Consider the following 72089-nt stretch of genomic DNA (forward strand, 5'->3'; position numbering starts at 1 on the left):
AAAGTAACTCACTAGCTGTGAAGCACTTTGGGAGGCAAGGATGTAAAAAGCACTAGCTAAATCGGGTCTTCTTTCTTAGCAACTGTCTTTCTGCAAATTCCCTGATTTTATGCACTTAATTGTGTCAAAGCTTTTGATTTAGAAACCAAGGGCAGGCCACCAGTATTTTGCATAATCCCTGCTAAAAATAAAGGATTTATTTAAAGAATTAAAATATGCAGAGTGAATTGTGATGGTGACACAATGCAGGCCACTTTTGCAGATGATAAAAGTGAAAACAGTAAAGTAAATTCCACATTTGACAATTCATTCAAACGTTTTTTTTTTAAAGTGTTGTTAGAACTTTAACTTTTACTGGGTTTGGAGATTCAATTTTCAGGGAGACTATGCAAGGTGTACAAATGGTGCACTGCCTACCCGAGCAGCAGTGAGTGCAGAGGCAGGGAACGAGCGGAGTCCGCGCATGCGCTTGCGTCGACGGGCGGCACGTGAGCGCGAGCCTGGACGTGGACTGGTCGAAGCGAGCAGGAAAGGGAGGGGTGTGTGTGCGTGTGTGTGAGAGGGAAGAAACAAGTGAGCAGGGCCAACCTCCCCAGGAATGAATGAGCGAGTGAGTGGCCCGCAGAGCAGAGAAGGCCCAGAGAGCTGGTGGCCAGCAACGCGCCTTTAGGTGATTTGTTGTGTGTGTGTGAGAGAGGAGAGAGGACGGGGGCAGCTGAAGTCAGCAGGCACGGTGCTGAGGGCCGGAGGTGTGGGTGTGGACACACAGCCGGACAGCCGCCCGCCCCCCCTCATCCCGCCGGGGGCACTGGAATGCGCCGCCGTCTACCTGCGCTCGAGCTGTGAGCGGCGGCGGCGGATGAAGCGCGGGCCCCGCGCCGAGCGGCCGCCTTCTCCCTGCCTCAGCCCGAGGCCTAGCCTCAGCCCCAGCCCTGCCCGGCCGCGGCACCGAGCGTGACCAGGACCGCGGAGGCGGCGGAGGGAGAACGAGCCTGCCTCGGCCTCTCTCCCGACAGTTATGTGGAGTGCGAGCATCTCCCCGCCACCTCAGCGACGCGCGGACGACCATGGCAAGTCACGACGTCCCGAGAGGTACAAACTGTGAGGAGCGGGGAGAGCGGGAGGGCGAGCAGGAGAACGGCAACGCCACCGCGGCCCGGCCGCAGGGCCCCCCGCTGCCGTGGGAGCCCAAATACAGCCTGGTGCAGGAGGTAGGCCGCGGCAGCTACGGCGTGGTGTACGAGGCGCTGGTGAGGAAGAGCGGCGCCCGGGTGGCCATCAAGAAGATCCGCTGCGACGCGCCCGAGAACGTGGAGCTGGCCCTGTCCGAGTTCTGGGCGCTCACCAGCCTCAAGCGCCAGCACCAGAACGTCATCCAGTTCGAGGAGTGCGTGCTGCAGCGCAACGGCATGGCCCAGAAGATGAGCCACGGCAACAAGCGCTCCGAGTTCTACCTGCGGCTGGTCGAGACCTCGCTCAAGGGCGAGCGCATCCTGGGCGCCGGCGAGCCGTGCTACCTGTGGTTCGTCATGGAGTTCTGCAACGGCGGCGACCTCAACCAGTACGTGCTGTCGCGGCGGCCCGACTCGGCCGTCAACACCAGCTTCATGCTGCAGCTGACCAGCGCCATCGCCTTCCTGCACAAGAACCACATCGTCCACCGCGACCTCAAGCCCGACAACATCCTCATCTCCGAAAAGTCCGGCGTGCCCATCCTCAAAGTGGCCGACTTTGGCCTCAGCAAAGTGTGCGTGGTGGGCGGAGGCGCGGCCAACAGCAAGAACGTGAATGTGAACAAGTGCTGGCTCTCGTCGGCCTGCGGATCGGATTTCTACATGGCCCCCGAGGTCTGGGAAGGACACTACACGGCCAAAGCGGACATTTTCGCTTTGGGTATCATCATCTGGGCCATGATTGAACGGATAACTTTCATTGATGCTGAGACGAAGAAAGAACTGCTTGGGACCTATGTTAGACAGGGCAGTGAGATTGTACCTGTAGGGGAAGCATTGCTAGAAAACCCAAAGATGGAACTGCACATCCCACAGAAAAGGAGAACTTTCATGTCTGAAGGGATCAAGCAACTTATTAAAGACATGTTGGCTGCTAATCCACAGGATCGCCCAGACGCCTTTGAGTTAGAAACTAGGATGGACCAGGTCACTTGTGCTGCATAAATTATCTATTATACAGTGGATACTCTTGTAAAAGGTATATATACAGTAAGCAAAATACTGATTATGCAGGATTTCGATTATGCACCACACTTTTGCCTTATCTGGTGTATATAGTTGCTTCCTGATTGTAAAGCCCACTTTCTTGTAACTTGCATAATGTTTTGAAAATTGAGTGTCTTAAACATTTAGTAAATCTAGTTAGTCCCATTTTAATTCTCACTAGTCCTATTTAAAGAATTAAATCTGTTCTGAAAACCACCTAAAATTTCTTATTTTTTGAGAGGGGCAATGTTTTTTTTTTAAAGAGGTAAAGTTTGTATTCTATCAAAGCGTTACTGTGTATAAAGCAACCTATGCGTGGGATGATTCCCCATCTCTTGCAGCCAAAAAAAATCTTGTACAAGATGCCCCATTAATCCCTCAGGATCCCTAGAACATGAGAATTTAGATTTTTTTTTTACGTATCCTGATTCTCAGATTTTGCCATAACTGTATAGATGGGGAGCTGAGGAGTAATGCTAACAAGTTGAGACTAGAGAGGACTGAGCCTGAGTTCGCTCCTAACAGTGAATTGCAGTACTATTTGCCACAGTGACTCATTCGACGACCCCCCTAATGTCAACACTTGGACTAAGTTCCTAGCCTTAATTGAATACCTGCCATCTATTTTCTTGCCATTCAGTGTTAACATTGTTATTTCTCGCTATGTTATTTACAAATAGACACAAATCTAGTATTGTCATTTACACTATTGTCCTTATTTTACCTGCTAACAATTAAAATGTGTGTACAGTATTCTCCCAGACATACTGTTGTGAATCAAACCTGTTAAGGATCAAAACAGAAAATGCTAGAAAACACTCAGCAGTTTAGGAAGCATCTGTGGTGAGAACGTTTCAGATTGGTGGACATTCATCAGAATTGTTGAGGATGATCGTTTTGCCTTTAACAGTTTGGATAAATGCCGATTATAAGCTGAAATGGAACTTAAACTTCAAATTGATTTCAATGCATTTTATTTACCCACTCATTAGTAAACATTGTGTTAATAGATTTTTTTTTGAAAAGTCCATGCAATTTTTTTTTTTTACTGAGCATCTAGGAAAGCTGCTGTAATCCTTGCCTACACATAATCCATATTAGCCCAGATAATTAACGGTATATATCTAAAAACTCACTGCTTTAATTGTAAACTTGTCCAATTGATAAAGCTATACAACGCAATTTTTTTACGGTACATTTACGGTTCATTTCAAAATTTGGAAAATTAAATATTTTGTTTGATCTTGCCTGTCCTGGCCAAATGTTTAAGAATCTATGGTGTTTGTCTATTGCCCATCTTAACTCTCTTCCCACCCCCTGCACCTCCCAACAAAACAAAACCTGACACTTTAATTGTTTTATGATGGTGTTCATCTTTTTAATTTTAAGAACTTGACTCATAGTAGTTGTGAAGATATAAAAACACTTTTTTAGAGTTGCACTACATGATAGCATCATCTGAGATTTTAAAAAGCACTATTTCCCATGTCCATTGGGAAGCTTGGTTTGGCCCATATTACTCAAGTGTATTGTGAACTTGTGAACATTTTCCATTTTAATTCTATTCAGTTTGTGGGTGGGAAGAGGAAGAAAGGTGGCAGAAGCAAAGTAGCCAACAATATTGATTGGAGGCTATTTAGTTAAGTAAACTTGTAGTAGAGCTGATCACACGAAACCTGGTGGTATCCTAAAATAGGTTACTGGTGTCCATTTTGAAAATTAATGATTCAAACAACAAAAAGGAAGTTAGAGTATATTGCTGATCTATCAGTTTTAAACGTGTGGTGAGAGGAGGATTGTCTTTTATTCAGAACAAAAATGTACACTGACAAAAGTTTTTTTTGTAAAATCCAGTTTGACTCCGTCGTTTTATATCTTTTGAAAATGATTTTGATTAATTTGGGAAGGAGAAAATGCAGATTGTGGACCAAATCTCAAGCCAGTTACAATTTACCATCTAAAATCAAATTCTTAATTTCACTAACATTGAAAATAATTAGTCAAAACCAGTTAGTGGCCACATATCAAGTGGTAAATACTTTTGCAGCCTGGAGGAACCACTAGTTGAGCTTGTGTACTTGTTCCAACTGGATTTGTATGTAGCTTAGGAAAGTTTTATAGGATCAGGCCTACTGGCTTGTTAAATATTTACTTGCGTTCTGTAACAGTGAGTAACATGTTTTTAAAAAAAAAAATGATGGTTTGCAAAAAAATTGGTTTGTTACTAAATTTTTGTTGAAATTATTTTTGTCTCTGCAAAGAACAAGATGGACAGACCATGAAAGAATACTCTACTTTTGGGAGGGGAAGTTCTGGGGAATCTGATATTTACAAACTGCCTTTTGGCTTGTGAATCACCTTTTGTATGCTGTTGCTGAATTTGTTCTACAAAATTTCCTCCAGTGGATGAGTGGAGATTTATTTTCTCAAATGGAGAAATCTGATTTTAACTTTCAGTTTCACTTTGTTTTTATTTTTGAAGCATTTGCCTTTGCACAGAGTTGAATTCTATAGCGACTGGTCCAATTCTTGTACTACAGGGAACTTGTACTTCCATTAATGGTGGTCCAATAATATTGTGTAAATAATTTTGCTAAAACAGTTAAATTGAACGTGTACTCAATAAGGACATGTGCAAGCAACATTTGTGAAATGCTTCAGGTAATTAGGGCTAGTTCCCCAAGCTGTGTTGATCCTGCTTGCTGCAATAGTAACATTTCATGTCTTACAGTTGGTAACTTGTATGTTGATTTGCACTGCAAGTATTGGGGGTGGGTAATCTTGGGAGCAAAAGTCCATAATCTGGGTATCAGATTTTGGGTTAGTGTAGTGCAGGTGTAAGTCACCTTTTTCTACCCCCTGCTGTCTTGTGTGCCAGGAATTGAACATACATTCGGATGGACATATCCCTGCTCTGTAAATTCAATCCAAGCATAAATTGGATAATCATGGGAGAATATTAAGTCCTGATCAAAACTTAAATTACACTTGCAGTCATGGTTCCGTTAAGTAGTACAGGGTATTTGAAGATTAAACAGAGGTTGTTGTCTTAGAAAAAAAGTTAAGAGCAAGTTAATGTCTGAATCATTTGATCTTTTATTGCAAGCTTTGAGGCAGTCATACCACCAGCATTCAATTCTACACTTGGTAGACCCATCTTTTGTCTGGTTTGTGCGTAGGGTAATCACAGGAACACTTTGGTCGAAAGATTGAATTTTATTTATCGCTAAGAAATAGTAACAGTTGATAGTGTACTTGAAGTATTTAATATGTATGCACTGGGTGATATCAGCTTTCTATAAATATAACTAAAGTCAGTATTGTCAATGGCTGGTGTAGTTCTGGCAGATGTGTAGTTTTGCTATTGATAGCACTTTGGTATAAAGCTGGAGACCTTTGCTGACCTAGCAGGATCTGAAACCTGTATTTTGAGGGTCCTGTGAGCTGCAGTTGAGTATTCATTTCCTCATATAAATACAGAGTGCATTCATACAAGTGTATTTCATTAGAATCCATTGTTCTGATTACAAGTGTTACTAAGGTACTTGACTCTAAAATAAGTTGGTCACGTTTTGGCAAATCGGCAGGTTCTTTGCCAAAGTTTCTGAAGAATCATTAAAAAGCTCAACTGCTGTTTAACAAATTTGAAAACATATGCAAGACAATGTCAAAAACATGGCTTCCCAACAAGTTTGAAGCAAAAGTAGAATCAGGATTTTACAGCACAGAACTTGTGCCTATCATCATCATAGGCAGTCCCTCAGAATCGAGGAAGACTTGCTTCCACTCTTTAAAATGTTCTTGGGTGGCTGAACAGTCCAATACGAGAGCTACAGTCCCTGTCACAGGTGGGAGGGTGGGACAGGTTTGCCGCACGCTCTTTCTATTGCCTGCGCTTGATTTCTGCATGCTCTCGGCAATGAGACTCAGTGCTCAGCGCCCTCCCAGATGCACTTCCTCCACTTAGGGCGGTCTTTGGCCAGGGACTCCCAGGTGTCAATGGGAGTGTTGCACTATATCAGGGAGGCTTTGAGAGTGTTCTTGTAATGTTTCCTCTTCCCACCTTTTGGCTCGTTTGCCATGAAGGAGTTCCGAGTAGAGTGCTTGCTCTGAGAGTCTCGTGTCTGGCATGCGGACAGTGTGGCCTGCCCAGCAGAGTTGATCAAGTGTGGTCAGTGCTTCAATGTTGGCCTGGTCGAGGACGCTAATGTTGGTGCGTCTGTCCTCCCAGGGATTTGTAGGATTTTGCGGAGACATCGTAGTGGTCGCTGGAGAAATACCACCAACGATGTCTCCAAGATCCTACAAATCCCCTGGGAGGACAAACGCACCAACATTAGCGTCCTCGACCAGGCCAGCATCCCTAGCCTTGTGCCTAATGTGTGGTTTTAAAAAAAAAACTTAATCTCCCTTTTTGTTTTTAAATTCATGCCCTTTTGTTACTGACTCCTCAATTTTACCCCGATACAGCTTTAAGTCCTTATTTTGAAGACTTACCATATTTCCTCTTAATCTTACTCTTAATCTTATCTATTCTCTTTTATAACTATAGTCTGCATCCTGGTATCATAGTGAATCTCTTCGCATTGTCTCCGTGGCCTTGATATCTTTCCTAAAAGTAAGGCACCCAAACCTGGACACCATTCTAATTTGTATAACTTCAGCATTACTACCTTTTTATGTGTTCTGTATAACCGTTATTAAAGTTAGGATCGTGTGTGTGTGTATGTTTGTTGTTTTATCGACTTGTCACTTTCAAAGGATGTCACATGGTAGAAATCTATCAGATGTCTTTTGAAAATCCATATAGACAACATTCAGTGTATTTCTTTTCTTTGTTGCATGCTACCTGCTTTTTATAAATCCATGTTGGCTGTACTTAATTAACCTATGCTTTTGAAGTGATTAACTTTCACTTTTATTGCCCCTAGAAGCTTTCCTACTATAGGTTGAACCTCCCTTATCCAGAACCATTCCCGGCCACCGGGTGGCATATGCGCAGAACTCTGACATAAAAAAATTGAAGTCCTTCGTTGCTGCCAACTCCTGCGATCCACTGCCCCCATGATCTCTGCTGGATTCCCAGCCCCAAGCCAGCCAGCCCAAATATTCCCTTGCTCAGTACCTGTACCACCCAATTTAACGTGATCACCCCTTGTCTGGAAAAATCCCTTATCCAGAACAAACCAGGTCCCGAGGGTTCTAGATAAGGGAGGTTAAAGCTGTACTGTCATTAGCCTGACTAGTCTATAGTTACCTGGTTTATCTTTTTTGTTAAATAGAAATGTTACATTGGCAATTATCCAGTCTTTTGGCACAATTGGGTTTGAAAGGTTGTGGTCAGAATCTCTATTCTAACTTCCATTCGCATCCTAGGATGCATGCCATTAGGGCTCGGTGCTTTTCTAATTTGCGTACCATGAATAATTTTCAGTACTACTTCCTTATCAATGGATATGTTATCTAATTGCTCCTCCACCATCTCTTGTACCCTTTCATTCAATTTATTCCTACTTCCACATAAAAATGAGAAAAATTCTCCGTTCAGTGAGACATAACCTTGTGTTGGGCATTTGGTAAAGGTGAAGAATGCATTTGGGTCCTTTATTTGCATCCTACTTTCAGATCACTTGTCCGAGCTTTGACGAGATTTACAGTCATTCAGTGTGCCACTGTCTAAATAGGGTCTGAGAATTGGTGGTGGAAGCTACATGTGTGATTCCTGATGCAAAGCTTTTCATAAGATGCTTGTAGGAGATATTTTGTTGCACCAGGGTTATTGCTCTATAACATACTGTCATGTTGTAGTACTTTTGAGATAAATGTTCTCTGCAGGTCGTTGCTGCAGTCTTTGGTCATATCTTTTATTCTAGCAACTAATGCCTCTGGTTGCTCTTAAAATCCAGAAAGAGTTGATCTTAGTACACTGTCAAGTGCAGTTTGCTTCATATAATTGGTATGCTTTCAGCAGGATGGTGTTCAGCTGATGGGTGCGTTATAGATATTAAAGATGCATTTATCAATCTTTCAAAATCCTGTTTTTAAAAAAAAAAAACCTTTTCAACACTAACAGTTTTAATTACTTAAAAGGACTAAGTGACTTTAGTCTCAAAGTGCCTATAATTTAAGCAGCACTCCTTCCTCTCCCTATTTCTTCATATCTTGTTCAATTCTGCACAAGTTATGTACCTTTTCAAGAGAATGTTCCGAAAGTTTCTGAATGTGAGGGGATTTTGGGCACTCGGTGGATATTCAGTCTCAAGAATAATCTATTATTGAGTAAATTTTTTTGTTTTTGTCTTTCTCCCCGTTTCCAGCATAGTTTGTCCTTAGCTTGCCATCCAGTTCTCACCGAGCTTTTCTCAAGTTATTAAGGAAATGTGGTCAAATAGTTGGTTGGTCCCATCAGCAGGCCCCTCCTTTTCCTTCCTTTATCATAAATAAGTACAATCTAATGATTCCTAACTTTCATTGTGCCCCCTGACACCCCAAATATACCTGCTACATGCAGTTATTTGTCTTCCCTCTTAAATCTACAGTTTTGTAACATTGGAGGCATCTTGTTTGTCTCTTTTTTTATCCATTTGTATCTCAAGCCTTCATTGTTTCTCACTAGAATCGGTTTCATCTTTTTAAATGATCCTTTTTAGTGCAACTTCTGTTTCAGATGTTTAGACTGCATAAATAATTCTTATGTTCCGATGTCTTGCTTACATTTGGCTTTGAATTACCTCATTTTGATCTCTTGTCTCTAAAATATATCTCCTGAGTATCTGTTGATGTAACATTTAACTCCCTAATGCTTTGGTGTTTTCTCAGGCAAAATCAAATCTTATCAACTGAGAAGGGCAATTCCTCAGCTTTGAAACTATTGCCACATTTAATATAAGAAATAGGAGTAGGCCATACGGCCCTTCGAGCCTGCTCCACTATTCAATAAGATTATGGCTGATCTCGCATCTATATTAAAATTATAGATAATGCTATAAGTTCAAATTATCCATCAGTTGAAAGTTCTGGCTAAATCTGTGGATTTTGGCATGGGGGGGGGGGGGGAGAAAGAAGTTGGAGGCTTGAGGTGAGAATTTTCCTATAAATGAGCTTTTTCTTGCAAGTCCTGGACATGTGTAGGATTTTTCAAATTGTTGAAGGAAATATTCTGGTATGAAAGATATGTAGGCAAATTTTGTAACGGGTGATTATGGGAGTACCATCTGAGACCAAGAAAGTTGATGGATGGAGTATGGATAAAGTTATCTCAGATGTGAGATTATAGCTGTTGGTTGGACATGTGCTCCCTGCATGCAGTGCTTTGCCTCTCTCTCTCTCTCTCTCTCTCTCTCTCTCTCTCTCTCTCTCCCCCGAGTTCCCACATGGTTGAAGAAATTGTCTCCCTTTTTCCTCATTGACCCCCTCCCCTCCAAAAAACAAACTAATCTGGTTCTACTTCAACCACCAACTCTTGGTAGAACTGTTTTCACTGCTCCCCTGTTGCACTTTGAAGTTTCCCATGCAGTAACATTTCTCGAATTGACCATATTATTGACCCCAAACACCCTGGTCCCCATCCCCAGTATGACTTGTAGTTTCCGCATTGAACCCGGGATTCACCTTGATGGTATTGTAGGCATACACATGTTTCATCATACCACTTACATAGGGAATCTTTGCTACAACTTTCCAGTTGTCAATTTATCAATTATTCTCACGTCCTCCCCCACAAAAATGCAAAGCAGAAGGCTTTTCCAGCATATCTTTATAAGCAGTATTCTTGAAATTAGCATTTCAAAGGATAAGGGGAAGATTTTCTTGGGCTAGGCACATTGGATCACCTGAGCGCAGAAAATATTAGAAAACTGAGTAGATAAGAGTATATGTCTGCAAAAGACCTGCCTGATTATTTACCCTTCCATTTGTATTAATGCAAGAAAAACTGAGCAGGTTCCTTTACAGGCATGTGCTCTCGCCTGACCAATATTCCAATATTTGCTCCACCCAGGTGATCCAGTGGGAACAGACCCAAGAAAATGTCCCCCGATATCTTTGCTTATGACTGATCATTCCAACGTGGACGGGGAAAGTTGGTCTGCGATGCTCCAATTTCACGTAATGTCCGACTGACTGGTATTCATGTTCCCACTTTATTTCTTATGCCAAACCTTGCGATGTGTGTGTGTGTGACAATTTGCTAGTCTACAGAACTATTCCCTTACCAAGTGACACATGGTCAAGGATAAACCAACCGACCATCACCTTTTGGAAGTGGGCAGTTTTATTCCTATCGTATTACGTCATTTTTGATTTTCATCCGAATTCTCCATGTGGAAGAACCTAAGCTCTAATCCATTTTATATACTATGAAAATGTCAAAATAAATGGAGCAGCAGTGAAATACTCCCAGAAGCTTCTTTTTTTTTCCAAGACCCACAGGGCAGCAGTCTGCTTCCATTCATATAACCATGAAATGTTATCAAATAACCAAAAAAAGGAAATAGCCTGTTTTCTCTGTACTTGATGAAAATTTTCAAAGCTTTTAAGGGTTGAGAACAATTGGTGCAAAATGAATTGCCATGGTGAATTATAACTTCTGTGAAATGTAAAATCATAACATGAAGTCTCATTTTATCTTGTGGGCTGTTCACTTGCACTATATCCAAGTTTTATCTGGAATAAATCTTTTCTGATTTAAGTGCTTGATATAGTAGCAACAATATTTATCAGGATTTGATTTGAATCTAATTACATGTGGGCATGTTTTAAAATATTTTTGTGGTAGTTTAATAATTGCTTGGGTTTCCATTCCACCTTTTGTGAGTACCCCTTGTTTAGTTACTTGGAGACTTGTAAAGGCTCCCCTTGACTGTACATACAGTACATGCTGAAAAGAAGCAAATCGTTTTAAGTTGAAACCAAAATTGCTTGTGTTGGGTAGAAACTGTTTTAGATTTCACATTTCTGTTGTAATAACTAAGATTAGAACAGAAATGCATCTCTTTTGCCATTATAACACTTAAATACTTGTTTAACAGATTTATATCAAATGCTGTAGTTACAGATTGCTAATTTTAATATTGAGACATGACTTGCAAGGCAATTTTGTAGTGTAGAAATGGGGGCTGATTATCCGTATTGGTTTCCAGCATTCCCAGTGAAAAGGCAGAATATTCTTGCAAAGATCACATTGGTACAGTTTTTTTTAAAGTATTACCTGTAGCTCTATTGCCCAGCAACTTATCTAATTTGAATAGATCTTTTGTGATTGTATTTGAAAGATTAGATAATAGTCAATCTCATTTTGTAAACTATCTTTTCATTTCAGGCTGGATAAATTGGAACATGAGCTTGCTCTCAAGAATGGATGGAACTTTTAATGGAAACTAAACTGAACAGCTTCCTTAGAATGTACAGAGATTGGAGACTTTTGCTGCATTTAGAGCTTCAGCATTAGCTGATGTCAGGACAGGGAACGCTATGCAATTAAATTGCTAGGAGGTTTTCTTTTGGGGGGGGGGGGGGGATGTTTGCCATGCAATAAATCTGTATTTACACTATTTGACTGTACCATCACTTTATCTGATTAAATGGTGTGTCCTTGAAGATTTAATTGGGTGGATTGAATTCTTAAAGCTGTATGATCCTGTGTTGGTAACTTTGTTTTATGTAAAGCATTAGATGTTATTGGCAAGAATTTGAGCAGCTGCACTTGTATACCAGTATGATTTATTTTAAATTGATCAGCATGAGTGACCGGAGTGCCTTAAATTATTTTGTCAGATTCATTGATGCTAAACAGAATCTGAGGAACTTTAGATTCCAAAATGTGTGAAGTTTTTTGTTCTAAGATAATGTATTGGGGAGCCAGTTTCTCTGATATGGCCTGGGTTGAAGAGTTTCTGGTGGACTGAAAACAGAACAGAGGTTAGTTCAACCATAAAATCAGTAGCTCCATTGAATAAATTGCTGAATAAAGAACTTAGCCATTTGGAAACTGAAGCTAAACACTTGTGGTCGTAGCCCCCTCCCCCCTCCCTTAGTGATATTTGGCTAATGGCAGCTGAAACTTTGGGTCTGGTATTTGGAACCTGGGTTTGATACTAGGCTTAAAGGAAAATGTCTTTACTTAAAGGATCTTGAATGTGATGAAGTTTGGACAAACACATCCTAGTTGTGATTGTGCTCTGACCACTGTAAAAACTGCCACAGTTACGTTTATAGGTCATTGGGATGGATGACTGGTGTGGGAAATGGAAAAGCATCTATATTCTTAAAGCGCAAACTTGAGGAAGAATCGAGGTTTTAAGTTCCGCTGATTGAGACTGTCTGGCATGGAATCTCATTCTACTGGAGTACAGATCTGAGATTCAGGATTCGCGTCACTGTTTGCAGCAGTCTTGATTTTCCACCTACATGACCAGAAAATGCTGTGAAATCAGATGTTGGCCTCCAGGAACTGAGTCTCAATTTTGGTACTATTACCTACTACTGTGCAATAACTGACCTAGGAGTTCTTGATGCTGATACTGTGTACCAAAGTAGAAAATCATTCTTCCTCACAAAAAAAGGTATCCTTGTGTTACTGGCAAGTTTAGTATAAAAGTTCTCCTGATTATTTTTTGCCACTAGCTTGAACACTGATATTATGGAGGCTGGCTCTCCAAAGCATTCTGAAGGGTTCTCAGTACTAAAGTTGTTACTGGAGTGAAAGCTGTGACTTGGATCAACCAGGATATGCAGAAGCCATAGACTCCAGCTGCTTGAAACCTGGTGAGAGATGAACCAATTCTGGCATATTTTCACTGAAGTTCAGTGATCACATTCTAACTTGTTTAGTCTCCCTCGGTAATGTAAAATATTCAGTACATTACTTTTCAAAACTGCAAAATCAGGATCATCACCATCGCAATGATTTGTTTTTAAAAAAAGGGCTGAGCTGTTTGACTTTAATACTGGAGCATGAACAACATTTCTAAAAGCATTTAAGGTTTGAGTATTGGATTCTTGGTGGGATGGTGCAGACAAAACATTTGGAAACCAGTTCAAGTTTATATAGAATGAAGTTTATATAAATGTAGTAGGTGGCATTCATTTTTCAGCATGAATTACTAAGTAATGTTAAACTTTCCAAGCTCAATTGTAAAGTCATTTGTCTCTTGTCCATAAGTGATCTCTAAATATTTACTTTTTCTGAGAATGTGGTCATTTTTATTCCATAGCTTTGTAAAATGATGTAGCTTGTACCATAGATGTATAGTTTGCATTTGGCTCCAGATGACTTTTCTTAAACCTATAGTCCAAGCACTAATATCAGTTTACCACCGCAACCCTTGAGGTATAATTGCAGTTAAAATACTGAGTGCTGCTGGCCATTAGTTGTGAAGTTTTGAAACAAATTGCCAACACAGGAGTTTGCCATGTTTCCCGAGATCGAGCAAAACACTGATCGAAACACAATTGTTGAGCACAGATTTTCCCGTAACTAATGGAATGGAGGAAGTTGCAAGATTATTATCTTTTTATTTTGGGGTTCAGGTGTTGACTATAAATGGAGGTTTTCTGTTGAGTTTGGCGATCCTGGATTTAACTTCTCCAAAAGTTAGTCATTGGTACAAAAATGTTAGATGAGATTATGGTATTTACTGAAAACTATTAGCATTGTTAAAATTATTTAAGTGCTCCTCCTATATTTAAAATCTACATAGCCCTATGCAGTTAGAGGGGAATTGAAAGGTATTTACTTTTTTTAAAAAAAGGGCTTCATGTTGCATTTTAAGATTGGAAAAGAGTAGATCCACTGGCAAAATGGCAGATCTATTGGCATCTTATCGCTCATGTGGATTAGGATCCTTAAACTGTACTGATCCTACAACCTAGGTATTCTTATGTATGTAACTGATTAGTACAAGGCTGAGAAAGATGCTCATCTGCAATGCTGCAGTGATCGACTGCCACTTGTATTAATTGTTTTTTTTGATTTTTGGACTGGTGAAGTGGCAGGCCTCCAAATTTGCTGGTGAGGGGGGAAAGATCATATGATCACCAGTGCAATCTTTGCCCCTTCCCACCCCCTGAAATCATAAGTACTTTTATGCTGGAATAACTTTTTTTTAAAGTAGCAATTTACTGTTGCAGTCCTGGTGTGTATTTAGTGTTTGAACTTGGAAAGTTAATTTTTTTTAATTGATTTGTTTGTAAATATTTGCCAATGATTCCTATGGAGTTGTAAAATATCGTACTCTACTAAGTATATAGGTAGAGTTCATGACATATTACATTACAGATTACTTTTTTAAAAAAAAGTTAGTTTGCTAAACCCATGAATACTCCAATACTTTGACCTTAAGGTGACTTTTAATATTGTGAAATTAATGGTGTTTTGTATGGCATTACTGGCTTGTGTTTGCAGGTTCAATGTGACCATTAAAAAATGTCAGGAAGTAAGCCAAATTTCAATGATCAGAGGCTGAATTGGAAAAACAATGTGAAATATACAGTAAAACTTGAACAATTGAGGCTCTTTTTACTAACTTCTGTTCAATAAGAATTTATTTCAATTACTAATTTTGCCTAACTTGCTATAATTACAGGGTAATTGATCTTCAGGCATAAAGATGTAGTGCTTTGCTTTTTGCCATGCAAAGTTAGTCATTCCTGTAGTTTTAGCAAATGTTTTTAAAATTGCACAGTAAAGGCAAAAGAAGGCTGTTGCATTCAAGGAAGATGGCACTTGCATATTGAGACCAAATTCAAACTGAAGTTCTTCACAATGAAATTGCAGTGCTCGTTAATCCATGAATTCAGATTGTTGTTTAATGTGCTGTCCTCTACCATTTAGCTTGTGTAACCGCATGGACATGTTAAATTTTTTTTTGCAGTTTCAGCAGTTGAAGATGGAGAAAAAAATTGTCTCTTTGTAGACGAGCTGCTTCCTTTTTCAAAGTTACTTGGGAATATGATTCTACGTGGAAATAATGGGGGGGGCGGGAGAAAATGAGGGAACAGATTCCGGGAGCATTTTGTACTGGGACAGAATGTTAGTTGTGACTGAGCATTTGGGACATGTTTACTGAAGCGTCGATATGTGGTTTACAGAAGGATTTGTTTCAAGAGAATCCTCGTTTGTTTCTACCTCGTATTCAGGGTGTCACCCAAGTCATGCTGGATGATGTAACACTGCTTGTTCTCTCTATGGTTGGTTTGTCCTCTTACTTGCAATTTCATTTCATTAGATTGTTTCCAAGAACCTTTACACTTCTATGCAATTTTTATGTATTTGGATTTGAAACACTGTAATGGTACCACAATCTCTATTTATGCTGATCCCTCTGCATGGAACACAAACATTGTTGTGGACCAATATTTGAGTGTTTTTGATTTTTGTATTTAACATTGATTTGTAGTTTGGACTGGAGCCATTTGAATATTCAAATGATTTGTCTTAGGAAGAATATTTGACATTCATTGCATTTGTTATTTCAGCAATAAAGGGTTTAAAATGTCCTTTTTTGAATTGAGGTGATTATTTTAATTGTGTTCACATTTTTTAATAAGTACAATTTTTCAAGTCCTTCCTATGGAATTTAAATGAGAAGTTTTGTAACTTCAAGGCTTCAAAGTATTATCCATCCATTTTAATTATTTAATCTCTTGAAGCAGTACCTATTTAGCCAGTCCCCACACAAAAATATAAGTATCATTATTTTGCACATGGTTTTCAATCTGCAGATGGTGTGCAGGCAAGATGACTTGAATTACTCATTACCGCGCATGTAGGCTGTAAAACCTTTTACAGCAGTCCACTTGATGCTCAATCACACTTGGGCAGAAAGTCACTGCTGTGTTGACATCTGGGAGAATTTAACTCCCATATGAAAAAAGATGGTTCTTCAGAGAGCAGGCTGGAAAAAAACATCACAACTTCAAAGTTCTCAAAGTTGTTTTGGTGTAAGAAAAAAATGAAGTCTCATTTGCCACAAGCTGCTTCTACAGTACGTGGTTGGATTCAAATACGCAAGAAATCTCTGCCATTGCCTCCCTTGATAACTTTCAACAATTTAGATTTAAATAGCACTGCTATATGCAAAAGATGTCTGAGCTATTTAGCATAAGAAGGTAAAATATAGTGGACACCAACCACGGGGAAAGGGTAGAGAGGCTATGGGGAGCTGAAACCATAAGGTTTTTGAAAGCAAGGAGGGAAATTACAAGGCAGAGGGAACAGTAGAAGCTTAGTGGCTGAGTGAGGTGCTGCAAATGGAAAAAAGTGTTAAGGAAATGTTTGGTGTTGGGAGGACTGCAATGATTTGAGATGGGAGATAATTTTAAAGACCACCCCCCCCCCCCCGCCCAGTCTCTGCTGACCTACATCCGTGACTCTTCCGACATTCGCTGCCACTTTCCCAGTTTCCAGTTACCTGTCCATAACCGCCTCTTCACCATGGACATCCAGTCCCTCGACATCTCCATCCCCATCCCCAACCAAAATGGCTTTTGGGCCTGCTGCCCCTCTGTTTCATTTGCCCAACCAGTCCCCATACATCGCCCTCCTCCACTTAGCTGAAGTTGTTCCTGCATTGAACAATTTCTCCTTTTGATTCCTCAGTCCCTTCAAATAAAATGTGTCGCTATGGGAACCTGTGTGGGTACTAGTTATTCCTGCTTTTTTGTGGGATAAGTGGAACGTTCTTTGTTCTGGTCCTGTCCCTCTTTTTTTCCAGTACATTGATAATTGTATCGGTGTCGCTTCCTGCTCTTGCCTGAACTAAAAAATGTCACTGACCTTTTCTTCAAATCTCTCCCCTCCCCCCTTGCCTTCACATTGTCCATCTCTGACTCTTCCCTTTTTTGACTTCTGTCCATTTCTGGGGATATTGATATCTGCTATAAGTCCACTGAGTCCCACAGCACTTCATACTTCCACCTCACTTCCTACAAGGACTCTATTCCATTCTTCCAGTTTCTCTGTCTTCCTTTGCATCTATTCTGATGATGCCACCTGCCACCAGTGCTTCCACTATGTCTTTTTCCTCAATTGAGGCTTCCCCTCCACTGTGGTTGATGGGGTTTCCCATTGTGTCCATCCCATTTCCTGCACTTCTTCCCTCCTCTCTACCCTTCCCTTCCAGAACCATGTTAGGGTTGTCCTTGTCCTCTCCTTCCACCTGACCAGCCTCCATATGCAACAGATCATTTTTCGCTACCACCAAATACTTTCCACCTGCCCCCCCCCCCCCGCCTTCAACATTCCCTCCATGATACCCTAGCCACTCTTCCATCACGCCTAACACCTGAGCCCCTTTGCATAGCATCTTCCCATGCAAGCGCAGGAGATGCAACACCTGCCCTTTCAATTCCTCCCCACCATCCAAGGCCTCAAACATTCCAGGTAAAACAGCGATTTGCTTGTATTTTCAATTTGGTGTGCTGTATTCGCTGCTCACAATGCAAACTTCTCTATTGGGAGGTCAAATGCAGGTTGGGTGACTGCTTTGCTGAACACTTCCGTTCAGTGCGCTGGCGTGACCCTACCCATTCCGTCGCTTGCCATTTTAATTCTCCGCCCCACTCCCACTCCGTCCTTGGCCTCTACAATGGACCAATGAAGCTCAACTGAAGCTTGAACAGCACCTTGTGTTTCGATTAGGCACTTTACAACTTTCTGGACTCAACAATTTTAGATCATAACCACTGCTCCCATTTTCTGTGGACAGCAGGTGCTGATGATGATGATTCTGCTGTTGCTATTTACAGCTCCTGTCGACCTATCTTTTGTTTCTTTACTTGTCTCATTACCATCCCTTTTTGCCTTGCACCATCATACCTTTTGCCATGTAATCACTGCTACCTAGCACAGACCCCTCCTATCTTTTCTTCTCTTTCTCTTCCCAATACCCCCCGCCCCAAAAATGTCCGGGCCGCTACTTGTTTAAAGAGTAAAATTTTCCAGTTCTAATGAATGGTCATCAACCTGAAATATGAACTCAGTTTCTCTCTCCATGCATGCTGCCTGACTTGATTATTTCCAGAGTTTTCTGTTTATATTCATGATCATTTAAACTAGGGTGCGATGAAACCATAGGGGGGATTTGAAAACAAATAAGAGTTTTGATATTGACACATGGGGAGCTGAGAAGCCATTGGATCTTGGCTGAAGGAATATGGGCTATTAAGATGTGGGCTGCTGGGTTTTGGATCAGTTGAATCTGGCAAAGAGGAGGACTGATCCAAACATTGACAGGATGAAGGCATGCTCTAACCTTTTGGAAGTAGAAGGGAAGAAATGGGGATGGCGTTGGAAGAAAAGTGGCTTTGTTGAAGGAACGGATCTGGGGCAGGCAATTGAGCTTGGTCAGGCAAGACGCCATGGTTGTGCATTTCCTGACTGAACTGGGGAGGTTGATGGAGCTGAAAAGAATAATCCCATATGGACGAGAATTTCAAAAAAATCTGCCATCGCCAGATTGCTGCCCTAAATACTGCTAAAATGTTAAAATTATCGCAGGCAAAAAATTCCACAAAAAAAGGAAAAAGTTCTGTCTGGCAGAATAAATGGACCTTGCATCCCGATTCTCGGCAGAAAATGCGATCCTAGACGGAACTTACTAAAATTTAGACCGAGGCTACAGGTTGGGCCTAGGGAGGGGGGAAACCACTAAATATTTTTTTCAAAATACAAAAAATAATTAAGAATACATTCTCAGGACCCTTTTACACATAATTGCTGAAAAAGAAAGTAAAAGAAAACTAACTTTTTTTTGCAAGCTTCATACCTGCCGCCCAGCTCCGGCTGGTTTCTCCTGGGCGTTTAAAAAAGATTTTACCTACAGGTCATCGCTGCGACAAAACTCGCGGTGGCAGATTTTGAACAGTGCTTGCCTGCGGTCCGCTCCCCAGTGGTATTTTGAAACCGGCGGCAGAACTGTTTTCCGAAATTTCCACTGGGTGGTTTGCCGCCCAATACGGCTGAGAAACCGTGTAAAATCCAGCCCCATAATCTCCCCCCCCCTTGCCCCAGCCCACCTTATCAGTAGTTGAGATGTCACCACATCAGACATGAGTGAGGGGAAGCTGTTAAAGGTCATGCCTTTTGCTAATTGGAATTCTATTGAGAACAAATATTTATCTTGAGATGTGGAGTATTTCCATAGGACTCACTGACTGGAAAATCATTGGTGGAAGAAATTATCCACAAGGTTCAAATTATCATAATTTATCTACAAGATTCAAATAATCATCTTCCACAGACTATGCAGGTGGTCAGGAAGGGCCACTATCAATTTGTCTCAGCGTACATAGTTGTGGGTGTAAAACTTTGTCAAAGGCACTTGTGGTTACAGTAAAACTACTGTCGTGTAATATACTCATGTCTATTCTCTCTTTCTCCTTCCAGCCCCCCTTCCTCCCACACTCATTGGTAATCCTTAGTTGAAGAAGTGCTTAGCATTAGCAACAATATAATTGCAGCAACTTCCTATCTGGAACAACTAAGAGGATTGGATGCTCTGAGCTCTCTTGGATACATGCTAAAAAAATGTCCTGATTAAGACAATTGGGGTTCCTCGTGAACTGACACAAATCGCAGATGGTACCCAGAGCTTTTTTTTATTATATGTGCCTTTGGCGTTCAACTTTGATTTTCTTGCCATTTGGCATCTTTGCTTGTTAAATATTCAGCTCCCCTCCTCAAAAAGACAACGATAAACCAGGAAATTATGGGCCATTTATTTTACTCCAGTTATTAAATTACTAGAGCCTATTAGATGGGATTAAGTTATGAGAAACCTCAATTAATTGGAGACAGTCAAAACATATTTTTAAAAGGCAATTCATGCTTGACCAACCTAATAGAATTCTTTGAAAAAGTAACAGAAGATGAATAAAGGAAATGCATTGGAAGTGGTTTAAATGGATTTTCAAAAAGCATACTACATAACTATTTTAGCAAAGTCCCAGCCTCCTCTATCACCAGCCCTGGTTTTTGTCCTGTCCCACCTGCAGGACAGATCCACTAGAGGTGGTGGTACAATGGTATACAATCGGGAGAGAGTGCCCCTGGGAGTCCTCAACATTGACTCCAGACCCCATGAAGTCTCATGGCATCAGGTCAAACATGGGCATGGAATCCTCCTGCTGATTACCATCTACTGCCCTCCTTCAGCTGATGAATCAGTACTCCTCCATGTTGAACACCACTTGGAAGAAGCACTGTGGGTAGCAAGGGTACAAAGTGTACTCTGGTTGGGGGACTTCAATGTCCATCACCAAGGGTGGCTCATTAGCACCAATAATAACCAAGCTGGCCGAGTAGTGAAGGACATCGCTGCCAGACTGGGCCGGCGGCAGATGATGAGAGTAATGGCAAGAACAGAGAAATTTGGTCATTCAAATACATAATTCCCTGAAAGTGCAAATGCAGGTACATAAAGCCAAATATTTATCCAATTATCACTTAAAAGGCACAATGGTCTCTGCCTCAAGTACTCTTTGTGACAAAGCATTTCATGCTCCAGCAACCCTCTGTATAAATAAATTTCTCCTAACCTTCCTTTTCATTCTCTTTGTGATAATTTTAAATTGTTGACCCCTTGTCACTGACTCACCAACCAGATGAAATAATCTTTCCCAATTCACTGGATCAGAATGTTTCATAATTTTAAAGGCCATAATTAAATCTCATCTAAGCCTTCTCTGTTCTGGTGGGAATAGTACCAGTATCTTTAGTCTCTGCTCATAAAAGTAGTTTATACCTTGCATCATTATACCCTAGTGAATCTAGGTTATACATTTTTTATGGCTTTAATGTACTTTCTATAATAGGGTGCTCAAAACTGCATACACTACTCTAACTGTGGCCTAACCAATGTTTTATATAAATTCATCATTACTATTACTCTTTGCCTGTATTAATAAAACCAAAATTCACTTTATGTACCTGCATTTGCACTTTCAGGGAATTGCGTATTTGAATGACCAAATTTCTCTGTTCTTGCCATTAAGTGTGCACTCCCATTCTTCGTTTTTTGGTCCAAAATATATTACCTCACACTTATCCATATTAAACTATATCTGCGACCTGCCTGCCAAATCTGCTAAGCTGTCTGCCTTGCTGGTCTTTTATAGTTCTCCTCATTGTATGCTAACCTACTTTGTGCTGTCATCAAATTCCAAGATTGTGTAACCTATTTCCAAGTCCAAATCATCTGTATGTACTGAGAACAAATGTGAACCCTGCACTGACCTCTCGGGAAGCCCAATTCTAGCCCTTCTCCAATCTGATTTCAGTTTCAACCTAATTACCTGAACTGTTTCCTGCTGTCAACCAACTTTCTACATATTGCTACATTTCTTCTTGCACTATACACCTCAAATTTTCAAACAAACATTTTGTAAGATACTTTATTGAATACTGTATCCCATCAGTTGCTGAAATTAAGGCAGGTGACCAAAAGCTTGGTCATAGGTTATAAGGAGCATCTTGAAGGAGGAAAGACAGGTAGAGAGGTGGAGAGGTTTAGGCAGGGAATTCCAGAGCTTAGGGCCTTGGCAACAGAAGGCATGGCCACCAATGGGTTGAGCGATTATAATCAGGGACGCTCAAGAGGGCAGAATTAGAGGAGCGCAGAAATCTTGAGGGGTTGTGGGGCTGGAGGAGATTACAGAGATAGGGAGGGGTGAGGCCATGGAGGAAATTGAAAACAAGGATGAGAATTTTTAAATTGAGGCATTGCTTAGCCGGGATCCAATATAGGTCAGTGAGCACAGAGGTGATGGGTGAGCGGGACTTGGTGCGAGTTAGGACATAGGCAGCCGAGTTTTGGGGCACCTCTTGTTTACATAGCGTAGAATGTGGGAGGCCAGCCAGGAGTGCGTTGGCATAGTCAAGTCTAGAACTAACAAAGGCATGGAAGAGGGCTTCAGCTACAGAGGTGGAAATAACTGATCTTAGTTATGCTGCGGATACGTGATCGAAAGCTCATTTCAGTGTCAAATATAACACCAAGGTTGCAAACAGTGTGGTTCAGCCTCAGACAGAAGTTGGGAAGAGAGATGGAGTCAGTGGCTAGGGAACGGAGTTTGTGGCGGGGACTGAAAACAATGGCTTTGTTCTTCCCAATTGTGGCTAGAGCCTCTGTTATTTCCTCTCTGACTTATTTTGACAGCCTTGAATGTAAGCCACTTAAATAAAAATAACCTATTCATTGGATATACTTTATTGACAGTGGTATTTTACTCCTGTTCAATTGTGGAGGTCTTCATTGAGATTTATCCCCTTCCCTCCTTCTCTCCTTTCATCCTCCTCCTCCTCCTCCCTGATTTTCTTTGCTTTGTTCCTGAAGATGGTGATTCAGGCTGGTGGACAGGCTTATTAGTGCTAGAAGCCAGATAGTAGCCCATCGACCATTATGTGTCTGTTATTCGTTATTGTCCTACATGTTGGGGGAAAATTTCGTACGAACACCTCCGACCCGAATAAAATCTATGAAAGTACCTGGTCCCGGAGGAACGTAGGATTCTGGTTGGAGGCTTAGATTCACTACGCAGCGCATAGGAAGATGTCTTTCACGTACGTACGCACATTCTGCAGTCACGTGGGCCTGGACCACCAATCATTATACAGTAATCTTATTGATAAAAATGGGAACTTCGTTTGTACGAGTTCCCATTACTATCAATGAGAAAAACCCCAGAAACACAGCATAATAAATAAATAAAACAGCTCACATATTTAAAATTAATTGAAATTAAATGTAATTAAAAGTTTTAAAAAAGATATATATATTTTGGAATTTTTGTTAATGTGTTTTAATAGGGTTAAAAATAAATTTACCTAATGGACAGGATTTTAATATAAAATTGAATGCTTAACTTTAATTTTTATATGTTTCAAAAGTGTTACACTGGTAAAAGTAAGCTATGCGCCTGCTTTTACCAGACATAAACATTTGAAGGACATTCGCTGGGTATGAGTTGGGCAAACAGCCCAATCTCTCCCACGCAAATGTCCTTCTCCTGGGGATGCGGAGGATTGGCACGGAGAAATCTTTACAGATCGGAGAAAACGGTTTTCGGCGCTTGCGTATCACGCCCCAAAAAACAGCTTTTGCGAGGCCTCGCCGGTTCCGTGCGCACTTCGTGCAGACCCGGTGAGGCCGCAATTTTTTCGGCCCAGTGAGTGTCAGTAGACTATTCCCTAGAATATTAGTATCACTGCGGAGCCTGCATGTCTTGTCACCTATTGCCCACATAGCATTCGATATATATATATTACATACATCATTAGATACTAGATATGTGTGTATACTTGTGTCAGTGGCTCAGTGGGTAGCTCTATCGTCTCTGAGTCAGAAGGTTGTAGGTTCAAGTCCCATTCCAGGGACTTGAGCACATAAAAATCTAGGCTGACACTCCAGAGGGAGCACTGCACTGTTGGAGGTGCCGTCTTTCGAATAAAACAATGGAACAAAAATTCCGACATCCATGGCCTGTACAAAATTTCTATTACAATGAATGAGGAAAAAACTCACAAACACTGCATAAAACATTAAAAAACACCTCACACAATAAACTAATAGAAATTAAAGATGTCATACATGTTTTTTAAAGAAAAAAAATTGCCAATTTTTAATAAAAGTTAAGGTTACGGTTTAAAATAACATTATCTGAGTGGGCAGGATTTTAACATGAATATGTTTTTTACATTTTTATTTTAATCATGTTTTTTATAGGTTTTTAAACTCTTATGCCTGTAAAGGTAGGCTATGCGCCTGCTTTTTCAGGCGCAAGAGTTTTGAGGACATTTGCCGTGCAAGATATGGGTAAATAGCAATGCGCATGAGCTGAAAACCGGCTCCAGCTTGACAGATCATAGCCAGATCGGGAGCGAGGACAGTTGTACGTGCAAGATTGGGCTATTTACCCATATCTTGCCCGGCAAATGTCCTCAAAACTCTTGCGCCTGAAAAAACAGGCGCATAGCCTATTTTTACAGGCGTAAGAGTTTAAAAAACGATAAAAAACATGCTTAAAATAAAAATGTAAAAAACTTATTTATGTTAAAATCCTACCCACTCAGATAATGTTATTTTAAACCCTAACCCTAACTTTTATTAAAAATCGGCAATTTTATTTCTTTAAAAAACATGTATGACATCTTTAATTTCTATTAGTTTATTGTGTGAGGTGTTTTTTAAATGTTTTATGTAGTGTTTGTGAGTTTTGGGTTTTTTCTCATTCATAGTAATAGGAGATTCGTAACTTACGAAACTCCTATTACAATGAATGAGAAAATACTTAACTGTGATTGGGTGTCCAGGCACACGTGACTCCTGCGCACGTCCCTACGAGCACGGAGAAGAGGCCTGTGGATCGGGATTTTGAGCGGACGCAGCAGCTTCAAGTAAGTGTGCATTTTATTTCTATTCTTTATTGATTTGCCCGTGGGAAGCCCTCCTTGGAATTTCTGCCCCTTTAAATCGACATCTGCTCTCTCAAGTGGACACTATTTCAAAGAAGAACAGGGGAGTTATCCCCAGTGTCCTGGCTAATATTTATCCCTCAATCAACATAACAAAAAACCAGATTATCTGGTCATTATCACATTGCTGTTTGTGGAAGCTTGCTTGTGCGGAAATTGGCTGTCGCGTTTCCCACATTGTAACAGTGATTACATTCCAAAAGTACTTTATTCGCTGCAAAGCGATTTGAGACGTCTGGTCGTTATGAAAGGCGCTATATTAATGCAGGTCTTTCTTTAATCAGGTGTAGGAACAAATGCTGATTTTTTTTCCTCTCTCTCTCACTAGCCCAGAATATTCTTCTTCTTTCGTATGGTAGCAGCAAAATAAATCAAGTATCAATATACCCACAATAGAGGCACAAATAGCCCAGAACACTGAGGCTAATTGTGCCTCTATTATCTTATTGGCTGAAATCAGCTAAGGCTTTGAGGGTGCATCTTCTTTAAATATATCTATCTCCCTCTTGGCGGCGGTGCGGCGAATGTTCGTGGCGGAGGAGCGGCGAGGGATCGTGGCGGAGGAGCGGCGAATGAGGGTACCGGGCCCAGAAGAGCTGTGGGCCCAGGGGCAGCACGGGCCAGCCCACACTGCGATATGTGTGCGCACCAGGTCCGTGCAGCAGAGCAGGTCTCCAGTCGTCCTGGTTAACCCTTGCCACTGGACCAAGACCTAGCTCTGTCAAGCCTGTGTGATGGCTGGTGTGTAACGGTCACCACACGTAAAAAAATCCACGCACCAGGCATCTTCCACCTCTGGATTTCAGGACTGGACCATCGGGTCCTTCATTGAAACATCTGCAAACTCATTACTTTTGGTGTGGAAGCAAGTCATCCTCGTTCGAGGGACCGCCTATGATGAGAGGCACAATTAGCCCAGAACACTGAAGCTAATTGTGCCTCTATTATCTTATTGGCTGAAATCAGCTAAGTCGGCATAGACCAAGGAAACAATCTGAGGCTTTTCTTTTGATGAAAAAAATGTGTCGGACTGTTTCACATTAATCAGCATTAATTAATATTCCCAACTATTTATTTTTTATAAATGGCTTCTTCTCTTAGCAATTTAGCTTTATTTAAACTGCAGCATTCCTTCCAACCCGTAATGTGTGGCTTAATACAGAGGAAGGAATGGGTTTCCAATAAATTAATAGAAAACCTTTCCAGTGATGTTTATGTGTGTGAGGGCTGGGCCATTAGAGGAGTGAGGGATTTCTGCAGAAAAAGTACATTTTAACGATTCCTTATAAAGGTGGGGCCACTGTGTGCCTTGAACCACCCACCTGCTTCAAACCTTTTGTACATTTTCTTCCTACAAGAATGGGAGGAGGAAAAGCTATTTTTCAGTGTAAATGCAACTATAAATTCTATTTTACCAACTTTTTAAGTAATGCTATTTAACCATTTCCCTCATACTTTACAAAAAAGCAAAAACACTTTCTCTAAGTAGTGCAATTTTTTCACATATTTCCTTTAAATGTAAATAACTTATGCAGAGAGTGGTGCAAACCTATTACAGGTAGTAGAGGTAATCAATTATTATGCTGTTGCCCAATTTTCCAAGTTTAGAGGAAAGATCATAATTTTTGGGGCCCACCGTATTTACAATATCCGACTATATCAGTACTTCACCAGCATGTCTTCGAGTGGTAACCATGTCATTAAAGGATGAGCTTTTTGATTTGTAATTTGAAACTTAAATGCAGTAAATGTGAAAGATTTATCATAAAGGATTAAATAGCCATGGTGGAAAAATCATCAAAATACATTTGAAAGAAAGACTTGCATTTATATAGTGCCTTTAACAACCTCAAGATGTCACAAACATGGCAGCCAATTAAGTACTTTTGACGTGTAGTCACTGTTGTAATCATCATCATAGGCGATCCCTCGAACTAGGATGACTTGTTTCCACAAGAGTTCGCAGGTGTTTCGACGATGTTCCAGTTCTGAACTCCAATTCAGGGGGTGGAAGATGCCTGTGCATGGATTTTTTTAACGTGTGGTGACCATTGCACATCAGCTACCACACAGGCTCGACAGAGCTAGGCCTTTATCCAGTGGCAAGGGTTGAACCAGGACGACTGGAGACCTGCTCTGCTGCACGGACCTAGTGCGCACACATATCGCAGTGTGGGCTGGCTCGTGCTGCCCCTGGGCCCCGTCACTTCTGGGCCCCGTATCCTCATTCGCCGCACCTTCGCCCTCGATGTTCCAGGGCCCGGCGCTCCAGCTCTATTTATAGCCCCGACCTACGGTGGTGTTCTCACACAGGTCAGGGCAGCCCTTAAAGGAGAGATTCTGATTGCCAGAAACTGAGAGGTGTAGCAGAGTATTTGGAATAGCAAAAAGGTTGGCCGTGAGGAAAATTCCAGCTTTTAGCTCTAATGTTGTGAAGCTGTTGATTGCGGAGATGCAGAAGAGGAGGGATTTTTGGGGCATGTCACCACACCCTCTTGAAAGCTGCGGCTCAAGCTGCATGTGAGGTAATTGCTCAGTGAATGCTGTTCCCATGGTCTGGCGGTTGTAATATAGGATATATGGCAGCCAATTTGTACACAACAAGCTCCCACAAACAGCAATGTGATAAATGACCAGATAATCTGTTTTAGTGATGTTGGTTGAAGGCCGATAAATCCCCAGGGCCTGATAGTCTGCATCCCAGAGTACTTTAGGAAGTGACCCTAGAAATAGTGGATGCATTGGTGGTCATTTTCCAATAGTCTATCGACTCTGGATCAGTTCCTATGGACTGGAGGGTAGCTAATGTAACATCACTTTTTAAAAAAGGAGGGAGAGAGAAAACGGGTAATTATAGACCGGTTAGCCTGACATCAGTAGTGGAGAAAATGTTGGAATCAATCATTAAGGACAAAATAGCAGCGCATTTGGAAAACAGTGACAGGATTGGTCCAAGTCAGCATGCATTTATGAAAGGGAAATCATGCTTGACGAATCTTCTGGAATTTTTTGAGGATGTAACTAGCAGAGTGGACAAGGGTGAACCAGGGGATGTGGTGTATTTGGACTTTCAAAAGGCTTTTGACAAGTTCCCACACAAGAGATTGGTGTGCAAAATCAAAGCGCATGGTATTGGGGGTAATGTACTGATGTGGATAGAGAACTGGTTGGCAGACAGGAAGCAGAGAGTCGGCATAAATGGGTCCTTTTCAGAATGGCAGGCAGTGACTAGTGGGGTGCCGCAGGGCTCGGTGCTGGGACCCCAGCTCTTTACAATATACATTAATGATTTAGATGAAGGAATTGAGTGTAATATCTCCAAGTTTGCAGATGACACTAAACTGGGTGGCGGTGTGAGCTGTGAGAAGGAGGCCATGAAGCAGCAGGGTGACTTGGATAGGTTAGGTGAGTGGGCAAATGCATGGCAGATGCAGTATAATGTGGATAAATGTGAGGTTATCCATTTTGGGGGCAAAAACACGAAGGCAGAATATTATCTGAATGGCGGCAGATTAGGAAAAGGGGAGGTGCAACGAGACCTGGGTGTCATGGTTCGGTCATTGAAAGTTGGCATGCAGATACAGCAGGCGGTGAAGAAGGCAAATGGTATGTTGGCCTTCATAGCTCTGGAATTTGAGTATAGGAGCAGGGAGGTTTTACTGCAGTTGTACAGGGCCTTAGTGAGGCCTCACCTAGAATATTGTGTTCAGTTTTGGTCTCCTAATCTAACGGACGTTCTTGCTATTGAGGGAGTGCAGCGAAGGTTCATCAGACTGATTCCCGGGATGGCTGGACTGTCATATGACATGAGACTCGATCAACTGGGCCTTTCTTCACTGGAGTTTAGAAGGATGAGAGGGGATCTCATCGAATCATATAAGATTCTGACTGTACTGGACAGGTTAGATACGGGAAGAATGTTCCCGATGTTGGGGAAGTCCAGAACCAGGGGACATAGTCTTAGGATAAGGGGCAGGCCATTTAGGACTGAGATGAGGAGAAACTTCTTCACTCAGAGAGTTGTTAACCTGTGTAATTCCCTGCCGCAGAGAATTGTTGATGCCAGTTCATTGGATATATTCAAGAGGGAGTTAGATATGGCCCTTACGACTAAAGGGATCAAGGGGTATGGAGAGAAAGCAGGAAAGGGGTACTGAGGTAATGATCAGCCATGATCTTATTGAATGGTGGTGCAGGCTCGAAGGGCCGAATGGCCTACTCCTGCATCTATTTTCTATGTTTCTATGGTTGAGGGATAAGTATTGGCCAGGGGAAACTCTTCTGTTCTTCTTTGTAATTGTTCCATGGGATATTTTACGTGCACCTGAGAGGGCAAACGGGCCTCGTTTTGATGTCTCATCCGAAAGATGACACCTTCGACACTGCAGCACTCTCTCAGTACTGCATTGAACTGTCAGCCTAGATTTTATGCTCAAGTCTCTGGAGCAGGACTTGAACCCAGAGGGTGAGGGTGCTGCCAGTGTGCCACAGCTAACATACACTACTGTTTTAGTGGTTGGAATCACAAATTGATATAATTTCTTTCTGACAGATGTATTTGAACTATCAAGTGGATCAGCAAATATGATCTGACAACTATTTAATATATTTTTTTCACTCAAATGGATTGTGTGTGAACTGACAGCCTATTCAGATTTCACAAAAGGAGGCTTTACATGCTACATTCCTAATAAATGGAGTCAGTGAGCAGCCAAATGTCAACAAGTTATGTAATCTCATACATTATGTAAAATAACATTTGATTTGTATTATAATTGTCACTGCAGCATTTGAATTTGTTGTCAAATGAAGATGCATAACCATGTTGGTTAAACTAACCCTTTTGTAGGGTTCTTTTGAAATTTAATTTGAAATTAATTAAAGGGTGATTACCCAGAGCAAATCACTCATTAAAGGTTGCATTGTTGCTCTAACAATAGGATGTAGCCTGTTAGCCAAAGGGTTTGTAGTGCTTGGGCTACATAACATCATCTCCCGAGACCCAATTCAAATAGGCTTTGCGGTTAGAGAATAATCAGTGATCCCAGCCATTGATACAGTGCTCAAATGTGTTTTATGGTTAATCCATCAAACATAGCTATTTACTCCTTTATGACAATCCTTCATAAATTAAAATTCTTTCCTTTCTTACTTTCATAAATTCTCACAATTACTGTATTTAAAATGCGATTAATTCTCAGCTTCAAGTCACAGTGGTTGTTGAGAAAACTACATTAGTTAGAGTACTCTCTGGGTCCTAAGATCTGTAAACCCTTGACTCTAGTGCTTTACATTCATTTTAATCCCAGCTGATAAAACTAACTACCCTAAAATAAAATAAACTTAAACCTCACAGGACCTGAAAGGATATAGGTGAAATTTTGGTGTGTGAGGGATGTACATCATTTGAAGAATGAAGACTCAGCATAATAGGTAATCTCATTGGGCATACTGCACACCGTAACTAACAAGTGCCAATTTAGAAAGAGGGACAGCCCTTCAATAAAGATCTAACAGCAGCTAATAGGACAGTTCTGCCAAATACATTATGCTGTGCAATAGTCAGATCTTTTAGTTTATTCATTCTCAGAATGTGGGCGGCACTGGTAAGGCTGCCATTTAGTTGTCCTCAGAAGGTTGTGGTGGGCTGCTTTCTTAAAGTGACCACCGCACAGTCTTTGTAGAGACCAAGGGGGAGAAATTGGCCTGGTTTGCACCTCCTGTCAGTGCCTGCCGGGGGGGGGCAGTAACGGGGCGCTGAGGGGTTACCGACCGGGCGTGGCAAGATCACCGACGCCTGCGAACCTCCCTGTCGGTTCCCTGGTGGTTTTGCACTGGCGCTAATACTTAACACCTCGGATGCAATATTCGCTCCCGTCTCCTGCAGCATCGCCGAGTGTCAACAATGGCAGCTGCAGGAGGCATTGTCACCTCGGCTGGCCAGTTGGGGAGCGCTAATTAAAGGCAGTGGTGGTCAGGTACGGCGAAACTTATTTACCTCCGCAGTGGAGTGTATTTTGCTTTTTGTGGACCCGACGATTGCTCAGCCCTGCACTCTCTTCAAGTGCTTGGGGCTGCTATGCACGTAGCACAGGTGCCGTGGCCCAACACAGACAGCAGGAAAACTCAGACACCCCAACATTGGCCCTTCTCTTTAAGTGAGGGAAGGTGCCTCCAAAAACGGCAGCTACCGCCTCTCACTCCCTTTAGCGCCCTAAGGGAAGTGATGGCACTCAATTTAGCGCTCCACTTCCCTCTGGAGCGCTGAAGTGGAAGTTCCCGGCAGCTGCAAATCTTTTTTACCTAGCGATACTTTTGCGCTCCTGCAAAAATGATTGCCCCAAAATGATGCCCTAAGCAATTTCTAGCCCCAAATCTGTATTTACATTGAGGGCACCTCCAATTGTGTTGTGTGCTACAACCAATGTGCTAATTGAGACAGATTAAGAACAGATCAAGCAGCTCAAACCTAAGTATCCAAGAGGCACTGTGGGCTATCAGCAGCAGCAGAATTGCGCACCAACACAATCTGTAACCTCATGGGCTGGCATAACCATCACTCCTCCATCATCATCCAGCCAGATGACATAGAGAAGGGTATGCCAGGAACAACACTAAGCATACTTTAGAATAAGATTTGAACTTGGCGAAGCTACAGCATGCATGCTAAATAGCAGAAGCAACATGCTATAGACTGACCTCATCATCATAGGCAGTCCCTCAGAATCGAGGAAGACTTGATTCCACTCTTAGACTGAGTCCTTAGGTGGCTGAACAGTTCAATATGAGAGCCACAGTCCTGCCACAGGCGGGACAGACAGTCGTTCAGGGTAAGGGAGGGTGGGACAGGTTTGCCGCATGTTCTTTCTGCTGCCTGCGCTTGTTTTCTGTATGCACTCGGCGATGAGACTCAGGGTGCTCAATGCCCTCCCAGATGCACTTCCTCCACATAGGGCAGTCTTTGGCCGGGGACTCCCAGATGTCAGTGGGGATGTTGCACTTTATCAGGGAGGCTTTGAGGGTGTCCTTGTAACGTTTCCTCTGTCCACCTTTGGCTCATTTGCCATGAAGGAGTTCTGAGTAGAGCGCTTGCTTTGGGAGTCTCGTGTCTGGCATGCGGACAATGTGACCTACGCAGCGGAGCTACCTAAGTGTGATCACACAACTACTGGATGGAAACCCTGCAGTTCTGCCCAAACATGAGCACGCCTGAATTTCTAGTGATTGAGGGGGTCTAGAACAAAGGATATAAGATTAAATGCAGGAGATTTAGGACAGACAGCAGGATAAATTTTTTATACAGTTTGCGATTGAAGCAGATACTTTGTCAACATTTAAGAATAGGTTAGAAAGGTTATTGAATGAAAGGGGAATAAAGGGGTATGGGAACTGAGCAAGCACGGAATTAGGACTATTGCTCATGTGGAAGATAAATGTTGGGCCATACAGTCGGTTACTGTGTTGTAATTTCTATGTAATCTGTACATCTGATCCTTGATAGAGCATAGTAACCGGGCTTCATGTTCAACCACCAGAAGTATTAGCTACAGCCCTCATTTGTGGAAGTGTTCTTCCAAACCTCAGCAGAATGTCTTTCCATCGCAAGATCAGTTTATAATACTCAGATATACCAATTTACGGGAAGGAGTGAGTACCCTTGCAAAGTGGTATAATCTGTTTGTGTTTCATCAGCATGTCTGCCTGGGTTATGTAACATTTCTCCCCATTACTAACGTAAACTATTATGGTTTATAAGGTATTGGTGAGGCCACACCTGGAATACTGCGTGCAGTTTTGGTTTCCATATTTACAAAAGGATATTCTTGCTTTGGAGGCAGTTCAGAGAAGGTTCACTAGGTTGATTCCGGGGATAAGGGGGTTGACTTATGAGGAAAGGTTGAGTAGGTTGGGCCTCTACTCATTGGAATTCAGAAGAATGAGAGGTGATTTTATCAAAATGTATAAGATTATAAGGGGGCTTGACAAGGTGGACGCAGAGAGGATGTTTCCACTGATGGGGGAGACTAGAACTAGAGAGTATGATTTTAGAATAAGGGGCCATTTAAAACAGAGATGAGGAGAAATTTCTTCTCTCAGAGGGTTGTTAATCTGTGGAATTCGCTGCCTCAGAGAGCTGTGGAAGCTGGAGCATTGAATACATTTAAGACAGAAATAGACAGTTTCTTAAACGATAATGGGTTATGGGGAGCGGGCGGGGAAGTGGAGTTAAGTCCTCGAATCAGCCATGATCTTATTAAATGGCGGAGCAGGCTCGAGGGGCCTTATGGCCAACTCCTGCTCATATTTCTTATGTTCTTATGTTCTTATGATCACTCTGTATATCCCAGCTTCAAAACTGAATTGACTAAAAAAAAGTAACCAAGCATCGGATTTCCACTGTTATTGTCTCTTCAATATGTAAAGACAATTAAAATCAAAGTGTGACATTACAGGAAAGAAGTGAAGTGATTGGTTGGTGAGTTTTTCGCTCTTTTCTCGGACATTGGTTTAAATTAAGAGCTGGGATTAAAAACAAAACTTGAAAACTTAGTTACTTAAATACATTGGTGATGGCAGGGCAGGCGATGTGTTTCAGCTGCTGCATGAGGGAGCTGGTTGACCCCATTGAGGTCCACCGCGACCACATCTGCAGCAAGTGTCTGCAGCTTGAGGAACTTCGGCTCCGTGTTGATGAGCTGGAGTCCGAGTTGCAGACACTACGATTCATCAAGGAAGGGGAGAGTGACCTGGATGCTGTATTCCAGGAGCTAGTCACACCAATTAGATTAATTAATTTAAATTTGGTCCGTGGTCAGGGACAGGAGGGTGTGACCACAAGTGAGGAAGGTATGGGGACCCAGGAGGTAGTGATGGAGGAGCCTCAGCCCTTGCTCTTGTCCAACAGGTTCGAGGCACTTACTCCCTGTGTGGATGAGAGCAGGGACTGCAGGGAGGATGAGCAAACTGACCACAGCACCGTGGTACAGGAGGCCGTTCAAGTGGGGGGAAGTAAAAAGAAACGTGGTAGTGGTAGGTGACAGTATCATTAGGGGATAGATACTGTTATCTGCAGCCGAGAGTGTGAGTCCCAAAGGCTGTGTTGCCTGCCTGGTGCCAGGGTTAAGGACATGTCCTCTGGGCTGGAGAGGAACTTGGAGTGGGAGGGGGAAGATCCGGTTGTCGTGGTCCACGTGGGTACCAACGACATAGATAGGACAAAGAAAGAAGTTCTGCTGAGGGAGTATGAGCAGCTAGGGGCCAAATTAAAAAGCAGAACCACAAAGGTAATAATCCCTGGATTACTACCTGAGCCACGGGCAAATTTGCATAGGGTAAATAAGATCAGAGAATTAAACACGTGGCTCAAAGACTGGTGTAGGAGAAATGGTTTTGGTTGGTGGAACACTCGCACCAGTACTGGGGTGAGGGGGAGATGTTCCATTGGGACGGGCTCCACTTAGGCCGTGCTGGGTCTAGGGTCCTGGCGAATCAAATAACTAGGGCTGTAGAGAGGGCTTTATACTAATTAGTGGGGGGTAGGGTTCAGGTGAGCGGAAATTTAAAAAGTCAAAGATAAGGAGAAAGCAATAGAGCAGAGTAGCACTGGGGGAAATGAATAACCAGAGCGTGACAGGAAGGGACAGAATCTATAAGCATAAGAGTGTATCAGAAAGTGGGGTCAAAGCAGGAAAAAATGGTAAAAAAAAAATATTAAAAGCTTTTTATCTGAATGCACGCAGCATTCGTAACAAAATAGATGAGTTGATGGCACAGATAGATATAAATGGATATGATCTGATAGCCATTTCAGAGACGTGGTTGAAAGGTGACTAAGGCTTGGAACTAAATATTATGGGGTATTTGACAATTCGGAAGAATAAACTTAAAGGAAAAGGAGGTGGGGTAGATCTGTTAATAAAGGATGAGATCAGTGCAGTAGTGAGAAATTATATTGGCTCAGAATATCAAGATGTAAAATCAGTTTGGGTGGAGATAAGGAATAATAAGGGGAAGAAGTCACTGGTGGGTGTAGTCTATAGGCCCCCTAACAGTAGCTACACTGTTGGAAGGAGTAAAAATCTAAAAATGATGGAGGCTTTAAAAACGGAACAGCATTAATCATGGGCGATTTTAACCTTCATATTGATTGGACAAAGCAAATTGGTCAAGGTAGCCTTGAGGAAGAGTTCATAGAGTGTCTCCTGGATAGTTTCCTTGAACAGTATGTTGCAGAACCAACCAGGGAGCAGGCTATCTTAGATCTGGTACTGTGTAATGAGACAGGATTAATAAATGATCTCCTAGTAAAGGATCCTCTAGGAAAGAGTGATCATAGCATGGTTGAATTTCAAATTCAGTTGGAGGGTGAGAATGTTGGATCTCAAACCAGTGTCCTAAGCATAAATAAAGGAGACTACAAAGGTATGAAGGCAGAGCTGGCTAAAGTGGACTAGGAGAATAGATTAAAGTGTGGGATGGTTGATGAGCAGTGGCAGACATTTAAGGAGATATTTCATAACTCTCAACAAAAATATATCCCAATGAGAAGGAAAGATTGTAAGAGAAGGGATAACCATCCATGGCTTACTAAGGAAATAAAGGATGGTATCAAATTAAAAACAAGGGCATACAATGTGACCAAGATTGATCAATTAAAACCACTTATTGGTGCTGAATTATTTGCTACAGTAATTTTCAGTGAGCATGTCCTGTCCTGTAGGAAAGACCCACCAGACATGGGGTGACATTTGGGAGGGGGGGAGTAATTGCTCTGGATATCCTCTGGACTCTGGACCCCATAAAGCCTCATGGTTTCAGGCCAAATATCTTATCACCCTCAGCTGATGAATCAGTACTTCCCCATGTTGAACACCACTTGGATGAAGAACTGAGGGTAGCAAAAGCACAGAATTTTCTCTGGATGGAGGACTTCAATGGCCATCATGCAGCGTGGCTCAATCCTACCAGCACTGACTGAGCTGGTGATGTCCTGAAGGACCTCACCAATCTACCTGTCGCAGATGGTCCATCCTTGACAGCATTAGTGGAAGTGACCCTTAACCTGAGCTGTAAATTGGAGCTGAAAATACCTGTTTTTAATAATATATAATAAACGTCATATAGTTTAAGTAAAAATGAAGGATTATAGAGGATGCTCAACTATTACAAGCAGATCTAGAAGTGTTGGGGGATTGGGCCTATATTTGGCAGGGTTATACATGTGGTCAAGTCAAAGCCTAAACATGCATACATCCTACAGGGTAAATAATTAAAGCCAGTGGTGAAAGGAAGTGATCTGGGCATTTTAGTGCTTGAGGTTCATGACCAATGCTGGGAAACTTTAGCTAAAGCGAACAGGGTACTAGGATGTGTTCACAGGACAATTCACTATTAAACAATACACACCATTTTGTCCTTGTACAAGACCTTGGTTAGACCTCAGTTAGAATAGTGTTCAGGTTTGGCCTTCACATAATGGTGATATTGAGGCTTTGGATAGGGTGCATAGGAGAGCCACAAGATTAATTCTTGATTAAAACACCTTAATTACCTAGATAGGCTCAATGAGCTGGGTCTCTCTGCTTCAGAGAAGCGTAGGCCTAGGGGTGATTTGATTGAGGTTCATAAAATAATGAAGGGGCTAGATTGTGTTTAGGTAGATCAATTATTTCAACTGGGTAGGTTAGGGAGGACCAGGAGTCATGCTTACAAGTTATGTAAGGACAGAATTATGTCAGATGTTTCTTCTTTTCCCAGAGAATAGTGGACTATGGAACAGGAATGGAACACATTGATTCACTGAATTCCTTCAAGCGAGAGCTGGACCTGTTTCTGGCTGGGGTTAAGATCACCTTGTATACGAGGCAGAAACATAGAAACATAGAAAATAGGTGCAGGAGTAGGCCATTTGGCCCTTCGAGCCTCCACCACCATTCAATAAAATTACCTCAGTACCCCTTACCTGCTTTCTCTCCATACCCCTTGATCACTTTAACCGTAAGGGCCATATCTAACTCCCTCTTGAATATATCCAATGAACTGGCATCAACAACTCTCTGCGGCAGGAAATTCCACAGGTTAACAACTCTCTGAGTGAAGAAGTTTCTCCTCATCTCAGTCCTAAATGGCCTACCCCGTATCCTAAGACTGTGTCCCCTGGTTCTGGACATCCCCAACATTGGGAACATTCTTCCTGCATCTAACCTGTCCTGTCCCATCAGAATCTTATACGTTTCTATGAGATCCCCTCTCATCCTTCTAAACTCCAGTGTATAAAGTCCCAGTTGATCCAGTCTCTCCTCATATGTCAGTCCAGCCATCCCTAGAATCAGTCTGGTGCACTCCCTCAATAGCAAGAACGTCCTTCCTCAGATTAGGTGACCAAAACTGAACACAATATTCCAGGTGAGGCCTCACCAAGGCCCTGTACAACTGCAGTAAGACCTCCCTGCTCCTATACTCAAATCCCCTAGCTATGAAGGCCAACATGCCATTTGCCTTCTTCACCGCCTGCTGTACCTGCATGCCAACTTTCAGTGACTGATGAACCATGACACCCAGGTCCCGTTGCACCTCCCCTTTTCCTAATTTGCCGCCATTCAATTAATATTCTGCCTTTGTGTTTTTGCCCCCAAAGTGGATAATCTCACATTTATCCACATTGTACTGCATCTGCCATGCATTTGCCCACTCACCTAACATGTCCAAATCACCCTGCAGCCTCTTAGCATCCTTCTCACAGCTCATACCGCCACCCAGTTTAATGTCATCTGCAAACTTGGAGATATTACACTCAATTCCTTCATCCAAATCATTAATGTATATTGTAAACAGCTGGGGTCCCAGCACTGAGCCGTGCGGCACTCCACTAGTCACTGCCTCCTATTCTGAAAACTCTCTGCTTACTGTCTGCCAACCAATTCTCTATCCACGCCAATACATTACCCCCAATATCATGTGATTTGATTTTGCACACCAATCTCTTATGTGGGACCTGGTCAAAGGCCTTTTGAAAGTCCAAATACACCACATCCACTGGTTCTCCCTTGTCCACTCTACTAGTTAACATCCTTAAAAAATTCCAGAAGATTTGTCAAGCATGATTTCTCTTTCATAAATCCATGCTGACTTGGACCGATCCTGTCACTGCTTTCCAAATGCACTGATATTTCATCCTTCATAATTGATTCCAACATTTTCCCCACTACTGATGTCAGGCTAACCGGTCTATAATTACCCGCCTTCTCTCCCTCCTTTTTTAAAAATTGGTGTTACATTAGCTACCCTCCAGTCCATAGGAACTGATCCAGAATCGATAGACTGTTGGAAAATGATCACCAATGCATCCACTATTTCTAGGGCCACTTCCTTAAGTACTCTGGGATGCAGACAATCAAGCCCTGGGGATTTATCGGCCTTCAATCCCATCAATTTCTCCAACACAATAAGGATATTCTTCAGTTCCTCCTTCTCACCAGATCCTCGGTCCCCTAGTACATCTGGAAGGTTATGTAGGTGTTCTGTAACGTAAATCAGAGCCAATGTGATCTCCTGGACTAGTTTTGATCGCCTAAAGGAGTCGGAGAGAAATTTTCCATTTAAAAAAATCTCATTGGCTTGCGTTTTTATCTGTTTACATCTGTTTTTTTTTAATCCCAGGAGATTACATGGCTCTGGATGGGTGGGGAAGGTATGTATTACAATGCATAAGTCATCACAACTGTGTGAGGCAAGCTGGATGAACTAGTAGGTTTTTTCCTGTCTGTCATTTTTGTATGTTAGCATAGTGGACAACCTCACCTGCTTCCTTCAAGAGAAATAGATTCATTGAGGTTCTGATTTAAACTTACAGAGATCTTGGAACTGAGTGACCTACTCCAGATCAAACCCAAGATTCAATATTGTAGTCCTTAGCTTCCAGCTTCATGAGGAGTGGCTGAGGGCAATTTTTAAGTAGTGCTCAAAATGGCTGTGAAATTGGTGGTGAATGCAGTGCCTGCCCTATGGTGCCAGCATGAGGCTTGAGCTACTTTGAGGCCCAGGCCTCACTGACGTGGCACCAGTGAGCTGCAGTTTCCCAAATAGAGCTTACTGATTGTGGGAGGGCAGGAAATGGATTGGCTCCCAGGCTGAGCCAGCTGGCAGGTGATGCCTGGGGGATGGACTGGGAGGCGAATTCGGGGGATCAGCAGCGAGCTGGAATTTTTTTGGAGGCCCAGGAGAAACATTCCTGGGTTTATAATTGCATAAAAATCATTGGTTTACATGTTCTATGCAGTAATATTAAAATATAATATTTTGCACTACAGTAGTACTCCAATGAATTCATTTCTCATGCTTATATCATGTTTGCCATAATCATTTCCTGTTTTCCACTCAAGCACTTTACATAAGAACGTAAGAACATAAGAAATAGGAATAGTAGGCCATAAGGCCCCTCGAGCCTGCTCCGCCATTCAATAAGATCATGGCTGATCTGATCATGGACTCAGTTCTACTTCCCCACCCGCTCCCCATAACCCCTTTAATCGTTTAGGAAACTGTTGATTTCTGTCTTAAATTTATTCAATGTCCCGGCTTCCCACAATTTTCTGAGACAGCGAATTCCACAGATTTACAACCCTCTGAGAGAAGAAATTTCTCCTCATCTCTGCTTTAAATGGGCGGCCCCTTATTCTAAGATCATGCCCTCTAGTTCTAGGCTTCCCCATCAGTGGAAACATCCTCTTTGCATCCACCTTGTCTAGCCCCCTCATAATCTTATACGTTTCGATAAGATCACCTCTCAATCTTCTGAATTCCAATGAATAGAGGCCCAACCTACTCAACCTTTCCTCATAAGTCATCCCTCATGCCTGGAATCAACCTAGTGAACCTTCTCTGAATTGCCTCCAAAGCAAGTATATCCTCTCTTAAATATGGAAACCAAAACTGTGCACAGTATTCCAGGTGTGGCCTCACCAATACCTTATATAGCTGTACCAAGTCTTCCCTGCTTTTATACTCCATCCCCTTTGCAATAAAAGCCAAGATACCATTGGCCTTCCTGATTATTTGCTGTACCTGCATACTATCCTTTTGTGTTTCATGCATAAGTATCCCCAGGTCCCACTGCACTGCGGCACTTTGCAATCTTTCTCCATTTAAATAATAACTTGCTCTTTGATTTTTTTCTACCAAAGTGCATGACCTCACACTTTCCGACATTATACTCCATCTGCCAAATTTTTGCCCACTCACTTAGCCTGTCTATATCCTTTCGCAGATTTTTTGCGTCCTCCTCACACATTGCTTTTCCTCCCATCTTTGTATCGTCAGCAAACTTGTCTACGTTACACTCGGTCCTTTCCTCCAAGTCGTTGATATAGATTGTAAATAATTGGATCATTCCTGTGTGTGTGTTTTTTCCCTCCCCTCCTTTTTAAATATGGTTCATCTATAATATCTTCCACTTTTGACAAAATGTTCATTTGTCAGTTTTCTCCACAGATGCTACCTGACTGGCTGACTGTCCAGTATTTTCTGTTTTTGTTCCTACAATAGCAGTGTACGCTCGGTCTGTTACATAAATGCCTTGAAGGGTTTTTTTCCAGTTTGGTGTTCAAGACAAAATTATGCCTCATTGCAAGGATCTTTTAAAATATTTGGTTGCTAAGCAATGAAAATTTCTCATCACAGAAAGTGGCTGTTGGACAGAGAATCACAGACGTGATGTAACCAAATCTGTGGAAAGCTGACTGATTAATGAACATTGAACCATGAAGAGCTCCCAAAAGCCCAGAAAGTCTCTCGGGAGCTTGGCATGGCTGCTGTACAACACTGCAATGATGTGGGCATGTTTATAATCTTCAGATTCACACCACCAATGGTCAAGTGAGGAAGCGCGACTTTTGAGATCGGAGATGTTTTGACTTTGGCTAATAGTGCAAAATGGCCGACATCGATTCAGCAGCTGCAATGGAAACGAAAATCCGGGAAGATACATAACGCGATAGCGCCCATTTTGCACTCTCAGCCAAAGTCAAAATTACCCCCAAAGATTGAATTCATTGTATTTCAAAGTTAAAATCATTTGGTGAATGCATAAAAAATGAATGTGCCTTAGGTGCTGGGTGTCTCGAGGGTTTAAAGCAGCTGGTCTGTAGATGACTTTCGTGACTTTTGGTCTTGATTTGCATTTATATGGGAAGCTCGTGGAAAGGAATGGGGATCTTTGGAAGGATTGTAGCAGCACATCATGGTGGAATGATAATGTTGGATTCAAAGGAAGATGCAGAGTGGACCTCTGTGCTTATTTCATTTACATAGTGGAGCTCTTGTGATGTTACTCATTGTAAGTTGTTGGATACTTTTTTGGTTCCTGCACCTGGGTGTATTGGATTGCATGGAGGAAAATCAGGCTGGGATAGTCTCATTTTCTTCTACACACTACACCCAGGTGGTCCAATAAACCCAGGTGCAGAAACAGGAAAATGTACCCACTGTTTTATAAGGACCGAAGTATTACATCATGTAACACGCATTGTATCATTCTAGGGTTGCTAGGGTAGATGCTTGTGGTAACTTGGTCCATCCTTTTAAAGTCACATTCAGAGTGAATTTCCACAGGGGCTTAGCAGAAGGGCTGCAGAAACCTTAAAAACACGGTGTTTATTCTGTTCTTTTGCGGAAGAGTGGGGGAACGCCTCCTGCGGAGTCTACCTACTGTACATAGACACATCATGAGGCCAATTACAGGCAAATTTATGTTAGGCACATGCTAAGATTGAGTAAAGGCTCATGGGTTCTCTAGACTGACATCTGGTTGTCAATCCCTAACACCATCCCAAGATCTGAAAAAAAGACCTGGCTTTGATGCACTTTTTAAAAGTTATTTTTTATGATTGTTTTGCATCTGAAACAAGGTGTGATGCTTTGAACCGTGATATTTGAACTGTGATAGGCATGCTAGATGCCAGAATGTTTTCAATATATGTAGAGATATGTCACAGTAACACAAATCTCAATTGCTTCTTTCTTGACCATGTGGGACTAGAGAATTGACACCATTTTGATTCCATGATTCAGAAAGACCACATAACTAACAAGTGATTAACTCATGAATGAGTTATGAGGACCTATATAAAGAATGGAGATTATACGGGCCCCGATATTTACGGGGAGGCAGGGAGGGAGTAGGGGGAGGAGTTCCGGAGCAGGACACATTTAACATTTTTTCTCCAGGTTTCCTGTCCGACAGCCAACTTGATTGACAGGCTGCCTCCCTATTGGGCGAGAAAGCCTGCGGGACCAGGCCATAGCCGAGGAGCAGAATGGAGGGAGGGAGGGAGAGATTGAGGTCGGGGGAGGCCCGTGGCTGGGGGGAGAGATCGGGGTCGGGGTGGGGGAGGAGCGCGTGGAGGTGGGGGCAGAAGGTGGTTGCGGGAGAGTATTGAGGTGGGGGGGAGTTCGGGGGGGTGGGGGGGAGTCGGAAATTGGTTCAGGGTTCAGAAATTGATGAGGTGGGGTGTCGACCGATAATAGAGAGGGAAGCAAGTAAGCTTGTTGGGCTTGGCGGAAGGATTCTAGCTCCTCCTGGCCCATAAGCAGTGCTGTAAATGTAATTACCTCATGGAGCTGTCCCTTCCCCCCTTCTTTCACCTGCCGGGTTAACTGGCTGAAATAGGTAAAAAAATAAAATACCTATTAAAATGGAGGCACGAAGCCTCCTTGAAGGTTTTTACCGACCCACCCACCCCCGATCAGCCTCCCTTAAAACCAGAAGCAGGCAGGTTGGGATTGGGTTTGAAATTTGAAAATGTTAATTTTTCACCTGCCCCTAACGCACCTGGTCTTGGGGGTTAAAATTACCCCCAATGTATATTCCAGTTACCCTTTGAATATGTTCTTTATATTCTGTGTTGAAAAATATTTACCTGGTTACATTGGAGTGGAGCTATTGAAGGTATGCACAAGAGATTTAAAAGGGGCAGGTGGCTCAAAATTCGGTTCTTCAATTGGGCGAGCTGCCTGCGGAGGCACGACAGATGCCAACAGTTTGCCTGGGTTATTTAGATGAAGCCCAAGGCCTAATCTCTCACGATCCTCGGGTCTTTGTCTTCAGGGATCGTTCCCTGAAGATCCCTGATCATATGGTGCTTGAAATATTTAATTATTCTCAAACAAAAATTAATATATTAAAAAAATTAATATGTTCCTCTCGGGGGCTTCAAGCCCAATTTATCTGTGGGGCGGGACTTCCGGGCATGGCGTAGGAAGACCCTTCCTCGTTTGTGGTACCGCCCCCAAACTGCTCCCAGTTACTCGACAATTAAAGCCTGTTCAAGCTAGTGTCAGGGTATGCACTACCACCACCTCTGGCTCACCACATCCAGTGTGCAAATGCTTCAGAAAAGTGGAAAGACATTCGAGCAAGCCAGGAAAATCTACTCCCTTGCGACTGAGCGCGACAAAAAGACGGAACATGCACAGGTCGCAATCCCTCTAACAGTGATTGGGGAAGAAGTGCATGAAATCTACTCCACTTGGACAGAGGCAAGATGGTGCCGGTGCTGATGATGTTTTCTCAGTACTACCGACCGAGCAAGAACATTCCCTTTCAGAGATATAAGTTTAACAGGAGAATGCAAGAAACTGGTGAAACATGTGACCTGTATCTTACAACACTGCTAAACTCACCGAAGGCTGCGATTTCCACTCTGTAATGCCAGAAGAGGTACTCCGCGACAAACTTGTGTTTGGGATTGCGGATACGAAGGTGCGAGAGAGACTGCCGCAAGAGGCTAACCTAGCCCCGTTGAAGACGGGAGAGGTTTGTCACGCATCTGAAAGCAGTGGTGGTGCAACTCAAAGTCATCGGGGATTGAAGTGGACAGAATGTGAGTGCAGTACAGAAAGACAAGATGACGCCAAGGCACGACAGAAGCAAGCTTTGAGGCAATGCCAGAGGCTCCCCAAAGACTCCTGAGTGCTGGAATGGCTATAAGAGTCACGAGTTCCACAGAAGAGAGCTGTGCTCCTCCACTGGGGTGAATGTGCAGCAAGTTGCGATGAAGCCAACCATTTTGCAATGAAATGCAGTAGAAAAGAATCAGCCGCATATAGCAATACAGCTAGAGCAATACATGATGGACCAAGGACAGAAGAAGTCCTTGCCATCAGTGAGGTCTGTGCTATTAGTTTGGATGACTCACAATGTGTTACACTTAAACTGGAGTTCGACAACTATCTCAAATTCAAAATAGACACTGGTGCACAGTGCAATGTGATCCCGCTTCACCTATATCAAAAGGTTACACAAGATTTTGAGCTAGCGAATGTTGAACCACGAGATTGTAGCTTACAGTAGTTCAAGGCTCCCTATTAAAGGACAATTACGAATCTGTGTCCAACATGGTGAGTTTAAGTGTAAGCTGGACTGTAAGCTCGTCGATAGCCCGACTATACGCCCTCTACTGGGTAGAAAGGCCTGTCTGGGCCTGAACATCATTAAGTCTACAGTTTATGGGGTAGAAATTCCGATGTCCCGGGCCGATACAAAGTTTCTACGGACCGGGGAAGTAACTGTCGAAATCTCGACTCACAATATACGACTCAGACACCTTCAGCCCGGCAGATGTTCCTTTAATTTTACTTGCTAGCAAGGGAAAAGTCTCATTCTGTCAACGGCTAAGTGAATACCTTCAAAATGGTACAATTTCACGAGATATTTATACATTAAAAACCCAAGTTATGGCCTCTTCCTGTGTATTGGCTCTGTCTTGCAGTCAGTGAATACAGATAAAGAGTTAATTACTACATCCTAGTCCTGACATGGTTTCCAAATATTTCCTTTTGTCAGGGTTATTAGTTGGCCAGTCAGCCATTACTCGATGAGAGTGTGGTAATGAGCTATTACCGGCATTGCATTGTGTCAGAATTGTCCAGTTTCCTGGTCAGTTATCTTTTTGCATGAAATGGATGAGGTCTGTACAAGAGATAATGGCTGGTGGTTTGAGTATCTCGAAAAGGGTAGGGCGAAGTGGAACTGGTGTTGTATGGACAATAGGAGAGCACCATGGGTGGTACTTGTCTCAGCAGGACTTGTCTCCTAGCTGTCTGGTGGCCATTGATTAGTTATCAGCCATTTCAAGCCAGGTTTAGCTGTTTATGCAAACAGACTGTCTGTTGCAGAAATTTCTGGAAGGACCAGGACTCCATTTTGTTTTATATCAAAAGGGCACAAAAATACAGTGTGATACAGCTTAGGTAATATACATTTCCACATTCCCCCATTTTGTCTTTCACAAGGACAACTTAATCCATTCTGATCTTGCACAGTCTCTCTATTTCCATTTCCACACAAGAGCCTTCAGTCTCGGTAGGTAACACGGTTTTTCTCAACCTGGCACAGCAACACTTAACCAAGACAAATAAAAGATATAGGACGAAGACTATCAGAGGAATATGATCAAACCCTCTACCACAGATTTCCCGAGGGATCCCAACCATCCCGATGCCCAATCCCACAAGGTGGTACCGTCCTGGCCAACTGTCTGTTTGTACCTTGTTCCTAATGTATTCAGCTAGACTGCCGATTTCTTCTGACTTATCCGGGATATACGTATAGCATTCTCCACCTATTAATGCGCTTGTCCCTCCTTCTTTGGCTAGGAGATAATCTAAGGCCTTACGATTTTGGAAAGCCACTGTTCGAATAGCTACCATTTCATCATTCACCCCTTTGAAGGCTTGGGAAGTTGCGTTGGCTACTGATTCGATTAAATTAGCCAGTTACCGTAACTGCCATTCATTTGATGCTATTCCATCGGGTGGCACCATTACCTTGAATATTTCATTTAGCCAGGTCAAATCCCGTTTAAATCTATGACTTCCACAGGCATCCCTTAGAGTCTTTGTTGATCTAATAAAGGGTACCACATATCCTAAATAACAGGATCCTGTCCAGTTGGCTGGTAACCATGGGTAGGCTTTATGGCCACAAATAAAGTAGGTGCAATTATAGGACGTCAACTCCTGGTCCTTTCGTGCCATCTATACTCGAGTGGTCTCACCTGAGGCTTTGTTATGGACCATTATCCAGCTAACGGTTGCTATCTTTCTCCCATCAGTGGGATTAGTTGTGGCTTGCCATTTAATCATTTGGGAACAATTGCTGCGTCCCATTTCTGGTCCTTTAGTCTCATTACTCACTAGGCATATTATACCTTCAGGATTTCCTATTCCGGGAGTAATACTTAGGAAGGGAGGCTGACGGTTATTATTATAATTTGGCTGGTACCATCCCTGGAAGGTTGTAAGTTTATACCCTGCTGACCTCCATTCTGTTAGATCCTTCGTTTCTGACACCTTGGTTAGGTTTGTCCTATTTTGCACTACCAACCATTCTACCATTTCTGATTCGTTAAAGGGGACAGATCTTAGGGGAATACCCCCTTCAGAGTGGACATGTACATGGGAACATATCCAGCAACTAGACAAGTTTCTTTCTTGAGCATCCTTACGATTCAGCGCTATAAATCCGTTTACCTGCAGTTCCCTTCGTTTGCGTGTCTGTACCCCTGGTATAATCAATAATGCAAAGTAAAACCCTGTCAAGCCCAGCATCATCAGTCCCCATAGTCCGTACAGTTCCTTATTCGGTCTTCCTTTTTCTGTTCCTCTGGTTCCTTCTTCCCTTCCTCCTGGTCGGGTGCTCTTTTGTAATGGGACGCATGGATCCATGTTGGTCTCTCCTTTACCTTGATTGCAGTATTAGTCGCCAGCAAGACCTGGTATGGTCCTTCAAATCTTGGTTGTACACTGCTTTTTCTTTTAAAGATTTTGATGTAAACGAATTCCCCGGGCTCCAGGTTAAGACACTTCCCTTCCGCTGGCTTGACTTGAGTTTCTTTTACCTGCGAATGAAAGCTGGAAATACATTTGATTTGTGCAATACAATAACTCAACATATTTTCCTCCATTTTGTGGATGTCCATTTGTATTGGAGTAAATGGTGCTGTAAAAGGTAGTTGTTGGGGACGTCCTATAACTATCTCATGCGGTGACAGGCCTGTTGTTCTGTTGGTTGCAGATCGCATTACCATCAAGGCTAAGGGCAGCAGTTCTATCCATTTCAGTCCAGTGTCATTACATAATTTTGCAAGCTTACTTTTAAGCAATCCATTATATCTTTCAACAAGTCCAGCTGATTGTGGATGATAACTTCACTGAAAATGTTGGTTAATCTGTAAAGCTTTACACATTTCTCTTATAACAGTTCCCGTGAAATGTGACCCGTTATCACTAGAAAGCTTAGCAGGGATTCCGAAGCGTGGTACGATTTATTTTAACAAACATATAGCAACAGTAGTGGCATCGGCCTTTTTACAAGGCTTCAATCCATCTAGAGAACACATCTACAATAACTAATACATACTTGAATCCCATACACATAGGTAATTCAATAAAATCCATTTGTGAATGTACAAAAGGCCCCATTGGATTTGGATGGGAGGCAGTTTCTACTTTTTCCGTCTTACCCAGATTCATTGTCTGACAGGTAACACAATTCTCACAGATTTGTTTTGCAATTGCCAAAATACCCTGGTGCATACCAAGTTGCCAAAATATAATCTGCCACCCCCCACCCCCTTTGCCCGCATGTGTGAATGTATGAACACATCGGGCAATCCATGAAAGTAAGGATTTGGGTGCCACCATACGGCCGTCATGGTGAACCCATATTCCTTCTGGATTTTTATAACATTGATCCTCCGTCCAGGTCAACCCCTCCTCTGTACTGGCCTGAGTTTGAAAGGCCAGCACATCATTAATAGTGGGTGGCGGGTCTGAGCAATTATTTTTCCTTAGTGGGAACAATGACACCTGCATCCCCCCTTTTGACAGAGCTGCTGACTAAGCTGCATTATCAGCTCTGGCATTCCCAAGTGCCACCTCATTCGACTGGCCTGTATGTGCTTGGCATTTGATAATGGCAAGTTTCAAGGGGCATTGAATGGCTTGCAAGAGATTTTCCACTTGTTCTGCATTTTTGATAGTAGTTCCTGAAGAAGTCAGGTACCCGCGAAGTTTCCAAATTTGTCCATAGTCATGTGATATCCCAAAAGCATACCTGGAGTCAGTGTAGATATTAACTGTTTGTCCTTCAGCCAGAATAACGCAAACAATTCGGCTTATTGGACTGAAAAGGAGTCTGAAAGAGAGGCTGTTTCGACAACATTAAACTGGGTTACAATTGCATAAGCCGCTCTAGGTTGGCCCCTATCATTTCGTGAGGCTGATCTGTCAACATAGTACACTTGATCAGGGTTACACATTGGTACATCTATTAAATTGATACGTGGTTTAGTCACTAATTCGGTTACCATTTCACATGAATGGGGTTCGCTGTCTTTTTACGTGGGGAGTAGAATGGTTGGATTTAAGGTAGTAAATCTTTTAATAAGGTTCGGATTTTATAACAGTTCAACTTCACATTTAGTGGTTCTTGCAGAAGTTGGTGTGGGGTGGCACATTTAGTAAGTAAAATCTCGACAGAGTGTGGGATGTATAGAATGGTTTGATGATTTAGAGTTATTGTCTGAGAACATAAGAACATAAGAACAATAGAATTAGGTACATGAGTAGGCCATCTAGCCCCTCAAGCCTGCTCCGCCATTCAACAAGATCATGGCTGATCTGGCCGTGGACTCAGCTCCACTTACCCGCCCGCTTCCCATAACCCTTAATTCCCTTATTGGTTAAAAATCTATCTATCTGTGACTTGAATACATTCAATGAGCTAGCCTCAACTGCTTCCCTGGGCAGAGAATTCCACAGATTCACAACCCTCTGGGAGAAGAAATTACTTCTCAACTCGGTTTTAAATTGGCTCCCCCGTATTTTGAGGCTGTACCCCCTAGTTCTAGTCTCCCCGACCAGTGGAAACAACCTCTCCGCTTCTATCTTGTCTATCCCTTTCATTATTTTAAATGTTTCTATAAGATCACCCCTCATCCTTCTGAACTCCAACGAGTAAAGACCCAGTCTACTCAATCTATCATCATAAGGTAACCCCCTCATCTCCGGAATCAGCCTAGTGAATCGTCTCTGTACCCTCTCCAAAGCCAGTATATCCTTCCTTAAGTAAGGTGACCAAAACTGCACGCAGTACTCCAGGTGCAGCCTTACCAATACCCTATACAGTTGCAGCAGGATCTCCCTGCTTTTGGACTCCATCCCTCTCGCAATGAAGGCCAACATTCCATTCGCCTTCCTGATTACCTGCTGCACCTGCAAACTAACTTTTTGGGATTCATGCACAAGGACCCCCAGGTCCCTCTGCACCTCAGCATGTTGTAATTTCTCCCCATTCAAATAATATTCCCTTTTACTGTTTTTTTTCCCAAGGTGGATGACCTCACACTTTCCGACATTGTATTCCATCTGCCAAACCTTAGCCCATTCGCTTAACCTATCTAAATCTCTTTGTAGCCTCTCTGTATCCTCTACACAACCCGCTTTCCCACTAATCTTTGTGTCATCTGCAAATTTTGTTACACTACACTCTGTCCCCTCTTCCAGATCATCTATGTATATTGTAAACAGTTGTGGTCCCAGCACCGATCCCTGTGGCACACCACTAACCACCGATTTCCAGCCCGAAAAGGACCCATTTATCCCGACTCTCTGCTTTCTGTTCGCCAGCCAATTCTCTATCCATGCTAATACATTTCCTCTGACTCCGCGTACCTCTATCTTCTGCAGTAACCTTTTGTGTGGCACCTTATCAAATGCCTTTTGGAAATCTAAATACACCACATCCATCGGTACACCTCGATCCACCATGCTCGTTATATCCTCAAAGAATTCCAGTAAATTAGTTAAACATGATTTCCCCTTCATGAATCCATGCTGCGTCGGCTTGATTGCACTATTCCTATCTAGATGTCCCGCTATTTCTTCCTTAATGATAGTTTCAAGCATTTTCCCCACTACAGATGTTAAACTAACCGGCCTATAGTTACCTGCCTTTTGTCTGCCCCTTTTTTAAACAGAGGCGTTACATTAGCTGCTTTCCAATCCGCTGGTACCTCCCCAGAGTCCAGAGAATTTTGGTAGATTATAACGAATGCATCTGCTATAACTTCCGCCATCTCTTTTAATACCCTGGGATGCATTTCATTAGGACCAGGGGACTTGTCTACCTTGAGTCCCATTAGCCTGTCCAGCACTACCCCCCTAGTGATAGTGATTGTCTCAAGGTCCTCCCTTCCCACATTCCTATGACCAGCAATTTTTGGCATGGTTTTTGTGTCTTCCACTGTGAAGACCAAAGCAAAATAATTGTTTAAAGTCTCAGCCATTTCCACATTTCCCATTATTAAATCCCCCTTCTCATCTTCTAAGGGACCAACATTTACTTTAGTCACTCTTTTCCGTTTTATATATCTGTAAAAGCTTTTACTATCTGTTTTTATGTTTTGCGCAAGTTTACCTTCGTAATCTATCTTTCCTTTCTTTATTGCTTTTTTAGTCAGTCTTTGCTGTTGTTTAAAAGTTTCCCAATCTTCTAGTTTCCCACTAACCTTGGCCACCTTATACGCATTGGTCTTTGATTTGATACTCTCCTTTATTTCCTTGTTATCCACGGCTGGTTATCCCTTCTCTTACTGCCCTTCTTTTTCACTGGAATATATTTTTGTTGTGCACTATGAAAGAGCTCCTTAAAAGTCCTCCACTGTTCCTCAATTGTGCCACCGTTTAGTCTTGTTTCCAGTCTACTTTAGCCAACTCTGCCCTCATCCCACTGTAGTCCCCCTTGTTTAAGCGTAGTACGCTCGTTTCTGACACAACTTCCTCACCCTCAATCTGTATTACAAATTCAACCATACTGTGATCACTCATTCCGAGAGGATCTTTTACTAGGAGATCGTTTATTTTTCCTGTCTTATTACACAGGACCAGATCTAAGATCGCTTGCTCCCTTGTAGGTTCTGTAACATACTGTTCTAAGAAACAATCCCGTATGCATTCTATGAATTCCTCCTCCAGGCTACCCTGTGCGATTTGAGTTGACCAATTGATATGTAGATTAAAATCCCCCATGACTACTGCCGTTCCTTTTTCACATGCCTCCATTATTCCCTTGATTATTGCCCGCCCCACCGTGAAGTTATTATTTGGGGGCCTATAAACTACGCCGACCAGTGACTTTTTCCCCTTACTATCTCTAATCTTCACCCACAATGATTCAACATTTTGTTCATTGGAGCCAATATCGTCTCTCACAACTGCCCTGATATCATCCTTTATTAACAGAGCTACTCCACCTCCTTTCCCTTCTTGTCTATCTTTCCGAATCGTCAGATACCCCTATATGTTTAATTCCCAGTCTTGGCCACCTTGCAACCATGTTTCTGTAATGGCCACCGAATCATACCCATTTATAATGATTTGTGCCGTCAACTCACTTACTTTATTTTGAATGCTGCATGCGTTTAGGTAGAGTGTTTTAATCCTAGTTTTTAAACTATGATTGTTAGTTTTAACCCCTCCTGCAGCCCCTTTATATTCAGTGGTCCTTTTTGTTTTTTGCCTTGGGTTTCTCTGCCCTCCACTTTTACTCTTCTCCTTTCTGTCTTTTGCTTTTGTCTCCTTTTTGTTTCCCTCTGTCTCCCTGCATTGGTTCCCATCCAATGAGTCGGCGGCAGTCGGGAGCAGCGTTGAGGAGGTGCGTGGAGAGGCCTATAAAAGGCACAGCAGGGAGTCCGGGGCCCAGCGTCGGCGGCAGTCGGGAGCAGCGTCGAGGAGGTGCGTGATGAGGCCTATAAAAGGCACAGCAGGGAGTCCGGGGCCCAGCGTCGAGGAGGTGCATGGAGAGGCCTATAAAAGGCACAGCAGGGAGTCCGGGGCCCAGCGTCGGCGGCAGTCGGGAGCAGCGTCGAGGAGGTGCGTGGAGAGGCCTATAAAGGGCACAGCAGGGAGTCCGGGGCCCAGCATCGGTGGCAGTCGGGAGCAGCGTCGAGGAGGTGTGTGGAGAGGCCTATAAAAGGCGTACTTGTGCAGCTACAGGGAGAAGGCAAAAAAGAAGTAGAAAGAATTCAAAAGGTGACGTCACAGCCAAGAGGGTAAGTGATTGGCTGGTGATTGGTGAGTAGTTTTTCTTTTTTCTCTTCTATATCAGTGAGTAACTTTTAACATTGTTGTTGCCAATTTAAGTGTATATAAGGGTTAAGTCATGGCAGGAGAGCTCGGTTGGGTGTTATGCTCCTCCTGTACCATGTGGGAACTCAGGGACACTTCCGGTGTCCCTGACGATTACGTGTGCGGGAAGTGTATCTGCCTCCAGCTCCTGACAGACTGCGTTGCGGAGTTGGAGCTGAGGGTGGATTCACTCTGGAGCATCCACGATGCTGAGAATGACGTGAGTATCACGTGTAGCGAGTTGGTCGTACCACAGGGAAAGGGTCCACAGCCAGATAGGGAATGGAAGACCAACAGGAAGAGCAGTGCAAGGAAGGTAGTGCAGGAGTCCCCTGTGGTCATCCCCCTGCAAAACAGATACACAGCTTTGGGTACTGTTGAGGGGGATGACTCATCAGGGGAGGGCAGCAGCAGCCAAGTTCATGGCACCGTGGCTGGCTCTGCTGCACAGGAGGGCAGGAAAAAGAGTGGGAGAGCAATAGTGATTGGGGATTCAATGGTGAGGGGAATAGATAGGCGTTTCTGCGGCCGCAACCGAGACTCCAGGATGGTATGTTGCCTCCCTGGTGCAAGGGTCAAGGATGTCTCGGAGCGGGTGCAGGACATTCTAAAAAGGGAGGGAGAACAGCCAGTTGTCGTGGTGCACATTGGTACCAACGACATAGGTAAAAAGAGGGATGAGGTCCTACGAAACGAATTTAAGGAGCTAGGAGCTAAATTAAAAAGTAGGACCTCAAAAGTAGTAATCTCGGGATTGCTACCAGTGCCACGTGATAGTCAGAGTAGGAATCGCAGGATAGCGCAGATGAATACGTGGCTTGAGCAGTGGTGCAACAGGGAGGGATTCAAATTCCTGGGGCATTGGAACCGGTTCTGGGGGAGGTGGGACCAGTACAAACCGGACGGTCTGCACCTGGGCAGGACCGGAACCAATGTCCTAGGGGGAGTGTTTGCTAGTGCTGTTGGGGAGGATTTAAACTGATATGGCAGGGGGATGGGAACCAATGCAGGGAGACAGAGGGAAACAAAAAGGAGGCAAAAGCAAAAGACAGAAAGGAGATGAGGAAAAGTGGAGGGCAGAGAACAAAAAGGGCCACTGTACAGCAAAATTCTAAAAGGACAAAGGGTGTTAAAAGAACAAGCCTGAAGGCTTTGTGTCTTAATGCAAGGAGTATCCGCAATAAAGTGGATGAATTAACTGTGCAAATAGATGTTAACAAATATGATGTGATTGGGATTACGGAGACGTGGCTCCAGGATGATCAGGGCTGGGAACTCAACATCCAGGGGTATTCAACATTCAGGAAAGATAGAATAAAAGGAAAAGGAGGTGGGGTAGCATTGCTGGTTAAGGAGCAAATTAAGGCAATAGTTCGGAAGGACATTAGCTTGGATGATGTGGAATCTATATGGGTAGAGCTGCAGAATACCAAAGGACAAAAAACGTTAGTGGGAGTTGTGTACAGACCTCCAAACAGTAGTAGTGATGTTGGGGAGGGCATCAAACATGAAATTAGGGGTGCGTGCAATAAAGGTGCAGCAGTTATAATGGGTGACTTTAATATGCACATAGATTGGGTTAACCAAACTGGAAGCAATACGGTAGAGGAGGATTTCCTGGAGTGCATAAGGGATGGTTTTTTAGACCAATATGTCGAGGAACCAACTAGGGGGGAGGCCATCTTAGACTGGGTGTTGTGTAATGAGAGAGGATTAATTAGCAATCTCGTTGTGCGAGGCCCCTTGGGGAAGAGTGACCATAATATGGTGGAATTCTGCATTAGGATGGAGAATGAAACAGTTAATTCAGAGACCATGGTCCAGAACTTAAAGAAGGGTAACTTTGAAGGTATGAGGCGTGAATTGGCTAGGATAGATTGGCGAATGATACTGAAGGGGTTGACTGTGGATGGGCAATGGCAGACATTTAGAGACCGCATGGATGAACTACAACAATTGTACATTCCTGTCTGTCGTAAAAATAAAAAAGGGAAGGTGGCTCAACCGTGGCTATCAAGGGAAATCAGGGATAGCATTAAAGCCAAGGAAGTGGCATACAAATTGGCCAGAAATAGCAGAGAACCCGGGGACTGGGAGAAATTTAGAACTCAGCAGAGGAGGACAAAGGGTTTGATTAGGGCAGGGAAAATGGAGTATGAGAAGAAGCTTGCAGGGAACATTAAGACGGATTGCAAAAGTTTCTATAGATATGTAAAGAGAAAAAGGTTAGTAAAGACAAACGTAGGTCCCCTGCAGTCAGAATCAGGGGAAGCTTTAACGGGGAACAAAGAAATGGCGGACCAATTGAACAAGTACTTTGGTTCGGTATTCACTGAGGAGGACACAAACAACCTTCCGGATATAAAAGGGGTCGGAGGGTCTAGTAAGGAGGAGGAACTGAGGGAAATCCTTATTAGTCTGGAAATTGTGTTGGGGAAATTGATGGGATTGAAGGCCGATAAATCCCCAGGGCCTGATGGACTGCATCCCAGAGTACTTAAGGAAGTGGCCTTGGAAATAGTGGATGCATTGACAGTCATTTTCCAACATTCCATTGACTCTGGATCAGTTCCTATGGAGTGGAGGGTAGCCAATGTAACCCCACTTTTTAAAAAAGGAGGGAGAGAGAAAACAGGGAATTACAGACCGGTCAGCCTGACATCGGTAGTGGGTAAAATGATGGAATCAATTATTAAGGATGTCATCGCAGTGCATTTGGAAAGAGGTAATATGATAGGTCCAAGTCAGCATGGATTTGTGAAAGGGAAATCATGCTTGACAAATCTTCTGGAATTTTTTGAGGATGTTTCCAGTAGAGTGGACAAGGGAGAACCAGTCGATGTGGTATATTTGGACTTTCAGAAGGCTTTCGACAAGGTCCCACACAAGAGATTAATGTGCAAAGTTAAAGCACATGGGATTGGGGGTAGTGTGCTGACATGGATTGAGAACTGGTTGTCAGACAGGAAGCAAAGAGTAGGAGTAAATGGGGACTTTTCAGAATGGCAGGCAGTGACTAGTGGGGTACCGCAAGGTTCTGTGCTGGGGCCCCAGCTGTTTACACTGTACATTAATGATTTAGACGAGGGGATTAAATGTAGTATCTCCAAATTTGCGGCTGACACTAAGTTGGGTGGCAGTGTGAGCTGCAAGGAGGATTCTATGAGGCTGCAGAGCGACTTGGATAGGTTAGGTGAGTGGGCAAATGCATGGCAGATGAAGTATAATGTGGATAAATGTGAGGTTAAAAACAGAGAGACAGACTATTATCTGAATGGTGACAGATTAGGAAAAGGGCAGGTGCAAAGAGACCTGGGTGTCATGGTACATCAGTCATTGAAGGTTGGCATGCAGGTACAGCAGGCGGTTAAGAAAGCAAATGGCATGTTGGCCTTCATAGCGAGGGGATTTGAGTACAAGGGCAGGGAGGTGTTGCTACAATTGTACAGGGCCTTGGTGAGGCCACACCTGGAGTATTGTGTACAGTTTTGGTCTCCTAACCTGAGGAAGGACATTCTTGCTATTGAGGGAGTGCAGCGAAGGTTCACCAGACTGATTCCCGGGATGGCGGGACTGACCTATCAAGAAAGACTGGATCAACTGGGCTTGTATTCACTGGAGTTCAGAAGAATGAGAGGGGACCTCATAGAAACGTTTAAAATTCTGACGGGGTTAGACAGGTTAGATGCAGGAAGAATGTTCCCAATGTTGGGGAAGTCCAGAACCAGGGGACACAGTCTAAGGATAAGGGGGAAGCCATTTAGGACCGAGATGAGGAGGAATTTCTTCACCCAGAGAGTGGTGAACCTGTGGAATTCTCTACCACAGAAAGTTGTTGAGGCCAATTCACTAAATATATTCAAAAAGGAGTTATATGAAGTCCTTACTACTAGGGGAATCAAGGGGTATGGTGAGAAAGCAGGAATGGGGTACTGAAGTTGCATGTTCAGCCATGAACTCATTGAATGGCGGTGCAGGCTAGAAGGGCCGAATGGCCTACTCCTGCACCTATTTTCTATGTTTCTATGTTTCTATCCCCCTGCCATATTAGTTTAACTCCTCCCCAACAGCACTAGCAAACACTCCCCCTAGGACATTGGTTCCGGTCCTGCCCAGGTGCAGACCGTCTGGTTTGTACTGGTCCCACCTCCCCCAGAACCTGTTCCAATGCCTCAGGAATTTGAATCCTTCCCTGCTGCACCACTGCTCAAGCCACGTATTCATCTGCGCTATCCTGCGATTCCTACTCTGACTAGCATGTGGCACTGTTATATAGTGTAATAAGCTGCTGCCAACGAAGGAAGACATCCTGGTAGTCCGCGTGCCACTGGGTCTAGTTGGGCACTGAAATACGCTACCGGTCGCTGCCTGTCCCCTTGTAACTGAGTCAAAACATATTGTGCAAAACCTGACTTGCTTATAGTGATTCACAGATCACAGAATGCAAAGTACTTGTTTTATAATTTTATTAAAAGGCTTCCAAACACAAGATTTTTCCAATACACCCAAAATGTTGATCAAGGAGAATCACCTGAAAAATCTCAAAATTCCAGTTCAAATATTGTACTGCCAATCTTTTATTTAAAAATCGTCTGACTGAGCTAGAAGCTTTCGCATCAAGGTTTTACACAAAGTACAATGGGAGCGTACTCCCCCAGCTTGCAGCCTCGAGAGACCCTTTTTTAAAAAAGGAATTACAACTTCCCTTCCCCGTTCTTTATCTCACTCCTAGACTAAATTTATGTCTTTCAACCCAATGTAATCAATGATTGCATGTCTTCTTCCGACAAGTAAGTGAGCGTGTCAAATAAATTCTCTTTTTCTTTTTTTTTTAACCACCTTTGTGTATTTCCTAGCTCCGTAACTTCTCATCCGAATAAACCCACACCTGCATTTCTAACTTAAAATGTCTTAAACTTCCCACATACAGGACAACACTACGAAGGGTTAAAAAAACCTACACTCTGTTTGAAAACGTGGGTGGAGCTAAAACAAACAGGCAGTTCCACCACCTTTCGAAACAGGCTTTCAGACACATGAAAAATTCAACAGTCAAAAAAAAACACACAAGCACTTTCATTCAAAGGCAGACATTCACAAAAGTCTCTCTTCATTCAACAAAGCCTATTGTTTGGCCAGCTCTATTTTTGGATCCATAAGTCACTATCAGGTTCTTTTTTTTTCTTACATATTGATTTTCTTCCTCTGTTAATTTTACGTGGGCTTGAAGAATCGGAACCCAGGCCTTTTCTATTACTTTCCTTTTTTTTTTCTTTACCTCTTCTACCTGGGTCTCTGTTTATAAGACATTCCTCCAGACATGTTATTCTCTCTAAATTAAATGAACCATCGGGTGGAAATGGCCTGTTTTCACCCTTAGTCCACTTTACCCATTTTCTTAGGTGGTCAATTGAAGACTGACCACAATTCTGGAGCATAAAATAGGCTGGTGTGCCCTTTAGTGGTGTTTTACTTGCTCCGGCACCCATTCTGGATGATTAAGATTTTCCACAGTTTCTGATCTCACAATCCTTTCAGCCAACTGAGTTCTCTATGCCCTCTTCTCCTGGCCGCCACATGGCCTGAAAAGGCTCTTAATTCAGACTCAGTCTGGGTGTGTGAGAGATGTTGGCACGAACCAACCATAGTTGATCAATCATTTACTGTTTCTTTTCTCAATCAATCCTTGTTTTCCCAAATCACAATTTTCCCTAGTGACACTTCCCGTTTCTCTAATTGCAATGTCGCACAAAGGTATTGAACACAACAGTATAACAAGGACAACTAGGACAAACAACATTCACGCGAGTATACAAATCATAACCTTAAACTCTATCTAAACAAATAATCAATTCTCAGTCTGCATTGCACACCACTACAGACTGAGTCCTTAACTTATCCTAATAAAACTTATGGTTCTATTACCTTAACTCTTATCACATAAAAACCGTTGATCGATTAGCGCTTTCCCCTAATCTTATCACATAAGAACCGTTTTCCTAATCTTATCACATAACAACCGTTTCCCAATTTTATAAGAACCGTTTTCCTAATGAAAATCTCCCCGGGCTGTTTCAAAATATTTCCAGGACCAGATCCCTTCTGCTTGCAAGCTGAGAAAGAAATGATCACAAAAATAACTTTAGCTCTCAAATGTCGAGTCTCGTAGATCGCAGTACCTCCCCTGTGGACAACAGATTACATATGCGATTCAACAGTGAAGAAACTTCTTGTGAGCAAAAGGCTCAACTTATTCTGGCCAGTGAAGCCCTTCACTGAAGAGGCACTATGCCCGCATCTGTTTTACTCACAGGGTAGAGAGTAAGCAATCTTGGTGGAACCTCCAAAAAGTAACTGTCGAAATCTCGACTCACAATATACGACTCAGACACTTTCAGCCCGGCAAATGTTCCTTTAATTTTACTTGCTAGCAAGGGAAAAGTCCCACTCAGTTAACGGCTAAGTGAATACCTTCGAAATGGTACAATTTCACAAGATATTTATACAGTAAAAACCCAAGTTATGGCCTCTTCCTGTGTATTGGCTCTGTCTTGCAGTCAGTGAATACAGATAAAGAGTTAATTACTACATCCTTGTCCTGACATGGTTTCCAAATATTTCCTTTTGTCAGGGTTATTAGTTGGCCAGTCAGCCATTACTCGATGAGAGTGTGGTAATGAGCTAATACCGACATTGCATTGTGTCAGTATTGTCCAGTTTCCTGGTCAGTTATCTTTTTGCATGAAATGGATGAGGTCTGTACAAGAGATAATGGCTGGTGGTTTGAGTATCACGAAAAGGGTGGGGCGGAGTGGAACTGGTGTTGTATGGACAATAGGAGAGCACCATGGGTGGTACTTGTCTCAGCAGGACTTGTCTCCTAGCTGTCTGGTGGCCATTGATTAGTTATCAGCCGTTTCAAGCCAGGTTTAGCTGTTTATGCAAACAGACTGTCTGTTGCAGAAATTTCTGGAAGGGCACAAAAATACAGTGTGATACAGCTTAGATAATAATACATTTCCACATTAGGCATCGGAAAAAAACATTTTCAGTGCGCAATGCGTATGCGCTGAAAATCGGCTTTTCCGATCTGTCAAGCTGGAGCTCGGCAGATCGTAGACATCTCGGGAGTGAGGACATTTGTACGGGCAAGATTGGGCTATTCTTGCGCCTGAAAAAGAGTTTAAAAACATAGAAAAGACATGATTAAAATAATAATTTATAGAACATATTTATGTTAAAACCCTGCCCACTCAGGTAATGTTATTTTAAACCCTAACCCTAACTTTATAAATTCAGCAATTTTTATTTTCTTTAAAAAACATGTATAACAACTTTAATTTCTATTAGTGTATTGTGAGAGGTGTTTTTTAAAATGTTTTATGTAGTGTTTGTGCGTTTTGGGGGTAACTTATGAATCTCCTATTAAAATGAATGAGAAAATACTTACCTGTGATTGGGTGTCCAGGCACACGTGTCTCCTGCACACATCCCTACGAGCACGCACTGTGACGTGCAGGGAGAGGAGGCCTGTGGATCGGGATTTCGAGCGGGCGCAACAGCTTCAGGTAAGTGCGCATTTTATGTCTATTATTTAGTGCTTTGCCCGTGGGAAGTCCTCAAGAGCAATTTCTGCCATGATGAAATTAAAAGAATGCCCTCTACTGGTACACCAGTATACATGCTCAGCAACTGCAAACCACGGATAAAGGACTGCTTAATACAGAAACATCCTTGGGTCTTCTGTGATGGTGTAGGACATGTTGATGGAGAGTACCAAATCAGGCACAACAAGGCTGTCGATCTGGTCCAACATCTCCCGTGGCAAGTACCAGTGGTTTTAAGGGATAAGCTGAAGTAAACTCTGGATGATCTGGTCAGACAGGGTATCATCGCTCCTGTAACAACGTCGACCTCATGGAGCAGTTCGATGGTAGAGATACCTAACAAGAATGGCACACTACGCATCTGCTTAGATCCCAAAGACTTAACCAAATCCATCAAGTGAGAGCATTATCCTCTGCCGACTATCGAAGATGTAGCTACATGCCTACACAGTGCAAAGTCTTCACCATTCTTGACAGCCACAGTGGGTTTTGGCACGTGACTCTCAATGAATAATCATCATATCTAACTACATTCCATACACTTTTGTAATTTTTACACCAGCAAAGGGATTCTATCAGAGGAGGGTGGCTCGACGATTGAGAGTATAAAAAAGCTATTCAATAAAAAATGCACAACATAGCCTTTTAGAACCACTGGCACAGCCACTCTAACCACTAAAATACATTTGGTACGAAGAGTCCATACCTGTATTCAAATGTACCGAAGTGTAAATAATTTTAGTTGACCATGTTCAATCATTTCCCTGTCATTCACACTAACTAATCTACCAATCTTTTTAATTTTCATAGGTATTTGGTTTACATGATTAGGACATGAGATTCATATATAGCACCATAAATTTCTCATCTCGACCATCAAACAGAAAGATTAAGAGCCCAAGGCTATATTTGTCAGTTGAGGCCATAATTGCAAATGATTTTCGTAGAGAAATTAAACCTGGAATTATAGATGTGCTGTTACAAATAGTCATCTTCTTAGGACAGAAATATTTGGGTGTTGACATATGCCCAGAGTTATCTGACAGGGAAATTATTAAACATGATCAACTGTAATTACAACAGCGACTGCACTCCAAAAATTACTTAATTGGCTGTAAAACGCTTTGGGATGTCTGGCGGTCGTGAAAGGCGCTATTTAAATGCAAGACTTTCTTTTTTTTTCTTTCAGTATCCCGACAATGCAATCTCTAAGATGACCAATAGGGACTTTCTGTAAATCTGGTAGGCAAATCTAATATGACTTGCTTATCTTTCATAGCTAATATTCATTTTAAACTGCTCCTGAATTTTGATTTGTAACCAGGAAAGGCTTCTGAATAATGACATTTTATTCATCTCATAAACCCGTGGCTAATATGTTGCTAGCTTTCTTGGAACAAATGAAGTGCCAAGTCAAAATGTTTGCCTGTGTACCAGAACCACATATGTGGTTCATCAAGGCACAAGTGGGCGCACCTCGTAAACTGTTGGTATTCATTTTGCAAAGTACTTTATTCAAAATCCAAACTGTAACCTTAAAAGATTGGCAAGATAGGGTTTGGCAAGATGGTGCACTGCACATTCCAGTTGCTGCTTGTAATCATAGCTAAAAGCTTGTTTTATCGCAGTGGTTTAATCATTTAAGGGTGCTGTTATTCTCTGTTTACTTTTTTCAATGTACTAGCCCAGAAATTACGCTTTCTCCTTCCCGTGGGCGTTCGACTAGATTTTAGAGAAAAATTACGTACCTACCTGAAGGTGCTGCCCCGCTCGACTTTCCGATGTACAGGCCTCCTCTTGCTGCGCATCACAGCGCGTGCACATCGGGACGTGCGCAGGCCTGGAGCTAGAGTCACATGGCTCTGGGCAGCCAATCAGGTATAGTATATTCTCATTCATAATAATAGGAGTTTCGTAAGTCAGAAACGCATATTACTATGAATGAGAAACCCCTCCAAACACCCAAAACACTGATAAAAAATAGAAAATATACACTACATATTTAAGATTCATTTAAATTAAAGTTATTAATGTCTTATAAAAAAATATTTTCCCGATTTAAAAAAAAGTTTTTAAAATTATGCCTTAAAATAAACTTGTGGGAAAGGTTTTTAAACAATAAAATATGTTTTCATAACTTTATTTTTATATGTTTTTATGTGTTTTAAAAAATTTGTGCCTGTAAAAGTAGGCTATGTGCCTGCTTTTTCAGGCGCAAGATTTTTGAGGACATTTGCATGCGTAAATATCGCAAATTTGCACGTACAAATGTCCTCGCTCCCGATATGCGCGAGATCTATCAAGCCAGAAACTTGACATAGAAACATAGAAAAATAGAAAATAGGTGCAGGAGTAGGCCATTCGGCCCTTCGAGCCTGCATCGCCATTCAATGAGTTCATGGCTGAACATGCAACTTCAGTACCCCATTCCTGCTTTCTCACCATACCCCTTGATCCCCCTAGTAGTAAGGACTACATCCTTTTTGAATATATTTAGTGAATTGGCCTCAACAACTTTCTGTGGTAGAGAATTTCACAGGTTCACCACTCTCTGGGTGAAGAAGTTTCCTCTCATCTCGGTCCTAAATGGCTTACCCCTTATCCTTAGACTGTGACCCCTGGTTCTGGACTTCCCCAACATTGGGAACATTCTTCCTGCATCTAACCTGTCTAAACCCGTCAGAATTTTAAACTTTTCTATGAGATCCCCTCTCATTCTTCTGAACTCCAGTGAATACAAGCCCAGTTGATGCAGTCTTTCTTGATATGTCAGTCCTGCCATCCCGGGAATCAGTCTGGTGAACCTTCACTGCACTCCCTCAATAGCAAGAATGTCCTTCCTCAAGTTAGGAGACCAAAACTGTACACCATATTCCAGGTGTGGCCTCACCAAGGCCCTGTACAACTGTAGTAACACATCCTTGCCCCTGTACTCGAATCCCCTCGCTATGAAGGCCAACATGCCATTTGCCTTCTAAACCGCCTGCTGTACCTGCATGCCAACCTTCAATGACTGATGTACCATGACACCCAGGTCTCGTTGCACCTCCCCTTTTCCTAATCTGTCACCATTCAGGTAATAGTCTGTCTCTCTGTTTTTACAACCAAAATGGATAACCTCACATTTATCCACATTTTACTTCATCTGCAATGCATTTGCCCACTCACCTAACCTATCCAAGTCACTCTGCAGCCTCATAGCATCCTCCTCGCAGCTCACACTGCCACCCAACTTAGTGTCATCCGCAAATTTGGAGATACTACATTTAATCCCCTCGTCTAAATCATTAATGTACAATGTAAAGAGCTGAGGCTCCAGCACAGAACCTTGCGGTACCCCACTAGTCACTGCCTGCCATTCTGAAAAGTACCCATTTACTCCTACTCTTTGCTTCCTGTCTGCCAACCAGTTCTCAATCCACGTCAGCACACGAGCCCCAATCCCATGTGCTTTAACTTTGCACATTAATCTCTTGTGTGGATCCTTGTCGAAAGTCTTCTGAAAGTCCAAATACACCACATCAACTGGTTCTCCCTTGTCCACTCTACTGGAAACATCCTCAAAAAATTCCAGAAGATTTGTCAAGCATGATTTCCCTTTCACAAATCCATGCTGACTTGGACCTATCATCTCACCTCTTTCCAAATGAGCTGCTATGACATCCTTAATAATTGATTCCATCATTTTACGCACTACCGATGTCAGGCTGACCGGTCTATACTTCCCTGTTTTCTCTCTCCCTCCTTTTTTAAAAAGTGGGGTTACAATGGCTACCCTGCACTCCATAGGAACTGATCCAGAGTCTATGGAATGTTGGAAAATGACTGTCAATGCATCCGCTATTTCCAAGGCCACCTCCTTAAGTACTCTGGGATGCAGACCATCAGGCCCTGGGGATTTATCGGCCTTCAATCCCATCAATTTCCCCAACACAATTTCCCGACTAATAAGGACTTCCCTCAGTTCCTCCTTCTTACTAGACCCTCTGACCCCTTTTATATCCGGAAGGTTGTTTGTGTCCTCCTTAGTGAATACCGAACCAAAGTACTTCTTCAATTGGTCTGCCATTTCTTTGTTCCCAGTTATGACTTCCCCTGATTCTGACTGCAGGGGACCTACATTTGTCTTTACTAAACTTTTTCTCTTTACATATCTATAGAAGCTTTTGCAGTCCATTTTAATGTTCCCTGCAAGCTTCCTCTCGTACTTGGACAGATCGGACAGATCGGGCCCAGGGACGTCGGAATTTCAGGCCCAATGTTTACAGCATCAAGCCAAAACTATAAATCCCTATTTGACAGCGTTAACTGCTAATCTGTTTATCTGAGTTCTGCAGTTAAATTAAGCTTTGACTTTAAGCGTAACCAGAAGTGGTCAAGCATCATAAAATGGGCAGCGAATGGGCAATGCCAATCTGAACTCATTCTTGTTGCATCAAGCATTGATGTTATGCTGCCCATTGCTGGTGTAAAGCAGTGGAAGATTTTTCCCAAGACAAATTGAGCATCTGAATTACAGAAGCCAAAATGGTAGTAGTAGTAGCTTCCATAATTATGGATTCTGCTCAGCTATGAAAAGGAGGGTGGGTAGGCATTGCCATTCTCTTGACTAGTGGACTGCATGGGATTGAAAAGTGCATTTAAAATTAATCCTTATTTTCTAAAATCATAATTCTGACAAGCTGCAAACAGGTTAGATTGTGCTTGGTTGCAACTCGAAGTTGGGTTTTGCTATAGTAAGTATTTGTAAAAGTGATGAGTGCAAATATAGGCTAGATCATTATTAAATATTAAACAATTTGATGAAATTATGTCAAAACAATATTACTGGACTCAGGCTTGGGAAACTCAAATTGTTGTTTATCTAATGATGAAATGCAGTTTTGGAACTAATCATGCATCTTGTTTGCTGCTTATGGGGCCATGCTGTTTGAAAATGATTGCCGCTTTTACCTAAATAATCACTGCACTTTATAGTAATTAATTGTTCCTGAAGCTGTTTGGGACATTTCTGAGAGATATGACAAATGCAAGTTTTACATTTTTATAGTTTTCCGGAAACTGAAAGGGAAATGGAATATATTTGTGGGCTAATTCAACATCACGTAGCTCATACTTGGGTTAGCAATAAATGGGTCAGCTGCAATGACAACCCCTTCCTGCACGTTCATATTCAGCCTCTTTCCCAACTCAATGTACCAATTATACTTAAGCTTCATTTAATCACTGGCCATTCACAAGATTTTGCAATGCTTTGTCAATGTGGATTGCCATTTATTGTAACATCTATGCTGGCTGGTAACAGTTTAACACACCACGGGTGCTGTTAGTATCCACTTCCATGTGTGTGTTTCTTCAATTTTGGAAGGCAGTCCTTCTGCCAACTGTCGTAAAGTGAACTTGTGAGCTATGTATACCAAACCTCTTGAAATATTTGGGAAGCTCCTGGAAAACATTTGGGTCTCCTATCTCCTCATCAGCTTGCTCTTTTACATCACACTGGTTTTAAGGGCTAGATTTTACACTTTTGTGCATATCGGCCAAAAATGGGCATTATTTCTGGCGTGGGTGGTAAAAATGGGTTTTAAGATTGCCGGTTTCTCGCCCATTCTCAAAGCACTTAGTCTCCATTTTTTAAATTGGACGTTACCGCGAGCGATATGAAATGGGCGGTAGCGTTAAATCTCGCTGACCTTCTGCCATAAAGTGTCGCCATCCTTAGCAACGACATGGCAATGCTCAATTCCCGCGATTCAGAAGGTCAAGGGTCATCATGACATGCGCAGAAGAGGAGACAGAGAGAGAGAGAGCAGAGAGGGACTGAAGGCGTGTGTGGGTGTGGTGTGTGCTTGTTTGGTTGTTGTGGGAGGCACGAGGGAGATTCACTAGCAGCAAAAAACCCACTAAGCACCAAGAACAAAGTTGCCACCGAATTTTTGTCCAACAAATAAGATATAACATGGAAGGGATGGTAGAGGCCCTGGAGCTGGTAGCCACGAACACTGGTGGCAGAGGGCTCCCAGTGGTCCCAGAGTGTGGCACTGCACCCCAAGGTGCCGCACTCCCATTACCAACCACATATGACAGCCAGGAGCAACATCTTGCTTGGGACCGTCCTCTCCCATATCCGTCCAAGCAGCGCTTCGGCCGTTATCCCCCGCCTCCCGCCAATGAAGCATCGCCTGAGGAGCTCCTCGGCCAGGCGGCTTGGAGTCAGGAGGGTAAGGGGAAGGGGTAGAGGTGGGGAGGAGGGTGGGGGGTGGGAGAGGGTTGGTTTTTACAGAAATATTGATGATTTCAGACAACTGTTGAGTTTAAATTTTTTTTATTTAACAAAACCTTGTTGCGCATTGGCTCAGATCGCTGCACCGTTACACGCTGGTGATTCCTTAACATCAAAGGGTATAATTACAGTTAACTTCAATCGACTTAAACTTTGACTGTCACCAAGGTGATGCCAACCATTAATGTATGACCTGCACACCCAGCAGTGTGTCAGCCTTGTAAATACCACCAACGTTCTTTCAGGCAAAGCGCTCATTGATTTGCTCCTGACGTAAGGCTCTTGCAGCTATCATGCCACCATGGGCCCTTTCATGGGTGTCACGCAGAGGGTTCATCAGCCAGGTGGCGAGACCGTATCCTTTGTCACCAAGCATCTAACATTGACCTTGTGGCTGATTGTTAAACAAGTCAGATACAGTGCTCTCATGCAGGACATGAGCATCATGGATGCTGCCCGGAAATTTAGCATTCACTGCATTATAATTGGCTGGTTGCGGACAACGAGTTGGACATTCAGGGAGTGGAATCCCTTGTGGTTCCTGAAAACCTCTGCATCCTGAAAAGGTGCCCACATCGCAACGTACAGCCTATTGCTCCCTGCACCTTGGGGAAGTTTGCAATTCTGGAGAATCCTAGAGCCCTCTCACTCTGTGCCTCACTGGTCATAGGGAAGCTGATCCAGTCCCTCCTGCGTGCGTACAGGGCTTCAGTAACCTGTCTAATGCAGCAATGTGTGGCATGCTGAGACAGACCGCAAATGTCGCCTAGGTGGCGAAAGTGACGCTGGACGATCTCATAGCCGCTAGTTTCGGCAAATGTGATCTTTACGACAAAAAAGGCGGGCGGGCAGTATTATTGAATCTCGGCGTTAATTCCATGTGGAAACTAACGCTGGCCGACATTATGGGCATTGATTTCGCCCATTCTGCTGATTCCACCCAAAAAAAGTGGGCGGATGGTATTATTTCTTCTCGGCGATACACACTTGGGGAAAGTAACGCTCGGTGATAAGTTTCCGAAAAATGCCCGGCAGTTTCCATTTTATGACTAAATGGGCGATATATGGGCGTTATACGTCATTTCAGCGGTAAAATGGATGTTAAGTGGGCATTAAGCATGCAAAAAAAGTGGAAAATCTAGCACTAAGTCTTTTTGAAGTTTGAGTATGTTCTTTTTAAACTTTTACTTGCTAGGAATCAAGACCAGTTGGATAGATTACTACCTTATATTAATTTGAAGTTCAAAGCACTGAGATTCTGCCATGTGCAAGCAGCATTGGTATTACGGTAATGCTGATAAATGTACTGCTGCATTGGATCAGTCATGTAGAGAATTTTATTTTTTTATTCGTTCATGGGGTGTGGGCGTCACTGGTAAGGCCCGAATTTATTGCACATCCCTAATTGTCCTTGAGAAGGTGTTGGTGAGCCGCCTTCTTGAACCGCTGCAGCCCATGTTGTGAAGGTACTCCCACAGCACTGTTAGGGAGGGAGTTCCAGGATTTTGACCCAGCGACGAAGGAACGGCGATATATTTCCTAGTCAGGATAGTGTGTGACTTGGAGGGGAACTTGCTGGTGATGGTGCTCCCATGTGCCTACTGCCCTTGTCCTAGCTGGTAGAATTCACGGGTTTGGGAGGTGCTGCTGAAGAAGCGAATGGACGGGCATCAGTTCCCAAACAAATCTTTTATGGTCAGCTGAAGGAAGGAGAATGTAAGAGGCTGGTATTTTTTCACGTTAAAACTGCTTTTTTGTTTTTAAAATAAAGTGCACTAAATTCCCCAAAGTTTAAGAATGGCGTTTTCAAAATATCGCCATTTTCCGGATTGCCATACCTTTAAAATAGGACCGCCTAAATTTGGCTGTTTGGCGAACTCGTACTCGGGTCAAAAATCAACACATGGAAAAAGCAGGCGTTGCAGCCTCAGAAACGTCGGTAAAAAGACCTACAAAAAAGGTAAGTTGAAGTTTTTTCTGCGATTCATTTCTTAAGGCTTTTGTGAATGTTTACTCATTTTTAAATTTTTTAATTTTTGCAAATTTATTTTTGTGTTTTCTCCCCTGTGTTTTTGGCGATATCGGCCTCGCTGTAAAGTTAGAGAGGACAGCAGTATTAAACACGATTCCTTTAGCAATGCCGTTTTTTTAACAACAGCGGTATTTTTTGGCCAAACTTACCCCCTTAAAAAATGGCAACATTTTTCCTCTTATTTCTTCATAAAAATAACATTTGTAAGTGGTTTCCCTTAGGTGTTTTCAACCCACCCCCACGTTACAATAGTTCTAGACCTGGGAGTGATTACTGCACTGAACAGATGAATGAGTCACAGACAAATACCTCGGTCTCAACCGTCAATGCTTTATTAAAGCTACCTCAACACAGCAAAACTATAAGTAAATACAGTGACGATGTAGTACAATTCAATACCCTGGCATGTCTAAACTGCCCCTATTGCGAAGTACCCAATGTCTAAACCCTCTGCTTGGATCCACAGTGTATCCCCGAATCAGTACCGATTGGCTGGGCGTACCTCTATGGTCCTTGCAGCCAAACCTCCCCACTAAAACCCTTCTAAGGCTTGGTTGGGAGAACACACAACACCTCCTCACCCAGTGGCTGTGATCTTAAAGATACGTGGGCAGGGATGATGCTCACCGATTCGTTGGATTATTCGCTGCTTCTCCTGTTGAAAGCGTGTCACTTCTGGTTCCGTATTGTCTATGATTTCTTCTCTCCGTCCCAGATGGAGTGCTCAGTCCTTGTAGAGGTGAATTAAGTGAGAGCAAAAGAGAGAGAGCTATGGCCATACGGCCACCTTTTATATCCAAAGCCTGTTTGCCTTTTCTGGCCCAATAAAGTTTTCTTTGTTTCGAGGCTTCTGTCTGAGTGGCCCTTGTGTATTCCAGTGATGGCTGGTGATGGGGTTTCGCTTCCAACTGGTTTGGGGCTTAATAGCTTTCTATTGTTCTGCTTTCCCGCCTCTCGGGGTTATCTCATCCAGGTAATGGCTTGATCACTGACCATTTCACATTGCTTAACAATGAACCTTCCATCTTTGCCCATTACCTGCACTGAGTTGCCTTCTCCTGGCCATTGTAACTTCCCCGCCCATCAGATTTGGATTTCGAGTACAACATGGAAAAGTACCTGGGCCCCTCCCACAACATGGAAAAGTACCTGGGCCCCTCCCAAAACAGGCTGCCAGCTTTTTTCTGTCGTGAGAAATATTAACACGCAATGTCCAGATATCCAACAATCCTTGGGGAGACAATGCTTATACGTTATTTATCAAATATCGACAGGCTGGGGAATTTCTAGCCCATAGTGTCGAGAACATCGTCTCAGGATAAGGTTTAGGCTATTTAAGACCGTGATGAGGAGGAATTTCTTCACTCAGAGGGTTGTGAATCTTTGGAATTCTCTACCCCAGAGGGTTGTGGATGCTGAGTCTTTGAGTATATTCAAAGCTGAGATAGATAGATTTTTGGATTCTCGGGGGAATCAAGGGATAAGAAGATTGGGCGGGAAAGTGGAGTTAGGGATCGATGATCAGCCATGATCTTATTGAATGGTGGAGCAGACTCGAGAGGCCATGTGGCCTACTCCTGTTCCTATTTCTTATGATCTTAAGTTCTTAAACAAGATATGATGAACTGTGTTTGCCAGTGGAGGACTGAGAATGCACTGTTGTGTATCTGATGGGCTGCTATGCTTTTGTTCCCAAAGTAGTGCCATACTTCACAGCCAGTAGCTTGCAGGCAACTGGATGGGGGAAAGCTTATGTGAAAGTTCTGCTTGCTGGTGTTGACGACTAATGACACGAATGCGAGCAAGTTTTTTTTTTAACAAGCAGGGCCTTGCTAGCAATCGTAGATGAGAAGAATCTCAACACAATTAGGAGCCATCACTTTTGTTTCATTTCAGAGTAAAATGTGCTTAATTTGTTTCTGCCACACTTCTCCATCAGGTGGATGAAACAAAAACAGGGCACAATCCAAACTCATGAATAATGTAGAGAGCAACGTGACCATGCATGTTAGTTTAGACTGGACAGTTTGGTTTCAAGGTTCACCATCAGGAGTTTTGTGGAATGGAATTTGAGCAAGAAATGTTCTGGTTGCTGAATTAAAAATAAAGGCATGATAGTACTGAATTCGTGCTCGTGTGACCAGATTGATTTTGTGCTTGAACATAGCCTTTTCAAATGTGCTGCAACCTTCTGGACTGGGCAAATAGTGGTACTCCAGTTGAGTGTACTGTATTTTAACCGGTAATCCTACACCCCCTACCCCATTTGAAGAAAAAGGTACCTCTTTAAACAGAATAGTCTGTAGTAACTGAGTTGGTAAGATTTTTCAATTGCTACTGGGTCTATTTCTCAATCCTTTCATGTTAGTCTAAATAAATGAAACGATTTCAAGACAGGAACATTCAGCTAATGAAACTGTACAGAATACAATTGGTGTAAAGACCAATATTTATTCATAAATACGAGTGCAAATTTTGTATGTATTATATATATGTATGTTTTTCGTGTAAGAAACTGGGTACAAGTACAATATGTCAAGATCTCTCAGATGGTCAGGCAGTGAAGACAAAATGCATGTATTCTCAGGTAAATGCAGTGATTGGGGTAAATTTTTGTCTTCTCTGTAAGGGGGCTGGTTAATTTGGTGGAGTGATTCCACTGCCCATTATAGAACTCGTCCGATTTTAATTCTTTTACTTTTGCAGTGAAGGGAAACATTTATATCCCATTGGATATATCTTAATTACCTATTTATCATCTTGACATTTATATTTCTGATTTTCTTCTGATCTGTTTGTATGTGACTTAGGGTCAATTAATGGCATATGAAAGCAGCTATGGTCTGGACTGACCCACTCAAAGTTTATTGGAAAGTCTTTACTAGATAAGCAGCAAGGAGACTGTCGTTTCCACTCCCTCCCGCCCTCCCGCCCCCCCCCCTTCCCGATTCAATCCCATTCCAGAAGCAATAGTGTTAGTTCTGTAAAAAAAAAATCTCCTTATCTGTGACTCTAAACTTGTTTAAGTGGAATAACACTATGCCCATTCTACAAGAAGTTAGTTACTGTCACTCTTTCTTCTTCAGCTCGCTGATAATTTCCGTTGGCACTAAAGCCACATTTTATTAGTAAACACTTGTAAAATGCCAAGAAGCTAATCTCAATATTGGTATTAGAACTTTTCCCTATTTAATTACAAATAAGTTTTATAAAATAAATACAGATGGCCTGGCAGATTTAAAGGTCTGACCTATTTCCTTTAATCCTCAAATGCCATCAACAACATTTGTTAAATGTAAAAAAGTTAACAGTTTTTATTAAATAGGAGAATGTTTTATTTCTTGTACTGCAGCCTTTCAATTAAAAAGCTATCATATAATTTTTAAACAAGTTTACAGTTAGATAGATTAAATTTTACAGAAGAATTGTTAGATTTTGATAAATATACTCTGGCTCTGTGCCTATCGTTAACCAATGTTTATCCTCCACCAACAGGATTTACAGCAATGATTTACATTGAGTAGCTGTAGATTTTGCATGCCATTGCTGGAACTGTTTTATAACATTAGCATGCATGGCCCATCTGTCATTCCCAGCCCCAGCCTGGCAGCTACCAGTTGTCCGCCTTCCTCTCAGTATTTCTTGGTCTTATTCCTCAGCTTGTTCCTCTCCGGCATGTATCTGTTTTCCTTCAGGCTGATTCCTCTCTCATTTCATTGAATCATAGATTAGTACAGCAAAGAAGTAGGACATTCAGCCCATTGAGTCTGTGCCGGCTCTTTCGAAGAGCATCAGTTAGTCCAACTCCCCCGCTCTTTCCCCACATCCCTGCAATTTTTTCTCCTTCAATTATTTACCTAATTCCTTTTTGAAGGCTATACTGAATCTGTATCCACCATCCTATCAGGCAGTGCATTCCAAATCCTAACCACTCGTTGCGTAAAGAAATTTCCTCTCATGGCGCTCTTTTGCCTATCACCTTAAATCTATGGCCTCTGGTTATCGACCCTTCAGCCATTGGACACAGTTTAGAAATTCGGCAATTTTGCGACTTGTTTTTGGTGCTATTTCACCTTTTTTGGCGAAAACCCAGTCGGCGGAAAATTCGGTGACATTTTGCGGTGGTGGTTTTCAAATACCGCTGGAGAGAGGAGTGCTGCCATGCAAGACCCGAAATAGTGTTTTTGCCCAAAATGTGGCTCTGTGTGCACCCATATTTTGCGCAAAAAATACTGACATGTAAAAAGCTGCACGGCAGCCCTTGGAGCAGCGGTAAGTATGAAGACCCGTA

At 42.6% G+C, this 72089-nt stretch overlaps 1 protein-coding gene across 1 annotated transcript; it reads left to right on the forward strand.

Annotated features, from left to right (window-relative positions):
* Positions 1–538: 538 nt before the first annotated feature.
* Positions 539–11823, forward strand: stk35 (serine/threonine kinase 35). The gene is made up of 2 exons (XM_070895994.1): positions 539–2211; positions 11539–11823. Exon 1 carries the CDS (start codon positions 1068–1070, stop codon positions 2175–2177), a length of 1110 nt encoding a protein of 369 aa, XP_070752095.1. The 5' UTR covers positions 539–1067; the 3' UTR covers positions 2178–2211; positions 11539–11823.
* The last annotated feature ends 60266 nt before the right edge of the window (positions 11824–72089 follow it).

This window comes from Pristiophorus japonicus, chromosome 12 (genome assembly GCF_044704955.1).
Source record: "Pristiophorus japonicus isolate sPriJap1 chromosome 12, sPriJap1.hap1, whole genome shotgun sequence".
NCBI classification, from domain to species: domain Eukaryota; kingdom Metazoa; phylum Chordata; class Chondrichthyes; family Pristiophoridae; genus Pristiophorus; species Pristiophorus japonicus.

Bases quoted from the DNA above. Each gene is read 5' to 3' on its own strand.
- stk35 (XM_070895994.1), top strand. From the start codon at position 1,068: ATGGCAAGTCACGACGTCCCGAGAGGTACAAACTGTGAGGAGCGGGGA.